The sequence below is a fragment of the Pipistrellus kuhlii genome, unplaced genomic scaffold (genome assembly GCF_014108245.1).
Source record: "Pipistrellus kuhlii isolate mPipKuh1 unplaced genomic scaffold, mPipKuh1.p scaffold_m20_p_12, whole genome shotgun sequence".
In the NCBI taxonomy this organism is placed as follows: Eukaryota; Metazoa; Chordata; class Mammalia; order Chiroptera; family Vespertilionidae; genus Pipistrellus; species Pipistrellus kuhlii.
Window position 1 is genome coordinate 5,802,991 of NW_023425427.1, and position 60,948 is coordinate 5,863,938.

A 60,948-nucleotide genomic window follows, 5' to 3' on the forward strand; every position below is an offset into this window, starting at 1 on the left:
GGCAGGTGTTTACTTTTCCTCCTCCTCATGGGGTTCCAAAGACATAACTGCTTCAGTAATGTATACGGTAGTTACCCCCATGCTGAACCCCTTCATCTACAGTCTGAGGAACAGAGATATAAAACAGGCCTTAGGCATGTATGTCAATAGGGTTAAGTTCTTTAAGATGCAATCACTAAATCCTCTGGTTGTAGGCAGGAGCACAGGGAGATAGATCTCCTAAAATTATTGTATGGTTGACACCTCCATATAACTTTCATAAAATATCCATTTCTCGTCATGTATAAGTGTTATTATATGTGCACTAGGTCACATATATATGCTTCTAGGATTGTTAGTAATTTTTTTATTCCTAATTGATAGTCTTTGCTTGTACATCATCTCTGATCATATACTAGAGGCCCAGTGCATGAATTCAGGTCCCTCAGCCTGACTGGCAATCAGGGCCAATTGGGGCTGTCTCGCCCAATCCTAATGGGGGCCGGCAGGCCGGGCTGAGGGACCGTGGGAGGTTGTTGGCTGTGGGAGTGCATTGACCACCAGGGGCAGCTTATGCAGTGAGCATCATAGCTACCAGCTGGTCATCCCATCATAACGGTCACTTAGGCTTTTAAATAGAGACTACAGGCCCTGTAAATAGATATGGGTAGAGATATAGTTACTAGTATTGTATAGCTGGTCAAGATGAAGCTTTCTCATGGTGAGTGATTAAATGGTATTTCTTTTCTATCATTTTAAACTTTTCTTTGTTCTTCTATGAGGTGTGCAGTGTTAAAAATGCAATGTTGAATTTTGCTCATTTTATGCAAAGCAACAATTATATTTCTAGAGAATCTTGTCTATTTTCTTCTAATGTAATCATAATACATTGAATGTATATTTTCCATATTACTGTTTTTATTTGATGCATCTGTTTTACATATATTCTCTCGTCTTCCACTTTAAGTAAATACATGTTTTCAAATTCAATTATCCTCCTATTACCTTATTAATCATACATCATTATTATTGTTTTATTGTTCTTTTCTGTGCTGTATGCAGAGATCACTTCTTTCTTTCTTTTTAGCTATTTGAGGTATCTGATTCAGTGGCATTTAGGACACATATCAACAATCTCATTTTATGACTCGTAAAAAAACTCTATAAAACATCAACTGAATATTTTTCAACTGTGAGAAAAACAAGAATAAAGATATTTATGAACCAATAGAGAAATGTTAGAATATATTGCTAAATGAAAAAAAAGTAATGTATAAAAGAACATTTATAGCATGCTTCTTTTTATATAAAAATAAAGGGGAATGAAATATATATGTGTCTGCCCATCTGATCAGAAAGAAGCACAGGAAGAATTAATAAGAAACTGATATGTATTCTCCAGTTGGCTTCTCTGAGATCATTTAGAATCTTTGTTTATCTATAGGAGGTAGGATAGAAGAAACAGGGAGATGAGTAGAATTACTTGTATAGTTTTGACTATGCTGTATTTTGCCACTAAAAAAAATAAATAGGAGAGGTGGTGAATAAAGCAAACTATATTAAAACAATACAAATGAATCTAAATTATATTTTGAACTAACATCATAATTACTCTTATGGGGAAAATAAAATAAGTAACCTAAGAAATTCTTAAAACCAAAAATATTGTCTATATTTTGTCAGAATTTAATCTCATAACTAAAAAAACAACAACATACCTCTAAACCACATGTGTCAAACACAAGGCCCGCGGGCCAAATCCGTCCCGCCAGGCCTTGCAATGTGGCCCGCACCGCGCTGTCATCACTGCACTCCGCTGCGTTTCCATCACAATGACAGTTTATGACTGTTCAGTAAACCATTCGGCCCGCGATTTAGGCTGGATTTTAGATTTTGGCCCCTTCTCTGATTGTTTTCGACACCCCTACTCTAAACAAAGTTTAAGCTGTAGAGTGCCATTAACTGTGGCATGTGTTCAAGATTCTAAAACAGATCACCATATATCCAAAGACTCAACAATTAAATAAACTTGGAGGAACAGGGAGTGGCTCTCACTCTTAGGGAAAAGGAGCTCTGTATATGGAAAAGGAGAGGCTGGGAAGGACTCTATGATATCAAACTAGAATTGGAAATATCAATTCGAACTCATGGGTATTAAAATGCATAAATAGAATGCAATTTATAGGTTATATATGAACACCTATACTGTTCCCTTTCCCTATTCTTTCGGCCCCACTCCTGACTCACCTCCTGTGGGTAAACTTTCCTTTAGTTTCTTAGTATCTAGGTTTTTTCCTGGTGTTGCTTTTATACATATTTTCTAGTTTGCATCTCTGACATCATTTAGAATCCTTTTAAGCAATGAAGACACCAAAAGCTTCAAAATAAGTAAGATTAGCAATGAATTATAACTCAGAGAATAATAATCCATGTATCCGTAATGATATAAATGAATAAGTAAGAAATGAGTATGAAATAAGGATAAGTTCCATCTTATAAATGAATATCAACATACACCTGCCAGAATGATTCATATCAATAAATCAACAAACAACTGCTGGCAAGGTTGTGGAGGCAAGAAAACCTCAGGGCCCTGCTGCTGGGAATGCAGACTGGTGCAGCCACTGTGGACAACAGTGTGAAGTTTTCACACAAAAAATTAAAAATGGAACTGCCTTTCGACCCAGTGATCCCTCTTCTGGAAATATATCCTAAGAATCCCGAAACAACAATCAGTAAGAATATATGCACCCCTATTTTCAATACAACACCACTTAAATTTGTTAAGAACTGAAAACAACCCACGTGCCCATCAGCAGATGAGTGGGTTAAAAAGCTGTGGTACATTTACACAATGGAATACTACATGGCTGTATAAAAGTAGGAACTCTTACCCTTTGCAACCTGGAGAGAATTATGGTAAACAAAATAAGCAAGTCAGAGAAAGATGAATATCACATGATCTCACTAATATGTGGAATCTAATGAAGAAATAAACTTATGAACAAAATGGAACAGAAAGGCAGAAACCCGAGGTGAGAAAGCTTGGGGTGACTAGATAAAGAAGTATTAGCTAAAGAACACATTTACATACCTCATAGACATGTACAATAGTGTAATGAAGGAAAAAGGGGGGGGAGAGGATAACAGACGTGGGCAAAGAGGGAAAAAAGGGGGAATTTGCAATAATGTCAACATCAAATTTTTTCATAAAAAGAAAAGAATACAACTAATAAAGAAAAAATTATATAACTAAAAAATCACCAGTATACCACCATATTTGCTATATAAGCATCAGGAGTAGGTGTGAAAAATAGTAGGTGAGATTTTAATAAGAAAAATGTTATGTTTATATCAATAGTAACAAAATAACTACTAAATAGTACCTATTAATTACAAACTTAAAAGAGTATCTTTTAAAAATGGTAATATATAGTATAAAACCTGGCAGATACTATCTTAGCCAACTGATCAAAAATAAAAACACTAGTTATTAGAAAAATTAATATCATAAGCCTTCTAATAATATACACTGTGGTATATTGATATATGCTGAAAATCAAAGTCTGGAACACTATGTGTGTGTGTATACACACACACACACACACACACACACACACACACACACAATAGCCAGATTATTATGATCTCTGAATGCATAATAATCTGGCCACTCAATGTGTATATATACTGTATATATTAGAGGCCCAGTGCATGAATTCATGCATGGGTGGGATCCAAAGGGGAGGGGACATGGGTGGTTGAACGGTCTGCCTGCTGGTCGAACTCCTGGTCGAGGGGAAAATTTGCATATTAGCCTTTTATTATATAGAATATACACTGAGTGGCCAGATTATTATACATTTAAAGATCATAATAATCTGGCCACTCAGTGTGTGTGTGTGTGTGTGTGTGTGTGTGTGTGTGTGTGTGAGAGAGAGAGAGAGAGAGAGAGAGAGAGAGAGAGAGAGAGACAGAGAGAGACAGAGAGACAGAGAGAGACAGAGACAGAGAGAGACAGAGACAGAGAGAGACAGAGAGACAGAGAGAGACAGAGAGAGAGAGAGAGAGAGAGAGAGAGAGAGAGAGAGAGAGAGAGAGAGAGAGAGAGAGAGTGTAAACTATTAGGGAATCTGGCAGAAACCTGTCCAGGAATTCTTGATATCATTTTCACAACTTTTACATATCTTTGAAATCATTTCAAAATAAAAAACTGAAAAAAGTTTTTCCTAGTTGGAGCAATGCCCAAGGACAAAGAAATCTAGGTCATGACTAGAATCAGGGGTACTGTCCCCTAGGACTCCAGTCCCTCTGGCTCTTGGACACACAGCTCCCTAAAGAGCAGTTAGAAATTAGCCACAAGCTTGGGGACCTGCTTGCAGTCTTTCATTAGCAGTTAAGTGTTACCTTTGAACTCAACTCTCTGGAGCTAGTTAAGATAAAGGAACATCTGAAGAAGTGCCAAGGCCCCAGATATTGCTTTTGTGTGTCTGAATGTTAGGCCTCCTGAAGAAAACCTGAGGAGATGGGCAATAATCTGGAGAAGAGGTGTCTGAACTCACCCATGACAAGCCCAGGTAAGAGGAGCTGGAAATCTGCACTTGGCTACAGATCTGCCTGTGTGCTAGTGGGTTCATGTGTGAGACTCTATGTCCATGATTATGTATGTATGTGTGTATTGTATATGGTTGTGCACATGCTATTTAATAGTTGCATGAGTGTGTTTGTGTGTATGAGTATGCTATAATATATAACTGACACACAGCCTGGTTTTAATGCATGTAGAACAAGTTATCAGCCTCTTGGTGTTTGACTGGGGACTCCTCAGTAATGCCTGTCATCGAAAAACACTGGCATCACAGCTAAGAATCAAGAGTGAGACTGTTGTTTCTGCTGTAGAACAAGAAAATGCCCGATCTTACCAGGAACCAAGGTCAGTTCAGAGAGAGCTCAGACCTCCTGCTCAGCAGCATGTGCTGGTGCACCTGGGAGCTGTGTTGTGGGTGACACACTTGTGTGTGAGAGATTAAAGGGTTTTGTTTGATTTTCTCTGTGTGTATGTTATCATGTTTATGTGACCAGGTGCATTGGATGTCGTTGCTGGTTTAATGACTGCCTGTGACTGGATAGGCTTCCCTGCACCAAGTAGACACCTGTCCCTGGGAAGGGGATGGCTATAAAGGTGGAAGCCTGCCTCTCTGTTATAGGAGGGTGTATGCTACTTGTAGTGAGTATGTGGCTGGGTGTCCATATGTGTTGTGGTGAGTGCTTCTGGTGAAATTTTAAAAAATACATATATTTTTTATTGATTTCAGAGAAGAAGGAAAAGGGAGAGAGACATAGAAACAAATGATGAGAAAGAATCATTTATCAGTTGTCTCCTGTATGTCTCCCCCCACTGGGTATCAAGCCCACAACCCTAGCATGTGCCCTGACTGAGAATAGAGTTGTAACCTTCTGGTTCATAGGTCAATGCTATACTGGCCAACTCTTGTGATTTTTTTCTAATTGTTGTGGTCTGTGTGCTTTTGGTGATGTGTGTACAGTGCTTATGTTATGTATATGCAGTAAGTTGAGCATTTATGAGATGAGTCCTGAGTCAGGTTGTGTTAGTATGTTTCTGAGTGGGTGATCCATTGTATGTTGCATATGTCTCACTGAGTGTGTTACTTACGATTTGTATGTATGTAGACAAGTGTTTTTGAGCTGAACCACAAATTGTCTATTCTTCCCTTAAGATGGGAACATGGGCAGAGGTGACTAGAATCCTCACATCAGCAGTGTGTGTGTGTGTGTGTGTGTGTGTGTGTGTATACATGCACGCACACACTTATTTATGGGTGTCAGAAATCACATATGTCTTTACCTTTCCTCCTTCTGTGGCACCATTAGCTGAGATAGCCCCACTCTAAGCAACTCCTGGTTTCCTGAAACAAATCTGCTCTTATTTCTATGTATCTGAGTGGGACTGAGTTCCTGAGTTTTTGCAACCTCTTCTTTACTTTTATGAAATATCCCAGGGAAAAAAATGTCAGGACATCATGCTGTATGAAATTATTGAATAAAATAAAATTACCATTAAATATCAGAGAGACATTGTGCAAGTTACTTAAACTTTTGGTCTTAGTTTCCACATTTATAAAATGGAAAGAATTTCACTTGTTTCATGAATGATACTGAGGTTCTCAGTAAAAGTTATTGTGTATATAAAGTTAATATATTTGAAGATTTTTTTGTCAGTTGGAAGGTATATAAATCTAAAGGAATAAAATTATCTAGTAAGAGGTTTCAGAATTTTGGACAACTTTGAGTCCTCAGAGCTCCAAAGTAATACATTGTGCATGGCTCCACTAAGCAAGTGAAGTTTCTATGTGTAATGTTAAAATCATAGGTTCTGATCACACAGACATATTATACCAAACCCCATGAAGTAGCTAATGCTTGGTGATTTTTATTATATAGGAAATGATAATATATCTAGCAAGTTATATACTTACATATTACATACATTATACATATAGATACATACACATCTGCCCTTCTATTTCCTACATTGATGTGGGCCTAAAAATTGTATAATTTATGTTTTTGTTTCTTAAAAACTAAAATAGGTGAAAAAACACCTTTTCTTGCTGAAGCTGTGAGGAGGTTTTAAAATCTGGTAATGTCAGGTTGATGTGTGGATTTAATTAGGAAATGTAGGTGAGGTCCTTAGGCAAGTACCCAAATGTTCTCCTTAATGTTCAACCATATTGTGACAGTTTCAGAGCTATTCTGGCACCAATTGGTTTTAAGTGGCCACCCACTTGATAGTGTCTGAGTTTCCAGCTGTAAGCCAGAGGGACTCTCTGGAGGGTTCTCAGGAGGAGTGTGAAAATGCTTTGAGAACTCCAACTCATCTCTGAAGTCTCACATTAATTCAATACACCAACAACTGATATTAGTTTCTGGGGCTCATCTTCTGTTTCTGCCACAGTGAATTATATTATAGGGGTTGGTGTAGAAATTATCTCTGGGCTGGTGTAGAAATTATCCCTCCATGCTCATCAAGATCTAATTTCATAGAAGTCAGACCTTGCTTTTCTTGTTCACTGCTACATCTCAATTTTTAGTAGAGATCCTGACACAGATGTGATGTTAAAAGTAACGGTTGAATAAAACAGAGAACCCCTTCTTGCTACTGTATGATGAGGTCTTGTGGACTACTTTAAGGTTCAATGTTTTCCAGGAGCCAGACTGTGAGAGAGGGAAGAAATATAAATCCATAGGTGTGGGGAATATGAAACTATTTAAAAATGAATATGTTTCTTAGAGAATGATAGTATGAGATGTGATGGTTCTGATCTTCCTTTCTAGGTGCCTGAGACTCCTAATCCTTCTTCATCCCCAGCAGACAGAGGAGCAGCATGAGGCCTGAGAACCAGAGCAGTGTGTCCCAGTTCTTCCTCCTGGGGCTCCCCATCCCACCAGGGCAGCAGGGCGTGTTCTTCACCCTGTTCCTGGGCATGTACCTGACCACGGTGCTGGGCAACCTGCTCATCATCCTGCTCATCAGGCTGGACTCCCGCCTACACACGCCCATGTACTTCTTCCTCAGCCACTTGGCCCTCACTGACGTATCCTTCTCCTCTGTCACTGTCCCTAAGATGCTCATGAACATGCAGACTCGGCAACAATCCATCTCCTATGTGGAATGCGTTTCTCAGTTGTATTTTTTTATACTTTTTGGTTGTCTTGACAACTTTCTTCTGGCTGTGATGGCATATGACAGGTACGTGGCCATCTGTCACCCTTTGCACTATTCCACAATCATGAGTCAGGCACTGTGCACGTTGCTGGTGGCTGGATCCTGGATGGTTAACTGTGTTCATGCTCTTACTCATACCCTCCTCTTGGTCCGACTGTCCTTCTGTGCTGAAAATAGCATCACTCACTTCTTCTGTGAGCTCACAGCACTCCTGAAGCTGAGCTGTTCAGACATCTCCCTCAATAATCTGGTCATCTTCATTGAGGGAGGTATGCTTTACTTCCTGCCATTGAGCATTGTTTTGGGCTCATACATTTGTATAGCAACTATTATCCTGAGGGTGCCCTCTGCTAAGAGAATCTCTAAAGCCTTGTCTACCTGTGGCTCCCATCTCTTTGTTGTGTCTTTATACTATGGGACACTTGCTGGTATTTACTTTTTCTCCTCATCATGGGGTTCCAAGGACATAATTGCTTCAGTCATGTATGCAGTAGTTACCCCCATGCTGAACCCTTTCATCTACAGCCTAAGGAACAGAGATATAAAACAGGCCCTAGAGATGTGTACGAATAGAGTTAACTTTTTAAAGTGACAATCATTAAATCCCCTTGTTGCAATCAGAAGCACAGGGAAATAGATATAAAATTATTTATGGTTGACATCTCCATATAGCATTAATATAATATACATTCTATTGTCATGTACAAGTGTTGTAATATGTCAACTAGGTCACATTTGCTAATTGGATTGTTAATAATTCATTGTTATTTTTTGCTTGTCTATCATGTCTTATAAGATATATGCAAAATACACTGCAGAATTATACCTACGGATCTGCTTTTGAGATATGTCATTTTTGTTTATATATTTTTTATACTATGATTTTGAGGACACTGATTTTTGCGACATGATTCCCTCCTGGGGAATTTTTTTTTTCTTCAAGTAGTTTTTTTTATTGTGTTAAAATACACAATTTGCATTATAACCATTTTTCAGTATACAGTTCAACAGCATTAGGTAAATCCACATTGTTGTGTTGCTTATGCATTTTAAAGCTCTGTCATTAGGTACCTATATATTTAGGATTCTCATGTCTTTTTGTGTGTTTTTTATTCCAGTTGAGTCAACTGGGGTAACATTCTATCTAATAAAAGAGTAATATGCAAATTGACCACACCTCTGCTATACATGCAAGCCAAGTCTACCAGCCACACCCACCAGCCAATCAGGAGCGAATATGCAAATAAACTCAACCAAGATGGCTGCAGCAACAAAGAGAACAAGAGTGAGGCTTGGGTTTCCCTGGCAATGGAGGAAGCCAAGCTTTCCACCTGCCCTGGCTGGCCAGGCCCTCCATTCCAGGCTACAAAGTTTCAATTATAGAAGATAAATAAATCCCAACAAAATGGCTGCAGACACGGAGCAAGCAGGAAGCTTGGCTCCACTCAAGGTTACAAAGCTTCAATTATGGAAGATAAATTAATCCCAGATACCAGGTCCTCCACTTGGGTTGCTGGGGGACATGGCCAGCCTGCAAACCAACACAGGCTCCTCACTCAGGCCACTCCACAATCCAAAGGAACTGCCACCCTGATCTGGAACACCCTTCAGGGCAAACCAGCTAGCCCCCACCAATGCACCAGGCCTCTATCCTATCTAATCCTATCTAATAAAAGAATAATAAGCAAATTGACCATCACTCCAACACACAAGATGGCTTCCCCCATGTGGTGAAAGATGACTACCCCCATGTGGATACAAGGTGGCCACAAAAAGATGGCCAGCAGGGGAGGGCTATTAGGAGGGACCAGGCCTGCAAAGGAGGGCATTTGGGGGCGATCAATCCTGCAGGGGAGGGCACTTAAGGGTGACCAGGCTGGTAGAGGAGGGAAGTTGGGGACAACCAGGCCTGCAGGGAAGAGCAGTTGGGGGGCGGGGGGGAGGATCAAGGCCTGAAGGGGAGAGAAGTTGGGGGGACCAGGTCTGCAGGGGATGGCAGAAATAAAGTTTCAAAATGAATAATAAATGATTAATGATTATAACTTAGAGAATAAGAATCTATGAGTCCATAATAACAATATGCAAATTAACCCTAACAGCAGAACTACCAGTAACTATGAAGTGCAATAACCACCAGGGGTCAGACACTCAATGCAGGAGCTGCCCCCTGGGGGTCAGTGTGCTTCCACAGGGGGTACTCAACTTAGCCACAAGCTGGGCTAATGGCTGTGAGAGCAGGGGTGGTGGTGAGAGCCTCTCCTGCCTCCTAGGCAGCGCTAAGGATGTCTGACTGCCCAGGTCCCTGATCCTGGGTGCCAGAGGGAAACAGTGCCAACAGCCAGGGGAAGGAAGGCCTACTCTTACATGAATTTCATGCATCAGGCTTCTAGTAAATAAATAAAAAACTAATGAGTGTGGAAAAACAGTAATTTTCTTCTTATAAGAGAGTACAAATAATAAATCAAGAAGAAATAATCCTACCTAATAAAGGAATAATATGCAAATTAACTATTACTCCACTATACCCATCAGCCATGCAAACCAACCACATCCACTAGTCATGCCCACCAGTCAATCAGAGCGAGTATGCAAATTAACCCCTACCAAGATGGTTGCAGCCACAGAGAGCAGTTGAGAGGCTTGGGTTTCCCCCGACAATAGAGGAAGCCAAGCTTTCCACACACCCTGGCCAGCCTAGGCCTCCACTCAAGGATACAAAGTTTCAATTATAGAAGATAAATCCCAAGAAAAATGGAGGCAGCCACAGAGCTGGAGAGAACAGGCTAGGGTTGTCCCTGGAAATGGAGAAAGTTAAGCTTTCCACCTGCCCTGGCCAGCCTAGGCCTTCTCTCAAGGCTACAAAGTTTCAATTACAGAAGGTAAACAAATCCAAACAGAAATGGTGGCAGCTACAGAGCAAGGAGAAGGCTTGACTCTGCTCCATGCTACAAAGTTTCAATTGCAGAAGGTAAATAAATTCCAGATACCAGGGTGTCCACTTGGGTTGCTGGGAGGGCATGGCTGACCTGCAAACCACCACAGGCCCCTCACTCAGGCCACCCCAGGCCCCAAGAGAACCCCCACCCTGATCTGGGACCCCTTTAGGGCAAACCAGCTGGCCACCACCCATGCACCAGGCCTCTAGCCTATCTAATAAAAGAGTAATATGCAGATTGATCATCACTCCAACACACAAGATGCCTCTAGCCTATCTAACAAAAGAGTAATGTGCAGATTGACCATCACTCCAACACACAAGATGCCCTCATGTGGACACAAGATGGCCACCACAAGATGGCCAGCAGGGAAGGGCATCTGGGAGGCACCAGGCCTGCAAGGAAAGGCAGTTGAGATGGACCAGAGCAGTTAGAAGTGATCAACCCTGCAGGGGAGGGCAGTTGGGATGACAGGCTGACAGAGGAGGGAAATTGGGGGCAAACAGGCTGGTGGGGGAGCAGTTAGACATCAGTCAGGCTGGCATGGGAGTTGGTAGGGGGTGATCAGGCTGGCAGGCAGAAGTGGTTAGGGGCAATCAGGAAGGCAAGCAGGCAAGCAGTTGGAAGCCAGGAGTCCTGGATTGTGAGAAGGATGTCCGACTGCCCGTTTAGACCCGATCCTGGTGGCAGTCGAACATCCCTCGAGGGGTCACAGATTGGAGAGTGTTTAGGCTGGGCTGAGGGACACTCCCCACCCACCTCAGTGCATGAATTTTGTGCACCAGGCCTATAGTCCTATATAATAAAAACATAGTATGCAAATTGTCCCCTTGACAGATAAGAGTTTGACCAGGGGTCAAGGCCAGCCAGGGGAAGAAAGGGAAGCCCTGGCCTGCAGCAAGCAATGGGAAATGAAGGGAGGCCCCAACTGGTGGCAGTGGCAGTGGCAACAAGCAGCTGGGGGAAAGGAGGGAGTACTGGCTGGCAGCTGGCACCTGCTAGGGACCCTACTAGTGCACGCATTTCATGAACAGGGCCTCCAGTGGAATTATAATATCACAATTTGACAACAACATTTGCAATAATTTTCTAATATAAGAATCACCAATGGATGTCAAATATAGTGAGTTGAAATTTTAGTAAAGGAAATGTTATGTTTGCATAGTATCAAAATATCTACCAAAATGATATCTACTAATTACAAGGTTAGAATAGTAACTTAAAAAAATAGTAACTTTCCTGGCAGATACTTCATTAGCCAATTATAAGTTAGGGCAAAAGTATGTTTAGAGAGATAGAGAATGTGTTTGGTTTTCTCTGTGTGTATGTTAGCATGAAAAATAATACAATAATAATAAAATATATATAAAAACAGGTGATATGCAAATTAGCTGGGCATCACAACTGGCTTAGGAGGAGGCTGCATCACTCTCTCTCAGAAGGAGCTGTGCGCACAGATGGGCAGGAGGGGACTGCATGCCACCCCCAGCCCCAACGGACACACACCAGGGGTGGGGCATGCTCCAAGTGGTCACCCCCTGCATGTCTCACTTAGTGTGTTACTTATGATTTGCATATGTGTAGACAAGTGTTTTTGAGCAGACATACACCAGGGCTGGGAGCGTGCTCAGAGCGACTGCGGCGTGGCTTGCAGCATGCCCCTGGTGGGTGATGGCAGAAGCCAGAGAGAAGCAGCTCCGGTCCCAGATGCCTGGAGGTGGCTGGAGCAAAGCAGCCCAGGTGTCGGGTGTCATGTCCCTGGCATTGGCAGGAGCAAAGCAGCCCAGGTCCTGGATGGCAGCGGCAGCCAAAGTGAAGCAATCCGGGACCTGGGTGCCTAGCAGCAGCAGGAGCAAAGCAGCCCAGGTCCTGGGTGCCAGAGGGAAGCTAGCGCCTGCAGCCAGGGGAAGAAAGACCTATTCTTGCATGAATGTTTGTGCATCAGGCCTCTACTATGTGAATAAACTGTTTTGCATACTCATAACTGGAAACTTACTTTTTCCAACCCTATATGGCATTTTACAATTTTTCTCTATGTTTAAAATAATTTATAATGTTAGGTTGAAAATCCTTTGTCCTAGCTGGAATAATGCCCAAGAAGAAAGGCATCAGGGCATCACTAGAATCAGGGACACTGTCCCCTAGGATTCCAGTCCCTTCTGGCTCTTGGACCCACAACTCCCCAACGGGCAGTCATTAATTAGCCAGAAATTTGTGGACTTGGACTTGGTTGCAGTCTCTCATTAATAATTAAGTGTTATCATTGGATTCATTTCTCTAGAGCTGGTTAAGGGGAAAAACAGTCTGTAGAAGGGCCAGGTCTCCATATATTGCTTCTGTGTGTCAGGATGTGAGGTCTCCTGAAGAAAACCTGAGGAGCTGAAGGTGTCTGAACTCACCAATGATGAGCCCAGGTGAGAGGAGCTGCAAATCTGCCCTTGGTGATGGATCTGCCTGAGTGCTAGTGGGTTCATGTGTGAGACTCTCTGTCCATGACTGTGTAGGTGCATGTACTGTGTATGTTTGTGTATGCTAATAGGTGTGTGTGTGTGTGTGTGTGTGTGTGTGTGAACTACAGTCCTGTTTTAGCACAGGTAGTACAAGTTATCACCTCCAGGCGTGTGATTAGGGACTCCTGATTCACGTCTCTAATCATACTATTGTTTCTGCTGCTGGACAGGAAGATGCCCACCTCACTAGGAACAAGGTCAGGTCAGGTCAGAGAGGGCTCACACCTCTGCTCAGCAATGTGGGTTTCTGTGTCTGTGGGTGAGACACTCATATTTAGAGTATGAAGGTGTGCTGTTGGGTTTTCTCTGTGTATGTGACCATGTGTATGTGACCACGTGCATGGAGCATAGGGGTATTTTAAAGATGCTGCCTGTGATTAAACAGGCTGAACTGCTCCATGCTGACTGCCCTCCCCTATGAAAGGAGTGGTCAGAAGTGGGGAGACATGTCTTTGATTAATAGGAACATGTATGCTGTTTGCTGTAGGGAGTGTGGCTGGGTGAGCATATGTGTCATTGGTGTGTGTTTCTTGTGAGATTTTGAATTGCTTGTGGTCTTGTGTGTTTTCGGTGAAGTGTGTGTAGTATTTGAGTTATGTATATATGGTGAGTTAAGTCTTTACAGATTGTCATGGGTCATATGTATTAGTGTGTTTGTGGGTGAATGGAACATCGTTGAGTGTTGTGCATATATCACTTAGTATGTTACTTATGACTTGTATGTATATGAATATTCATGTGTGAACCATAGATAGGCTATACTTCCCTTAGGATAGGGTTATGGGCATTGGTGACTGGAATCTTCAAATCAGGTGTGTGTGTGTGTGTGTGTGTGTGTGTGTGTGTGGTGTGCATCTTTGTATGTGAGCTGCATTTAGGACCTCAAGAATTTTCTTAAGTGTCCTCCTTCTGGGGCACCATTTGCTGAGATAACAACACTCCAAGCCCCCCCTCCCCCTGATTCTTTTTAAAAATATATATTTTTATTGATTTTAAAGAGGGAGAGGGAGAGGGAGAGGGAAGGGAGAGGGAGAGAGATTGAAACATCAATGATAAGAATCAGCTACTTCCTGCATGTCCCCTACTGGGGATCAAGCCCACAATCCAAGCATGTGCCTTTGACCAGAATCAAACCTGGGATCCTTCAGTTCCCAGGACAATGCTCTATCCACTGAGCAAACCAGCCAGGTCTCTCCTTGATTCTATAAAACAAATCTGTCCTCATTTCCATGTACCCAAGTGGACTGATCAGAATTTTACAACCTCTTCTTTACTTTATTAAACATGAAAGCAAAATAAACTCAAGGTATCATGCTGTGTGAAGTTATAGGGCAGAATCACCACTATATAGCAGGGAGACATTGGGAAAGTTACATAAATTTTTTAATCCTCACTGGAGGATATTCTTCCCTTTGATTTTAGAGAGAGTGAAAGAGAGAGGAAAAGATAGAGGGAAATGGCGATATGAGAGAAACATATCAATTGATTGCCTCCTGGATGCACCCTGATCAGAGCTCAGACAGGGAAAGAGTCTGCAACCAGGGTACCTAGCCTTGATCAGAATTGAACCACGGACCTTCAGTATGCAAGCCAATGCTCTATCCACTGAGCCAAACCAGCTAGGGCAAGTTACATAAATTTTTGGCCTCAGTTTCCTTGTTTCTGTGAATCTTACACAGAGTCTCAGTAAATATTTATTGTATAAAAAAGTTAATGTACTTGAAAATTTATTATCAGTTGGAAAGAATATAAATATGAAGAAAAGAAATTACCTCGGAAGAGGACCAAGAATTTTTGACAACTTTTGGTCCTCACAGCTCTAAAATAATACGTTGTTTTTGACTCCCATAACAAGAAAAGGGAAGTTTCCATGTGTAATAGTTACTGATCACAAAGATATATTAGACAAAACCTGAAGAATTAGCTAATACCTGGAAATGTTTCATACAGAGAAAATGATAATACATACATATCCATTTCTAAACATTACATACCCCATATATTTAGATTCAGAGATATACACGTGTATATGTGCCCTTCTGTCACGTAATGTATAGTGTGACTACAGATTTGTGTCATTTGTATTTTTATTTCTTAAAAGCTAAAATAGGTAAAAGAAAACAAATTCTTAGTACAGCTGTGAAGAGGTTATAAAATCTGGGAATGTGCCCAGATACATTGGCTCAGTGGTTGAGCATTGACCTATGAGCCATGAGGTCACACTTTAATTCCCTGTGAGGGCACATGGCTGGCTTATGGGCTTGATCCCCAGTAGGAAGAGGTGGGGCATGTGGAGGAAGCAGATAATCAATGATCCTCTCTCATCATTGATATTTCTATCTCCCTCCCTCTCTGAACTTCCATAAAATCAATTATATTGTTTAAAAATCGGAGAATGTAAGATTGCTGAGTGGATTAATTAGGAAAGATAAGGTAAGGTCTCTAGCCGAGTACCCAAATGTTCATCAAAAAGCTCAGCATGGCCGAAACTGGTTTGGCTCAGTGGTAGAGCATCGGTCTGCGGACTGAAAGGTCCCGGGTTCAATTCCAGTCAAGGGCATGTACCTTGGTTGCAGGCATATCCCTGGTAAGGGGTGTGCAAGAGGCAGCTGGTCGATGTTTCTCTCTCATCGACGTTTCTAGCTCTCTATCTCTCTCCCTACCTTTCTGTAAAAAAAAAAAATCAATAAAATATATTTTTTTTCAAAAAGCTCAGCATGATTATGAAATACAGTTTGTGAACTATTCTGTTTTGGATCTATTCTGACAGCAAGTGGTTTTCAATGGCCACCCATTTCTAGACTGTCCCTGAATTTACATGAGCTGTGGGTTAATGGGGCCCGGCAGGTTCACAGGAGGGGTGTGATTATACTCCAAACTCCCACTCAGCACTAGAATCTCATACTACTTTCAGGCAGAAACAAATGACACCACTTTGCAGGGGCTCACCTTCTATTCCTGCCACAGTGAATTATCATGGTTTGGCTCTGGCCTGGTGTAGAAATGACCTCCATGCTCATCAAGATCTAATGCCATGGAAGTGGGGACCTTCCTTTTTTGTACACTGCTGCCTTTCAGTCCTTAGAAGAGGTCCTGACACAGACTTGATGTTAAAAATAATAGTTGATTAAAACAGGAAATCCCCTCCAGCCTCTGGTCTTGTTAACTACAACACGAGGGATAATGTATTCCTGGAACCAGACTGCAATAGAGGGAAGATGTTTACATCCACAGGTGGAATTATTATGGAAATATTTTAAGGTGACGTTCCTAGAGAATAACAGTATAAGATGTGATGGTCCTGGCCATCCTATCCCAGCTCCTGAGATTCCGACACCTTCTTTTCCCCCAGCAGACAGAAGAGCAGCATGAGGCCTGAGAACCAGAGCAGCGTGTCCCAGTTCCTCCTCCTGGGGCTCCCCATCCCACCAGGGCAGCAGGGCGTGTTCTTCACCCTGTTCCTGGGCATGTACCTGACCACCGGTGCTGGGCAACCTGCTCATCATCCTGTCATCAGGGACTCCCCTAGCCTCCAATAACGAATGCAACCGCCCATGTACTTCTTCCTCAGCCACTTGGCCTTCTCTGACGTTTCTCTTTCCTCTGTCACTGTGCCCAAGATGCTCATGAACATTCAGACTCAGCAGCAATCCATCTTCTATGAGGGGTGCATTACTCAGTTGTATTCTTTCATACTTTTTGGTTCTCTTGACAACTTTCTTCTGGCTGTGATGGCATATGACAGGTACGTGGCCATCTGCCACCCTTTGCACTATTCCACAATCATGAGTCAGGCACTGTGCACGTTGCTGGTGGCTGGATCCTGGATGGTTGCCTGTGTCCATGCTCTTACTCATACCCTCCTCTTGGTCCGACTGTCCTTCTGTGCTGAAAATACCATCACCCACTTCTTCTGTGACCTCACTGTGCTTCTGAAGCTGAGCTGCTCAGACATCTCCCTCAATAATCTGGTCATCTTCATTGAAGGAGGTATGCTTTACTTCCTGCCACTGAGCATTGTTTTGGGCTCCTATATCCGTATAGGAACTATCATTCTGAGGGCGCCCTCCACTAAGAGACTCTCTAAAGCCTTGTCTACCTGTGGCTCCCATCTCTCTGTGGTGTCTTTATACTATGGGACACTTGCTGCTGTTTACTTTTTCTCCTCATCATGGGGTTCCAAGGACATAATTGCTTCTGTCATGTATACAGTAATTACCCCCATGCTGAACCCCTTCATCTACAGCCTGAGGAGCAGAGATATAAAACAGTCCCTAGAGGTGTGTATGAATAGAGTTAGCTTTTAAGGTGTCAATCACTAGATTTTCTTGTTGCAGTCAGGATCACAAGGAGATAGAACTAAAATTATTTATGCTTGTCATCTCCATAAAACATTAATAGAATATACATTCTGTTGTCATGTACAAGTGTTGTTAATATGTCAACCAGGTCATATTTGCTTCTTGTATTGTTAATAATTAATTATTATTTGGCACTTATCCATCGTCTCATGAAATACTAGAGGCCTCGTGTATGAAAATTCATGAACTAAGGTGGGGGTCACTCAGCCTGGCCTGCACTTTCTCACAGTCAGGGACTACTTAGGGGATGTTCACTTCCTGGCTTTGACCTGCTCCATGGGGGAATGGGCCTAAGCTCTCAGTCAGACATCCCTCTGGCAGATCATGAGCACTCAGGAATGTTCGACTTACGGCTTAGTTTCACACTCCAGGGGATTCGGGCCTAAGCCAGCAGTTGGACATCCCTCTCTGATTCCAGGACCCCTAGCTTTTTGCTGCCCACCTGCTTGCTGCTCCTTACCACTTGGCTTGCTGCTCCTTAGTGCTGCTGTGGAGGTGAGAGTGGCTCCCTCCACCACTGCTGTGCTTGCTAACAGTGAGCTTCTGGCTGAGTGGCACTCCCCCTGTAGAAATACACTAACAACCAGGGAGCAGCTCTTAGTGACTGGTGGTCAGTGCACATCATAGTGACTGTTCATTCTGGTCATTCTCCTGTAACAGTCCCTTAGTCTTTTATTGTATAGACTAGAGGCCCGGTACTTGAAATTCGTGCATGGGGGTAGAGCGGGAGTGGAGAATGTATGTGTCCCTCAGTCCAGCCTTCACCCTCTCCATTCTGGGCCCCTCTCACAATCCAGGACTGCTGGCTTCCAACTGCTTGCCAGCCTGCCTGCCTGATTGGCCCTAATATCTTCTGTATGCCAGCCTGATTAACCCCTAACCATTCCCCTGCAGCCTGATCAATGCCTAATTGCTCCTCTGCCAGCTTTATTGCCCCTCTGCCAACCTGATCACCCCTAACTGCCCTCCCTTGGAGCCTGGTCACCCTAATTGCCCTCACTTGCCAGCCTGGTACCCAAACTGCCCTCCCCTGAAGTCCTGGTCACCCCCAACTGCCCTCTCCTACTGACTTGGTCACTCCCAACTGCCCTCCCCTGCTGGCATAGTCCCCCCAACTGCCTTCCCCTGCAGGCCTTTTCTTCCAACTGCCTTCCTCTGCTGGCCCAGTAACCCCTAAATGCCCTTTCCTGCCAGCTGATAGTCCCCAACTGCCCTCCCCTGCAGGCCTGGTCACTGCTAACTGCCATCCATTTCAGGCCTGGTCTCTCCCAACTGCCCTTCCCTGCAGGCCTGGTCCCCCACAACTAACCTCCCTTTCAGGTGTGTTCCCCCCAACTGCCCTCCTCTACTGGCACAATCACCCCTAACTGCCCTCCCCTGCTGATCTGGTCACTCACAACTGCCCTTCCCTGCAGGACTGGTTGCCCTCCACTGCCTTCCTCTGCCAGTCAGGTTACCTATAACTCCCCTCCCCTATAGTCCTAGTCCCTCCCAACTGTCCCCCGCTACAGGCCTGGTCCCTCCCAACCACCCTCCCATGAAGGCCTGGGTCCCTGCCAATTGCCCTCCTGTGTAGGCCTGGTCCCTCCTAACTGCCCCCCCCTGCTGGCCAGATTGACCACAACTGCCGTCCCCTGCCGGCCATCTTGTGTCCACATGGGGGTGGCTATCTTTGACTACAAGGGGCAGCCATATTATGTTGGAGAGATAGTCAATTTGCATATTACTCTTTTATTAGATAGACCTGTGTATTCACCACCCAAATTCAGTTCTACTTCCATCACCATTTATCTTCCCATCACCTTGTTCTACTTCCCCCACCCCTTTCTTCTGGTAATAACCATACTGTTGTCTGTATCTATGAATTGTGGTTTGTTTTTTTTTACTTAATCCCTTCAACTTTTTCACCCAGCCCTCAAATACCCTCCCCCTCTTACAGCTCTCAGTCTGTTTTCTGTATCCATGAGTGTATTTGTATTCCGTTCATTGAAGTAACACATATGTGAAATTATATGATTTTTGTCTTTCTGTAACTGGCTTATTTCGCTTTGCATAATAATCACAAATTCCATCCATGCTGTTGCAAAACATAAGATTTTCTTATTTTTTATAGCCAAGGAGTATTCCTTTGTATAAATGTGCCAAGGTTTCCTTTCCCTTTCCATTGAATTTATTGGTGTGACACTGGTTAACAAAATTATTCTGGTTTCAGATACACAACACATCATCTGTACTGCATTGTGTATTCACCAACACAAGTCTCCTTCCATCAACATTTATCATTCTTATATCCTCTTCCATTTTCCCCAAGGCAGAATGCACCCTAGCAACCACCATACTATTGTTAGTATCTACTAGGTTTTGTTTTTTGCTGAAACAAGCAACTCAGAGAACAATTTGTACCACAGCATTTTTTATCCACTTATCTACTGGTGGGCACTTAGGATACTTCCAAATTTTGGCTATTGTAAATAATGCTGCAACGTACATTGGAGTGCATATATTATTTCAAATCAGTGTTTCGGGATTCTTTGGATATATTCACAGAAGTGAATCACTGGGTCAAAAGGAGGTTCCATTTTTAATTTTTTGAAGAAACTCCATATTGTTTTCCACAGTGGTTGCACCAATCTGCATTCCCACTAACAGTGCATAAGGGTTCCTTTGCTCTACATCCTTGCCAGCATTTCTTTGTTGATTCATTGATGATAGCCATTCTGCTAGGTGTGAGGAGATGTGTCATTATGGTTTTCATTTGCATTTCTCTGATGATTAGTGACATTTAGCAGCTTTTCATATTTCTAGAAGTCATCTACATGTTCTCTTTGTAGAGTGTCTAAGCAGGTCCTTATTACATTTTTAATTGGATTTTTAGTGGGTTTTTTTGGTGTTGAGTTACATGAATTATTTAGACATTTGGGTATTAACCCTTTATCAATATATCATTGGTGAATATATTCTCTCATTCAGTGTATTGACTTTTCATTTTTCTGGTGGTTTCCTTTGCTATGCAAAAACCTTTTATTGGGTGTAATCCCGTTGTTTATTTTTCCCCTCCCTTGTGAGATATATCAGAAAATATAGTACTACAAGAAATCTCTGAGACTTTACTGTGTATGTTTTTCTTCTAAAATTTTTATGGTTTTGAGTTTTACATTTAAGTCTTTAATCCATTTTGAATTTATTCTTGTATATTGTTCAAGTGGGTGTTTTAATTAAATTTTCTTGAACACATCTGTTGTATTTTTCTAACACCATTTATTGAATAAACTGTCTTTACCCCATAGTATGTTCTTACTTCCTTTGTTAAATATTAATTGAACATATAGGAGAAATTTTATTTATGGATCCTGTATTCTGTACCACAGATTTATATATCTGTTTTTATGCCAGTACTATGCTATGTATATTACGATTGCAGGGGGGTTGGGAGGGTGGAGAATATCCCTCAGCCCAGCCTGCATCCTCTTCAATCTGGGACCCTTCAAGGGATGACCCATGGGGATCAGGCCTAAATGGGCAGTCAGACATCCCTCTTACAATCCAGGACTGCTAGTTCCCAACTGCTCACCTGCCTGCCTTCCTGATTGCCCTTAACCACTTCTGCCTCCAAGCCTGATCACCCCCTAACTACTCCCCTGCCAGCCTGATTGATGTCTAACTGCTCCCCTACCAGCCTGTTTGCCCCAAACTGCTCTCCACTGCATCCTGGTCACACCTAACTGCCATCACCTGCAGACCTGGTCCCCCCAACTGCTCTTCCATGCAGGCCTGGGTCCCTCCCAACTGTCCTTCCCTGCAGGCCTGGTCGCCCCCAACTTCCCTCCTCTGCCGGACTTGTCACCCTTAACTGCCTTCCCTTGTAGGCCTTGTCCCTCCGAACTGCCCTCCCTGCTGGCCATCTTGTGGCGGCCATCTTGTGTCCACATGGGGGCAGCGGTCTTGTATTTTGGATAGTCAATCTGCATATTACTATTTTATTAGATAGGATAGTGACCTGGTGCATGGGTGGGAGCCAGCTTGTTTGCCCTGAAGAGAGTCCCGGATCAGGGGGTGGTTCCCTTGGGGTAAGGGGTGGCCAGGTAAGGGGCCTGTGGTCGTTTGCAGTCTGGCCATACCCCCTGGCGATTCAAGTGAATGCCCTAATATCTGGGGTTTATTTACCTTCTAAAATTGAAACTAAGTAGTCTTGAGTGGAGCAAACCCTCCTGCTTACTCTAAGGCAGCAGCCATTTTTGTTGAGATTTATATATCTTCTATAATTGAAACTTTGTAGCCTTAAGTGGAGGCCTGGGCAGGCCATTTTCCCTATTCTATTTTTATTGGTTTACGTTTTTCATTAGATTCCACATATGAGTGAGGTCATGTGATACTTATCTTTCTCCCAATGGCTTATTTCACTCAGCATAACACTCTCCAGGTCCATCCATGATGTTGCAAATGGTAAGAGTTCCTTCAATTTTACAGCAGAATAGTATTCCATTGTGTAGATGTACCAGAGATTTTTAATCTACTCAATGATGATGTACACTTACACTGTATCCAAATTATAGCTATTGTAAATTGCTCTGTTATGAACATAGGGTTGCATAGATTCTTTCTGATTGGTGTTTCTGATTTCTTACGATTTATTACTAGAAGTGGGATCACTGAGTCAAATTTTCTTTTCTTTTCCTCCATCTCCATCCTTTGTGTCCTTCCTCTTGTCTGCATTTTAGTTGTTTCCCTGATTTGATGGAATAGCTTTGTGTGCTAGGTGTTCTGGTAGAGCCCAGTAGCACAGCCTTCCCAGTTACCTGTGGTGGACAGTCTTGGTGTACCCCTTTGTGGGCTGTGTGTGCAGTCTTCTTAAGCCTTGCTTGTTGTTGGTATCACTGGGAAGCATTGATCTCCAAGCCAATTAGAGGGCTTCTGTACTCCGCTTATAGGGCGGGGTCTCTGGGTGATGCAGACAGTTCTTTGGTTCCCTGTTAGTCTCGCCTTAAAAAAGTCCTGTTCGTGGAGAGTTTCAGAAGATTGGTTGCAGGCGCGTGCACCTCTTTGGTAAAGGCGCAGACAAGCTTTGGATTCAGGCCAGTCCCTCCTTAGAGAAAGCCAGCCTCTGGGAGAGCTTCTGTGCTCAGCCACAGATGGGGCAGAGTCTCTGGTTGGTGCAGACAAGCTTTGTTTTCCCTTCAGCTCCTCTCCAAGACCCGCAGTAATGGCCTCTGGCTTCACACACCTCCGAGAGATCTCTGCCCACTGCCTGACAATCTGGCCTCTCCCTGTCTGGGGCTGTCTATAAGAGCAATAGGGTGATTCTGTTTTCCTCTTGAACAAGAAAGCCAGCCGCACGTTAGCTGTCCACCCTCTCTGCGCTGGGGGAGTAAGCCAGTGCCTTTTCACATACACAGTTCTCCATACCTTCACAGTTCCTGAGGTTCAGTGTGCCTTCTCTCTCCTTCCCAGATGGCAGAGCCTCCTCTCAGCTAGCCGTCCGGTGCTTCAGGGCAATGCCTCCCTTTTTCCAGTTCTAAATTCAAATTTGTTGTGCTAGGCTGCATTCGGGTGTCTACCCTATGCCACCATCTTGGTTTCTCCTAGTTCTCCATTTTAATTAAATGTATATTTTAAATTCCATTTTTCCTCTATTAACTTGTGAGTCATAAATTATTATTATTATTTTATAATTCTTTCTTATGCTGTTTGCAGAGGTTGCTTCTTCCTTTTTATCCAGTTGAGACATACAATACAATGGCATTTAGGACACTTATCAGCAATATCTCATTTTATGACACTAAAGAAAATCCTATAAAATATCAACTGAGTATTTTTCAATGTGGAGAAATATTAGAATATATTGCTAAATGAAAATAGAAATGTGTAAAAGAGTACTTATAGCATGCTACTCTTATGTAAAATTGAAGAGGAATAAAATATAGATGTGTCTACCCATTTGAGCAGAAAGAAGCACAGGAAGAATAAATCAGAAACATTTGAGATTATTTACCTATAGGAGTTGGGGAAGAAGAGATAGGGAGATGAGTAGAATTATTTGTGTAGTTTTGACTATGTTGTCTTTTGCAAGTAAAACATGAATAGTAAAGGTGGTTAATAAAGCAAAATAGAATAAAACAAATCAAATGAACCTAGATGTATTTTAAATTAACTCCAAATTTAGAGTTAAAAAAGAATTTTAAATAAGTACCCTAATTACTAAACCCAGAGGTTATCTATATCTCTCAATTAAAAATAAAATACTGAAAACAATGTTTTTAAGCTGTACTTTGTGTCATTAATAGTGATATGTGTTCCAGATTCTGAAACAACTCACCATGTATCCAAAGATTCAGTAAACAAGTAAACACTGAGGAGAAGGTAGAGACTCCCACGCTTGGAGAGAGGAGCATGTATACGAAAAAGATGAAGCTTGAAAGGACTCTATGGTGTCAAACTACAATTAGAGCTATACATATGAAATCCTGGGTTTTAAAATGTATATGTATTATGTATGTTATATATCAACATATATACTGTTTCCATCCCTATTGTTTCTGTCCTGTTCCTAACCTACCTCCTATAGGTAAACATACCTTTCATTTCTACATTTTCCTTCCTGAGTTTCTTTTATATATTTCCTAGTTGGCTTCTCTGAGATACTTTAGAAGCCTTGAAAGCAATGAACTCACCCAAAGCTTCAAAATGAATAACAATAGTAATGGATTGTGACACAGAGATTAAGAATCCATCAATACATAGTAATATAAATAAATAAATAAATAAATAAATAAATAAATAACAAATGTGGGATAAGAATAAGTTCCTTCTTTTAGGATAATACAGATAATACTAGTAAATAAAGAAGAAATGATCGAATTAGAAAAATCACCTTTTAGGTTTCGCATTTGCAATACTTTTCTCATATAATAATCACTAATGATGACTTCACAGGGGAGTCTAACCAAACATTCAAAGAATTAACACTATCCTCCTCAAAGTATTCAAAAAAAATGAAACTTAGACCACCAACTTACACCAACATAAGAATAAACTCAAAATGAATAAAAAACTTAAATATCTCATGAAACCATAGAAATCCTAGAATAAACAATAAGGAAAAAAATCTCAGACATCTCTCCTAACATTATGTTGTGAAGACATCTCCTAGGACAAGGACAATAAAAAAGAAAATAAACAAACTGGACTACATTAAAAAAAAAAAAAAAAGCTTCTAAACAGCAAAAGAAACTATAAACATTACAAAAAGGGAGGCCACTATATGAGAGAACATATTATATTTGCCAATAATCCATCTGATAAAGGGTTAATATCCAAAATATATAAGGAATTCACACAACTAATCAAAAGGAAGACAAACAATCCAATTGAAAATAGGCAAAAGACCTAAATAGGTAATTCTCCAAAGTGGACATACAGAAGATCAAGAGACATATGAAAAAATGCTCAAAGTCATTGATCATCAGAGAGATGTGAATTCAATGAGGTATCACCTCACACCTGTCAGAATGACAACTATCAACAAATCAACAAATGATTATAGGTTTGACTAATGAAGACAAGGATGTGAAGAAAAGGGAATGCTAGTACACTGCTAGTTGGAAGGCAGAATGGTGCAGCCATTATGGAAAACAGTATGGAGTTCCCTCAAAAATTAAATATCGAACTGCCATTTGACCCAGTAATCCCACTTCTAGGAATATATCCTAAGAAACCCAAAACACCAATCAGAAAGAATACACGCACCTGTATGTTAATAGGAGCTGCATTTACAATAGCTAAAATCTGAAAACAACCCAAGTGACCATTCATAGATGAGAGGATAAAAATCTTTGGTACATTTACACCATGGAATACTATACAGCTATAAAAAAGAAGAAGAAGAAAAAGAAGAAGGAACCCTTACCATTTTCAACAGTGGAAATGGACCTGGAGAGTATTCTAATAGAAATAAGCCAATGGGAGAAAGATAAGTATCACATGATCTCATTCATATGTAGAATGTAATGAATAAAACAAACCAATGAGCAAAATAGATCCAGGAACATAGAAATCTAGAACAGATTTATTTCACTCCACACAATTCCCTCTAGGTCCAACCATGTTGCAGATGGCAAGATTTCATTCTCTTTTATGGACATTTTTTCTCCCCATTTCTATGCTTCCTTTATTCATGGCAGTTTTTACCTACAAATGAAACTTAGAATTTATTTCTTTATTTCAGATTCAGACCCATCTCATGTAGAAATGAAATTCCAGTAAAGAAACAATGACAATAAAGGGAATTAGTAAGGCTCCTGAAGAAAGAGGAGCATGAGGAGTGAGGTCAGGAGGATTGGAATATATATCCTACATGGGGATTGGATTGGGTGACTTTAAAAAAACTGATATTCCAGAACTTAGACAATCACCTGGCATGTCATAGTCATGCAGAAAATTTTTTTATATGGATGAATTATTAATTCATGCATTTAGATTTTCTTTATTAGAAATGGAAACTCTCAGTTTGGGAATAAGACAACAATCATTTTGCAGACTGAAATTAATCAGACAGAGATAGTCTATTCCCACCACAGGAGAGAACAAATACCATATGATTTTACTTACATGCGGAATCTAAAAAAAAAAGAATATACAAACAAAACAGAAGCAAACTCAAAGATACAGAGAACAAACTGATGTTTGCCAGATGGAGAGGGTGGGAGGATGGCTGAAAAGGTAAAGTATTAAGAAGTACTAATTGGTAGTTATAGAATAGTCACAGGATGTAAAGAACAGCTTAAGGAATGTGGTCAATAATCCTATATAATAAAGATGTAATATGCAAATGGTTCCTACTCCATGAAGTGTAATGACCCAATGCATAAGGACCGTATCACGGATAGCAGGAAGGTGGGGCAGTGAGCTACACATGGGCATCGGGGAGCTACAGGGAGGGACAGGGCAGCAAGCCATGAGGGGGAGGGAAAGAGGAGGAGGCAGGAAGAGCTATGGGAGAGCGGTTTATAATTTACATTGGGTGGCCCAGGTGGAGCTCATTAGAAAGATAACACCCAATCAAAGACCTTAGTGAGGACAGGTAAGATAGCAATGGGCATATCCGAGGATAAGCATTCCAAGCATGAAAATCAACAACTAGAAATAATCTGAGGCAAGATGATGCCTGGCCCATTGCAGACACATTAATGGGGCCTCTGAAGCTGGACAAGGCTGAGGGGGGGGGGGAGGGATAGAGGGTGATAAGTTTGGAGGTATCAGGATCCATATCTGTAGGGTACTCATAGCCACAGTAAGTGTATTAGTCAAGATTCTCCTAATAAATAAAGGAAAGGGGAGGAGAACAAAGGAGAAGGGAGGAAAGGAGCTCATCAGGCTGGACTCCTGCCTGCACACGCCCATGTACTTCTTTCTCAGCCACTTGGCCTTCTCTGACGTTTCTCTTTCCTCTGTTTTGTCCCAAAGATGCTCATGAACATGCAGTCTCCACAACAATCCATCTCATATAGGATGCATTTCTCAATGGTATCTTTACATACTTTTTGTTGGTCTTGACAATTTTCTTCTGGCTGTGATGGCATATGACAGGTACATGGCCACCTGTCAGCCTGTGTGTGCTGTTGGTGGCTGGTGCTGGATTCTCTCCTGTGTCCATGATTTACTGCACACCGGCCTATTGGTCCGACTATCCTTTGGTGTCGATAATATCATTACCCACTTCTGTGATTTTGCTGTGCTCCTGAAGGTGAGCTGCTCAGACATCTCCCTCAATGAGTGGTCATCTTCACTAAGGGAGAAATGATTTTCTTCCTGCCTTTTGGACTCTTATGTCCATATAGGAAACATCCTAAGGGTGCCCTCCACTAAGAGACTCTTTAAAGCCTTTTTGACCTGTGGCTCCCATCTCTCTGTGGTGTTTTTATACTACGAGATACTTTTTATCTATTGATATACATGCCCATAGATATCTACTTATCTATTAATATGCAAATCGACCAAACAGTGGAACAACCACACGCTATGATGCACCCTGACCACCAGGGGTCTGATGCTCACACAGGAGCTGCGCCTGGTGGTCAGTACTCTCCCACAGGGAGAGCGCTGCTCAGCCAAAAGCCGGGTTCATGGCTGGCAGGTGCAGCAGCAGTGTCAAGAACCTCTCTCTAATAGATCAACCGAAGGACTTGTGTACATGCATATAAGTACAACCAATGGACATAAAACTCTGGGGAAAGAGGGAATGTATGGGAGGGAGGGAGGGGGGCAAAAAAAATCAATAAAATATATTTTAAAAATAAATTAATTAATTAAAAAAAAGAACCTCTCTCACCTCTGAGGCTGTAGGTGTTTACTCTTTCTCCTCACTATGAGATTCCAAAGACATAATTGCTTTGGTCATGTATATGGTAGTTACCCCCATGCTGAACCCTTTCATCTAGAGATTGAGGAACAGAGATATAAAACAGGCCTTAAGAGATGTGTGTCAATAGGGTTTGACTGGTAATCACTAAATCCTCTTGTTGCAGTCAGGAGCACAATGAGACAGATCTTCTATAATTATTGTATGGTTGACATCTCCATATAATCTTAGAATATGCATTCTGTTGTTATATACAAGTGCTGTTAATGTTCAAGTTGGTCAAATTTGCTACTTGGGTTGTTAATAATTCTTATAAACTTGTTCATAATCTCTTATAAAATCATGCAAATTATTTTGTAAAATAATTTACAAAATTATAACTGTGAGATTGTATTTTTAGACTGTTATTGAAAACTTAATAATTTACCATCATGATCCATTCTTGCTGAACTTTTTTTTGAAATGATTATTGTTTGCTGTCTCAAATTTGCTTCTAGCTGATTGTACACATCTCCTCCAATTCACATTCAATAAAATGAGGTTTGCAGACTTTAAACAGTCATGACAAGAAGAATTACACTTTGAAAATTAGCATTTGCTCCAAAGCAAGACTCTATAAATACATTAAAAAAAATAATTTAATAGCACACATCTAGCAATGGGTCCTCGTATACTTGTGATATTAGTACAGATATAATATAACTAAATCTTTAGATATAGATATATATATAGGTATAGGTAAACATACAGATAGAGATATAGATACTAGTATAGCATTGGTAGTAAAGATGGCCCTTACTCGTTGTTAGTGTTTACATGGTATTATTTCCATCACTTTAAGGTTTGCTATATCTTTATATCTTTAACATGTCTATCACTATCAGTATAAAGTTGTATTTGTTCTTTTTATGTAAAGCAACAATTATATTTGTGGAGAATTTTATCTATTGATATATATGCCCATTGATATCTATTTATCTATTAATATGCAAATCAACCAAATGGTGGAACAACCAGCGGAACGACCAGTTGCTATGAGGCAACCTGACCACCAAGGGTCTGATGCCCAATACAGAAGCTGCCCCTGGTGCTCAGTTTGCTCCCACAGGGAGAGCACTGCTCAGCCAAAAGCCGGCTCTTGGCTGGCAAGTGCAGCAGCAGTAGCAGGAGCCTCTCTTTGCCTCTGCAGCAGGTGGCAGTAAGGAGTGAGGCATCCCAGACTGCAAGAGGGATGTCTGAATACCAGCTTGGAGCCAAACCCTTGAGGGATTGGGCCTACCTGGGGGGATCAAGCCTAAGCCGGCAGGCAGACACCCCCAAAAGGGTCCTGAACTATGAGAGATTGCAGGCAGGGCTGAGAGATCCCCCCACCTGAGTGCACAAATTTCATACACCAGGCCTCTAGTCTAATATATATAATCATAATATATCTAAATTTATATTTTGCTTATTACTGTTTTTATTTATATAACTTTTACTTTTATTATCTCTTAACTTCTTCCCTTTAATCAAATATATTTTTTATTTCATTCCGCCTTATTTATATATTGATCCTACATTATAATGTTGTTGTTGTTAAAATTCTTTTATGTACCATAACAGTATATAGAGATTATCTATTACCTACTCTTTAATTTTTAATTATAATTTAATATACAAAACATAAAATTTATCATGTTAGCCATTAGAGGTATACTATTGGGTGGCATTTAAGACACTCAACACCAATATCTCCTACTAGGATCAGTAAAGAAAACTCTATAGAACATCAATAAAACTTAGTATTTTGCAACTGGGGAAAAAATAAGAATAGACATATTTATAAATCAATGTGGAGAAATAGTATATATTGCTAAAGTTTAAAAAGCAAGGTATATAAGAGTATTCTTGAACCCAAAATTGTCACTACATACTTTCACAATAAAAATAAAAAAATAAAAACCTGCCAACAAAGTTTTAAGCTGTACTTAGTGTGTCATTGACAGTGGTGTAAGTCAAGATTCTGAAACAACTCATCATGTATCCAAAGACTCATCAAATGAGTAAACATTGAGGAAAGGCAATCCCTCTCTCTATAGGGAGCTATGTACATGGAAAAAAGCCGTGAAAGAACTCTCTGGTGTTCTTGAATTGGAGATATCAATTAGAAATCATGGGTTTTAAAATTTATAAGTAGATTGCACATTATAGGTCATATATCAACATCTATCCTGATTCCATTACCCATTCTTCCTCTCCCATTAAGGACCGACCTGCTGTGAGTAAATATTCCTTTAGCTTCTTAGTTGCTAGTTTCTGCTTCTTGTGTTTTTTTATATATATTTCCCAGTTCGCTTCTCTGAGATCATTTAGAATCCTCGTAGTCAATAAGCACAACTAAAGTTTTAAAATGAGTAATAAATGATAACAGATTATAACTCAAAGAATAAGAATCTCTGAGTCTATAATGACATAAATTAATAAATAAAACACTAATGAGTGTTAAAAAAGAGTAATTTTATTCTTATCAGAGAATACAAGTAATAAATCGAGAAGAAGTAATCCTATATGATAAAAGCATAGTATGGAAATTGTCCTCTCGACCCAGAATTTGGCTGGGAGTTCAACCAGGGGGCAGGGACAGCCAGGGAAAGAGAGGGAGGTCCTGGGCAGGGGCAGCGGTGGCAGGTAACCAGAGAAAGGTTGGGAGGCCCACCTGTGGCAGGAGCTGGGAGAAGGAAGGGAGGCCTTGGTCAGCCGCTGGCACCCGCTAGGGACCCTACCATTTGCTCGCATTTCATGCACTGGGCCTCTAGTGGAATTATAATATCTGGCAACAACATTTACAATAATTTTCTAATACAAGAATCACCAATGGATGTCAAATGCAAATGAGTTGAAATTTTAGTAAAGAAAAAGTTATGTTTGTATAGTATCAAAATATCTACCTAAATGTTATCTATTAATTATAAGGTTAAAATAGTAACTTAAAAAAATAGTAACTTTCCAGTAGATAACCTGGCAGGCACTACATTAGCCAATTATAGGTTAGGGCAAAGTATGTTTAGAGAGATGAAAAGTGTGTTGTTTGGTTTTCTCTGTGTATGTTGAAAAATAATACAATAATAATAAATAATAATATGTGAATAAACTCTGTGTTTTCATACTCCAATTGGAAACCTGCCTTTTTCTAACCTTATATGGCATTTTACCATATTTCTCTATATTTAAAATCATTTAAAATGTTAAGTTGAAAAAATCATTTATACCAGCTGGAATAATGGCCAAGAAGAAAGAAGTCCAGGGCATGACTGGAATCAGGAACACTGTCCCCTAGGAGTCCAGTCCCTCTGGCTGTGGAAACACAGCTCCCCAAAGGACAGTCAGAAATTAGCCAGAAACATGTGGACTTGGACTTCATTGCAGTCTCTTGTTAATAATGGTTATCTTTGGACTCATTTCTCTGGAGCTGGTTAAGGAAAAGGAAAGTCTGTAGAAGTGCCAAGGCCCCTGATGTTGCTTCTGTGTGTCTGGATGTGAGGTCTCCTGAAGAAAACCTGAGGAGATGGGCAACAGTCTGGAGCAGAAGGTGTCTGAACTCACCGATGATGAGCCCAGGTGAGAGGAGCTGGAAATCTGTCTTTGTCTATGGATCTGCCTGAGTGCTAGTGGGTGTGTGAAATTTTGTGTCCATGAATCTGTGCATATGTCTGCATGTATTGTATATATTTATCTACATGATATTTAATAGTTGAATGTTCAGTGTGTGTGTGTGTGTGTGTGTGTGTGTGTGTGCACTATGTATCTGACTCAAAGTCTTGTTTTAATGCATGTAGAACAAGTTATCATTGCTTAGCATGTGGTGAGGGATTCCGGATTCATGCCTGTTATCATAAACACTGACATCACAGCTGAGCATCGGGAGTGAAATTGTTATCTCTTCTAGACAAGAAGATGACCAACCTCACCAGGAACCAAGGTCAGCTCAGAGATGGCTCACACCTCTGCTCAGCAGCGGGTATTGGTGCACATGGGAGCTGTGTCTGTGGTGACACACTCATGTGTGAGAACTGGAAGGTGTATTGTTTGGTTTTCTGTGTATGTGACCTGGTGCCTGGGATATTGTTACTGGTTTAATCACTACCTGTGACAGAATAGGCTTCACCACATCAAGTAGGTTCCCAACCCCTGGAAGGGTGGAAGCCTGCCTCTCAGTAATAGGAGGGATAGTGCTACTTGTTGCAGTGAGTGTATGGCTAGGTGTGCATATGTGTTTCGATGTTTGTTTCTTAGGACATTTCTTTTTACAAAAAATACCTTTTTGATTTTAGAGAGGAAGGGAGAGGGAGAAAGCCAGAAACATCAACGATGAGAGAGAATCATTGGTCAGCTTTCTCCTGCACAACCTGCAGGGTACTGAACTTATAGATCGAGCAAGTGCTCTAAGCAGAATGGAACTGTGGCCACCTGGTTGAAAGGTTGATGCTCAATCACTGAGCCACATCAGCTGGTATCCTATAAGATTTTCTAATTGTTTGTGGTCTTGTGTGCTTTTGGTGATGTGTGTATGGCACTTGAGATATGTATATGTGGTGAGTTGGGTGTTCACCAGATGAGTCATGATTCAGTTGTTAGTATTTTTATGGGTGAGTGGTCCATCATTGTGTGTTGTAAATATCTCACTTAGTGTGTTACTTATGATTTATAAGTATGTACATAGTGTTTTTGAGCTGAACCACATATTTGCTATTCTTCCCTGAGAACAAGAACGTGGTCATAGGTAACTGGAATCCTCAGCTCAGCAGTGTGTGTGTGTGTGTGTGTGTGTGTGTGTGTGTGTGTGTTTATGGGTGTCAGAACTCAAGTATGTCCTTACCTGTCCTCCTTCTCTGGAACCATTAGCTAAGATTGCCACACTCTAAGCAACTCCCGGTTTCTTGAAACAAAACCGCTCTCATTTCCATGTACCAAAGTGTGAGACTCCCTCAGATCTCACAACTTCTTCTTTTCATTTTAAAATGTACTTTTCTGGATCTTATTCATCATTTCTTCAATTTCCCTTTCCTCTTCTTTATGTTTATTAAACACCCCAGAAAATAACCTGTAGGCATCAGGCTGTGAGAAGTTATTGGGCTGATTCACCATCAAATAGTGGAGAGACTTTGGGAAAGTTACTTAAATTTTGGTCTTAGTTTCCCCGTCTATAAAATGAAAAGAATTACACTTCTCTTACAGAGGCTCTCAGTAAACAGTTACTGTGTAAAATAAAGTTATTAAATTTGACAATTTATTGTGAGTTAGAAGCTATATAAATATAAAGGGATGGTATTATCTTATAAGAGGTTTCAGAATTTTGGACAACTTTGAGTCCTCACAGCTCTAATGTAATATCTTGTGCTTGGCTCCCCTAATGAAGCAAAAGGAAGTTTCCCTGTGTAACAATTAAGAGCATGGGTTCTGATCACAAAGATATGTTAGATAGAACCCCTTGAAGTAGCTAATACTTGGTGGTTTTTATTATGTAAAAAATAATACATATATCAAAGTTTACATATGACACATTACATACATTATACACACTGATATACACATGTCTGTGTGTCCTTCTATTCCCTATTGTATTGCTGTGTGCCTTTAGAATTAGTATCACTTATGATTCTATTTATTAAAAACTAAAAAAATGAAAGATCACAAATTCTTAGTGTAGCTCTAACAAAGTTTTAAAATCTGGGAATGTAAGGTTGACATGAGAGTTTCATTAGGAAATGTAGGTAGGTCCTCAGGCTAATATGCAAATGTTGTACTAAATGTTCAACAATATTATTAAAGACAGTATGTGGACTACTTTGATTTGGAGCTATTCTGGCATCAAGTGGTTTGAAATGGTCACCCATTTGAGACAGTCCTTGAGTTTACAGCTGTGGATCAGTGAGACATGGCACATTCACGGGAGGAGTGTGAAAATGGTATAAGAAGCCCAACTCAGCCCGGGAGTCCCACATTAGTTTAAGGCACTAACAACCACTACAAGTTTCTGGGGCTCGTCTCCTGTTTCTGCCACAGTGAATTCTTAGGGTGTGGCTCGGGCTGGGTATAGAAATTATCTCAGTCCTTAGAAGAGGTCCTGACACAGACTCTATGACAAAAAATTTTTTAAATGAAAAGAAGTTGTGAGATCTAAGGGAGTCTCACACTTTGGTACATGGAAATGAGAGCAGATTTGTTTCAAGAAACCGGGAGTTGCTTACAGTGTGGCTATCTCAGCTAATGGCGCCAGTGAGGGAGGACAGGTAAGAACAGGTAAGTAATGGTTGCAAAAAACAAAGAACCCCTTCTTGCTACTGTGTGATGAGGTCTTGTGACTACTTTCAGGGTGTAATGTTTTACTGGAGCCAGACTGGGAGAAAGGGAATATGCATACATCCACAGGTGTGAGAAATTAATATAAAAGTTTTTAAAGATGAATGGGTTTCCCAGAGAATGATAGTATGAGATGTGTTTGTTCTGTTCCTCCTTTCTAGGTTCCTGAGATTCCCAACCCTTCTTCATCCCCAGCAGACAGAAGAGCAGCATGAGGCCTGAGAACCAGAGCAGCGTGTCCCAGTTCCTCCTCCTGGGGCTCCCCATCCCACCAGGGCAGCAGGGCGTGTTCTTCACCCTGTTCCTGGGCATGTACCTGACCACGGTGCTGGGCAACCTGCTCATCATCCTGCTCATCAGGCTGGACTCCCGCCTGCACACGCCCATGTACTTCTTCCTCAGCCACCTGGCCTTCTCTGACATTTCTCTTTCCTCTGTCATTGTCCCAAATATGCTCATGAACATGCAGACTCAGCAACACTCCATTTCCTATGAGGGATGCATTTCTCAAATGTATTTTTTCATATTTTTTATTGGTCTTGACAACTTTCTTCTGGCTGTGATGGCATATGACAGGTACGTGGCCATCTGTCATCCCCTGCACTACACCAGCATCATGAGGGAGGGGCTCTGTGTGCTTCTGGTGGCTGGCTGCTGGATTCTATCCTGTGCCCATGATTTGTTGCACACTCTTCTATTGGTCCGACTGTCCTTCTGTGCCAATAATATCATCACCCACTTCTTCTGTGACCTCCTTGCACTCCTGAAGCTAAGCTGCTCAGACATCTCCCTCAATGAGCTGATCCTACTCACTGAAGCTGGAATTATTTTCTTCCTTCCTTTTGGTGTAATTTTGGGCTCTTATATCCGTATCGGCACCATCATCCTGAGGGTGCCCTCCACCAAGAGACTCTTTAAAGCCTTGTCTACCTGTGGCTCCCATCTCTCTGTGGTGCTGTTATATTATGGGACAGCTGCAGGTGTTTACTTTTTCTCCTCTTCCTCTGGTTCTAAAGACATAATTGCTTCGGTAATGTATACGGTAGTTACCCCCATGCTGAACCCCTTCATCTACAGCCTGAGGAACAGAGATATGAAACAGGCCTTAGAGATGTGTGTCAATAGGGTTAACGTTTTTAACTGGAAATCGCTAAATTCTCATGTTGCTGTCAGGAGCACAGTGAGATAGATCTCCTAAAATTATTGTATGTTTCACATTTCCATAGAACTTTCATAGAACATGCCTTCTATTGTCTTGTACAAATTCGTTACTATGTCACCTAAGTAATATTTGATTCTTGGATTGTTAATAATTCTTTATTCCCAATTGATGTTTTTCATTTTTTCATCATCTTTTATAAGATATTTGCAAAATCTTATGCAGAACATGTTGCACAATTACAATTTGTGTATTTGTCTCTGTTTTGCAATGTCATTTTTGCTTATTTTATGTTATAAAAACTCACTTATTTAGCATCATATTCTTCCTCTGGTGAACTTTATATATTGGTTTATTTATTTTTTTTACTAATCTTTTATGCAGGGTTAGTTGGCTTCAAGTTTATTGTGCACATCTCTTCCCACTGCACAAACAATTACCTCATGTTGGCAGACTGCAATCAGCCATGATGAATAATTACATATGAAAATTAGTATGTGCTACAAAGCAAGGCTGTTAAAAATATACTTTTTAAAAATGCATTTAAGAGCATACCACTTTGTTTATAATTAGGAAAATGTTTTTAGTAATGGGTCCTACCTTAACACCTAATCTACTTTTCATATCTGTCCAATTTTTACAACACCATTTATTGAAAAAACTGTCTTCATCTCATTGTATGTTCTTACTTCCTTTGTTGAATATTAATTAAACATATAAGAGAAGTTTTATTTTTGGATTCTGTATTCTGTACCACAGATTTATATGTCTGTATTTATGCCAGTGCCATGCAGTTTGTGTTACTACTAAAGGCCCGATGCACGAAGATTCATGCAAGAATGGGCCCTCCTTACCCTGGCTGCCAGCACCACCTTTGCTCTGGTCAGAGCTGTTTTCTGTTCTGGCCAGAGCTGCCTTTCCGCCTTCACATGCTGCCCAGATGCCTTGAGCAGCTGCGTAGTTATGGCAAGAATGTCAGCATATGCAATTTGTATGCTCACTCCTGATTGGCTGGTGGGCGTAGCAGAGGTATGGTAGATTCACATGTTTCTCTTTCATTTGTGTAGATGACATGGTAGTATAATTTGATATTAGGTAGAGGGATTACTCAAACTGTACTCTTCTTTCTCAAGTTTGCTATGGTTATTCAGGGTCTTTTGTGGTTCCACATAAATTTTTGAAATATTGTTCCAGTTCTGTGAAATAAGCTATTCATACCTTGACAAAAATTGCATTGAATCTATATATTGTTTTAACTACTCTGGACATTTTAGTGATGGTAATTCCTCCTATTCATAACATATTACATTCTTCTATATATTTGTATTTCCAATTTCTTTCTTCAGTGTCTTATAACTTCCTAGTACAGATCTTTTACATCATTATTTAAATTTATTCCTATGTAATTTTTTTAAATAACATGTATGTTAAAAATAACACACACACATACACACACACACACACACACACACACACACACACACTGAGTGGCCAGGATTATTATTATCTCTAAATGCATAATGATCTGGCCACTCAGTGAATATCCTATATAATAAAAGGCTAATATGCAAATTGTCTCTTTGACCAGGAGTACAATCAGCAGGCAGGCTGGCCAACCTCCCATGTTCCCTTCCCCTGGCCAGGATGGCCGGATCCCACCCATGCACGAATGCATGCACGAGACCTCTAATTTATACTTATATACACTGAGTGGCCAGATTATTATGATCTATGAATGCATAATAATCTGGTCACTCAATATATATAATCTTTATTGTTGAAAGTATCACAAATGTCCCCATTTTCCCCTATTGATTTCTCCCATCCTGCCCCTGCCTAGCTACCCCTGACATTTAGCATCCTATAGTCTGTGTCCATAGGTTATTCAATACAAATATGAGTTCGCTGGTTGATCTATTCCCCTCCAACTCTACCATACCTTCCCTCTGATGTTTAATAGTCTCTTTAATGTTCTTGTGTCTCTGGATCTATATTTGTTTATTGGTTTACATTGTTCATTATATTCCACATATGAGTGAGATTATGTGATACTTATCTTTCTCCCATTGGCTTATTTCGCTCAGCATAATGTTCTCCAGGTCCATCCATGCTGTTGCAAATGGTGTATAACAGAGTTCCTTCTGTTATACACCAGCATAGTATTCCATTGTATAAATGTACCACCGTTTTCTTGTTTGTTTGTTTGTTAAATATATTTCATTATTGATTTCAGAGAGGAAGGAAGAGGTATAGAGAGGTAGAAACATCAATGATGAGAGAGAATAATCGACTGGCTGTCTCCTGCACAACCCCCAATGGGAATCAAGCCCACAACCCAGGCATGTGCTCTTAGCCAGAATCGAACCTGGGACCCTTCAGCCCGCAGGCCAACACTCTACCCACAGTACCATAGGCTAGGACAATACCAGTTTTTTAGTCCACTCAATGTTGATGGGCACTTATGCTGTTTCCAAATCTTACCTATTGTAAATTGCCCTGTTATAAATATAGGGTTGCATAGGTTCTTTCTGATTGGTATTTCTGATTTCTTAGGATATATTCCTAGAAATGGGATCATTGAGTCAAATAGGAGTCCCATTTTTAATTTTTTGAGGAAATGCCATACTGTTTTCCACCAAGGCTGCACAAGTTTCATTCCCATCAGCAGTTTACTATGTTTCTCTTTTCTCTATATCCTTGCCAGCATTTGTTGTTTGTTGATTTGCTGATGATAGCCATTCTGGCAGGTGTGAGATAGTTTTTATTTGCATCTCTCAGTTGATCCCATTTACAATAACAAAAAAAATTTTTTTTAAAGATACTTAGGAATAAATTTAACCAAGAAGGTAAAAGTCCTGTTCTTTGAAAACTAGGAGGTGTTGAAAAAAAGAGATAGAGGAAGACATAAACAAATGGAAGAATATTCTGTTCATGGATTGGTAGAATCATATTTAAATGTTTATAATACCCAAAGCAATTCATATTTTTCATGCAATCCATTAAAATACCAATAGGATATTTCACAGGCCTATACCAACAGCATATTTCATAAACAAATATTCCAAAAATTTATATGGAATAAAAAAAATATACCCCAAATAGCTGCAGCTATCTTGAGAAAAAAATCAAAAAAACAAAAAAAAACAAAGTTAGATGGGTCATAAAATCAGATATCAAGTCATACTTAAAATAAATTTTCACTGATTTCAGATAGGAAGGGAGAGAAAAAGAGAAATAGAAACATCAATGATGAGAGAGAATCATTGATTGGCTGCCTCTTGCATGTCCCACACTGGAATCAAGCCCACAACCCGGGCATGGGACCTGATCAGAAATCAGGCCATGATATCCTTGGTTCATAGGTCATCTCTAAACAATTGAGCCATGATGGTGAGGATTTTCATAGGTAAATTTGTGATGCAATTGAAAATGGGACTAATTTCTTAGTTTCTCTATCTGCTAGTTCACTATTGGTATATACAATACAACTGATTTCTGGATATTTATCTTGTATCCAGCTACTTTCCTGAATCCATTGATTAGCTCTGGCAGTTTCTTTGTGGAATTAGAGTTCTCTATTTATAGTCACATGTCTTTTGCAAGTAATGACAATTTTACTTCTTCCTTTCCTATTTGAACGCTTTTTATTTCTTCTTGTCTGATCGCTGTGGCCAGGACTTCAGTACTATCCTAAATAATAAAAGTTTAATATGCAAATACACCGAACAGCAGAATGACTGGTCGGTATTACATGCACTGACCACCATGAGGCAGATGCTCAATGCAGGAGCTGCCCCGGGTGGTCATTACATTCCCACATGGGGAAAGCTGATCAGACAGAAGCCAGGCTCATGGCTGGTCTCCATGGCAGCACTAAGGAGCAGTGAGCAGGTGGGCAGTAAGGAGCAAGGGATCCCTGACTGCAAGTGGGATGTCTGACTGCCAGCTTAGGTCTAAGCCAGGCGAGATCAGGCCTAATCCAGCAGGGGAAATCCCCTGAGGGTTCCTGGGCTGAGAGAGGGATGTCCTAAGGAGCAGGGAGACATCCCCTAAGGGCTCCTGGACTGCAAGAGGGCGTAGGCCAGGTTGAGGGAAACCCCGCTATTGGTGAATGAACTTTGTGCACCCAGCCTCTAGTGTTAAATAAGAGTGGTGAAAGTAGATATCCCTGTCATGTTCCCAGGTGGGGGGAGGGGCCACAGGAGGTTTGCTAGCCGGTCCTTTCCACCAATCAGATCGGTTCACTGGCCTCAGTGGGCAACATAGCTACCAGTCATTATGGTTATTACCACATTCTGGTGGTTACGGTGTTCCAATCACTAGCCTTTTATATATATAGATAACTAATGTAGCCACAATATATTTAAACTTATATTTTCCACATTACTATGACTTTATTCAACATATCTGTTTCATATTTATTCTCTTGTCTTCCTCCCTTTTGATTTAATATATATTTTGTTATTCCATTACCCCTCTGTTAGCTTAATCTTAAATTATTATCTTATAATTCTTGTCCGTTTTATGCAAAAATTACTTGTTACCTTTTACTTAATTTTTAATTTTTTAATTATACTTTACTATACAAAACACAAAATTTACCATTTTATTGAATTGAGGTATACAATTCTGAGGCATTAAGTGCATTCATCACCAATATCTCATTCTAAAACTCTTAAAGAAAACTCTATAGGTACATCAATGCAATTGAGTATTTTTTAGCTATGGAAAAAATAAGAACAAACATATCTGTATGGATCAATATGAAGAAATATGAGGATATATTGGTAAATGGGAGGAAAGCAATGTGCAAAAGTATACTTATAACATGCTACTTTCTATGTAAAAATGAAGGGGAAATAAAATATACATGTTTCTTGCCATTTGAGCAAAGAGAAACACAAGCAGAATTAGTCACAAACTAATAAGATTGTTTACCTACAAGAGGTGGGGCAGAAAAGATTGGAGATGAGTAGAATTATTTGTATTGTTTGACCATGTTGTCTTTGTCACTAAAAATAAATAGGAGAGGTGGTGAACAAAACAAAATAAAATAAAACTAAATAAATTAATCTAACCATATTTCAAATTAACACTATAATTAGATTAAAGGGTGAAATAAAATAAATTCCTAAGTAATTCTTGAACTCAGAATTATGTCTATATATTCTCAAGAATAGGCATATAGATCAATGGAACAGAACAGAGAACCCAGGAGTTGAATTAACCCAACCCATTACCCTCAATTCATATTTGACAAGGAAGGCAAGAGCAAAAAATGGAGTCAGGACAGTCTCTCCAATAAATGATGTTGTGGAAACTGGACAGGTACATGCAAAAAATGAGACTATACGACCAACTTACACCACAGATAATAATAAACTCAAAAAGGATAAAAGTATTAAATGTAAGTCGTGAAGCCGTAAAAAATCTTAAAAGAAACCATAGGTAGCAACATCTCAGACATCTCTTATAGCAATATGTTTACTGATACATATCCTAGTTCAAAGAAAACTAATAAACAAATGGAACTACATAAAAGTAAAAAGCTTCTGCACAGCAAATGAAACCATCAACCAAAGGGAACCTACTGCATGGAAGAACATGATACCTCTGATAAGGGGCTAATTTCTAAAATATATAAGAAACTCATAAAACTTAACAAAAGGAAGACAAACAATCCAATAAAAAAAAGGGCAAAAAAAAACCCAACCCAATATATACATCTCCAAAGTGACCTAGAAATATGAAAAAAATGGCTCAAAGTCATGATCTAAATCAAAGAGATCTAAATTAAAACAACAATGAGGTATCATCTCATACTTGTCAGAATAGCTACCATTAATATCGAATAAATCAACAAATGGCAAGTGCTAGAAAGTATATGGAGAAAACGGAACCATAGAACACTAACAGTGGGAATGCAGAATGGTGGAACCATTATGGGAAACATTATTAGGTTTCCTCAAAAAAGTAAACATGGAACTCCTATTTGACCCAGTGATCCCACTTCTAGGAATATATCCTAAGAAACATAAAGCACAAATCAGAAAGAATATATGTACCCTGATGTTGGCAACATTGCAATTTGCAATAGCTAACATTTGGAAACAGCCCAAGTGCCCATCCATAGATGAGTGGATAAAAAAGCTGTGGTGAGCCGAAACCAGTTTGGCTCAGTGGTAGAGCGTCGGTCTGCGGACTGAAAGGTCCCGGGTTCGATTCCGGTCAGGGGCATGTACATTGGTTGCGGGCACATCCCTGGTAGAGGTTGTGCAAGAGGCAGCTGGTCGATGTTTCTCTCTCATCGACGTTTCTAGCTCTCTAGCTCTCTCCCTTCCTCTCTGTAAAAATCAATACAATATATTTTTTTTTAAAAATGCTGTGGTGCATTTACACAATGGAATGCCATGTGGCTGTAAAAAAGAAGGAAATCTTACCATTTGCAAAAGCATAGGTGAACCTGGAGAAGATTAATTGAAGAGAAATAAGCCAATCAGAAAAAGATATTTATCACATGTCTCACTCATATGTGGAGTGTAATGAACAAAATAAACTTATGAACAAAATAGATCCAAAGCCATAGAAGCATGGAACAGACTGACAATTTTAGAAGACAGGTGGGGATGGGGGAGGGAAATTAACAGGTGAACTTCTATACATATATGCAAAGCCCATTGAAACATAATAGCGTGGTCAAGGCATGGGGCGGGCAGGTATGGTGTAGAGGGGGTCAATGGGAATAAGAAACAAAGGGACATATGTAATACTTCTAACAATATGGATAAATTAAAAATAAAAACAAAGCAAAGTTTTGAGCTGTACTTACTGTGTTGTTAACAGTGTGGTATGAGCTCAAGATTCTGAAACAACTCACCATGTATCCAAGGATTCAAGAAGTAAGTAAACATTGAAGAAAGGGGAGCCATTCCTCAGTCCTTGGGAAAGGAGATATGTATTAAAACATGGGGGGGAAAGAGACTGTGAAGAACTCCATGATGGCAAACTAGAATAGAAGGTATTGAGTAGAACACATGGATTTTAAAATATATAAATAGAGTAAAATGTATAGGTTATAGAGAAACACCTATACTTTTTCCATCCCCCATTCTTCTAACCCTATCTTGACCCACCTCCTATGGGTAAACTTTCCTCTAGTTCCTTAATTTCTAGTTTTTACTTCTTGTGTTTCTTCTATGCATACTTCCCAGTTGGCTTCTCAGCAATCATTTAGAATCCTTGTAAGTAATTAACATATTCAGAGCTTCAGATTGAATAACAACGGTAATGGATTATAACTCAGAGATTAAGAATCCATAATGATATAAATAAATTAATATGAATGGAAAATAAGAGTAAGATTCTTCTCATAGGAGAATAACTAATAAACATAGAAGAAATGATAGAATTAGAAAAATCACCATTTGGCCACCACATTTCCAATAATTTTGTCATGTAAGAGTGATCAATGAATGTTAAATGTAGTCGATGATATTTTAATAAACATATATGTTTATATTGTTTCAAACTATGTATCCAAATGAAACCTAATAATAATCAGGTTAAAATAGTAACTTTTAAATAATGATAACTTTACCGTAGATAACCTGGCACATGCCACCTTAGCCAACTGATAAGGGTAAAACACTAGTCATTGGAAAAATTAATATCATATACCTTCTAATAATATGCTCTGTGATACATCTGCTGAAAATCTAAGGCTGAAATATACATACTTACAAATATATGGTAAATATAGTAAAATGTTAACCATTGGTATATCTGCTTGAAACCTGTCCAGGAATTCTTATATATATATATATATATATATATATATATATATATATATGCACATATACATACATACATATATTATTGATTTTTTACAGAGAGGAAGAGAGAGGGATAGAGAGTTAGAAACATAGATGAGAGAGAATCATCCATCAGCTGCCTCTTGCACACCCCCTACTGGGGATGTGTCTGCAACCAAGGTACATGCCCTTGACCAGAATCGAACCCCTTTCAGTCCGCAGGCCGACACTCTATCCACTGAGCCAAACCGGTTTTGGCCTGTCTAGGAATTCTTGATATCATTTTTACAACTCTTCTATATCTTTAAAATAACTGCAAAATAGCCGGGGCCAGTTTGGCTCAATGGATAGAGCGTCGGCTTGGGGACTGAAGGGTCCCGGGTTCGATTCCGGTCAAGGGCATGTACCTTGGTTACGGGCATATCCCCAGTAGGAGGTGTGCAAGAGGCAGCTGATCGATGACTCTTTCTCATCGATGTTTCAAACTCTCTATCTCTCCCTTCCTCTCTGTACAAAATCAATAAAATACATTTAAAAAAAATAACTGCAAAATAAAAAGGAAAAAATCCATTCTCTCCATTCTCCCAGCTAGAGCAATGCCCAAGAAGAAAGGTGGCCAGGGCATGACTGGAATCAGGGACACTGTCCCCTAGGACTCCAGTCCCAGTGGCTCTTGGACACATGGCTCCCCAGAGGGCAGTCAGAAATTAGCCACAAGCTTGGTTGCAGTTTCTCATTAGCAGTTAAGTATTATCATGGACTCATTTCTCTGGAGCTGGTTAAGGAAAATGAATGTATATAGAAGTGCCAAGGCTTCTGTGTGTCTGGATGTGAGGTCTCCTGAAGAAAACCTAAGGAGATGGGCAACAGTCTGGAGCAGAAGCTGTCTGAACTCACCGATGATGAAACCAGGTGAGAGGAGCTGGAAATCTTGGCTATGGATCTGCCTGTGTTGCTAGAGGGTTCATGTGTCAGACTTGGTGTCCATGACTGTATGTCTGTCTGAATATGCCATGTATGCTTTTGTACATGATGTTTGATAGTTTAGTGTGTGTGTGCACTATGTATACGACTCTTTTCCTGAGTTAGACTTAACTTGAGCCCTATTTTAGTTTGTGTAGATCCAGTCACCAGCCTCCTGGCATGTGATTAGGAACTCCTCATTCATGTCTGTCATAGTTAACACTGGCATCATGGCTGAGCATTGGAAGTGAGACTGTTGTCTGCTGGACAAGAAGATGCCCAGCTTCACCAGAAACCAAGGTCAGCTCAAAGAAGGCTCAGATTTCTGCTCAGCAGCATGTGCTGGTGCACATGGGAGCGGTGTCTGTGGGAAACACACATGTTGAGTGCAAAAAGGTATGTTGTTGGGTTTCCTCTGTATGTTACCATGTGTATGAGACTACATGCATGGAGTGTTGGTGGTCGTTTAATGATAGTGCCTGTGACAGAATATTCTTAACTGCCCCATACTGATAGCCCTCCCCAGACAGGGAAAGAGACAGAAGGGGGGAATCATACCTCTCATTAATAAGAGGATTTGTGCTGCTTAATGCAGTAGGTGTGGCTGGGTGGGCATATGTATTGTTGGTGTGTGTTTCCTGTGATATTTTTGAATTGTTTGTGCTTTTGTGTGTTTTTGGAGATGTATGTGTATAGTGCATGGATTATGTATATGGAGGATCAAATGTTTACCAGGTGTGTCATGAGCCAGATGTGCTGATGTGCATTGAGAATGTTTGTGGGTGAGTGGACCATAGTTGAGTGATGTGTGTGTCTCGCTTTTTGTATTAATTATGACTTGTATGTATGTCTATGAATGTTTACGAACTGAACCCCATATTGGCTACCCTTCCTTTAGGATGGAAACATGATCACAGTTCATTGAAATTCTCAAATCGGCAGTGTGTGTGTGTGTGTGTGTGTGTGTGTGTGTGTGTGTGTATCTGGGTCTTCCAACTTGCCCCTATGACCAGAAACATTTCCTTCAGAGCCTTCTCCTGGGGCACCATTGGCTGAGCTAAATAAGCTCCAAAGAACCCCCTGTCTAAAATGGATCTGCTGTGCTTCTCACACACCTGAGTGTGACTGGGTCACTCAGAGCTTTTTAACACTTTCACTTAATGTCCAGGCAAAGAAACAATAGGTGTCATGCTGTGTGAAGTCAGAGTGCAGGACTGCCACCCATTGGTGTGGCGAACCTTAAGAAAGTCACTTAACTCATTGGCCTCTGTTTTCAATCTACAAAGTGAAAGGAATGACACTTGCCTCATAAAACACAGATCCTCAACTAACATGTATTTGTAAGCAAATCATAATGAATGTAAGGGTGTTTTGTTAATTGGAAAACAGACCATTATCAAGGAAGGGAACTCTCTAGGTGGGGATCTAAGAAAATTTTGAAGTACTCTCAACCCTAAATTAGCAAAGGGCATTCCCAATGAAAAGAGAATTTTCATGGGGAGTGGGTAAGAGCACGGGTTCTCATCATGCAGACATATTAGACTAAACTGCACGAGGCAGTCAGTATTTGATCATTTTCTCCTTCACATTTATTCTTAAAGAGGACATAAAATATATTAGATTTAGGTATGTACAACATGGTGATTTACCAATTATATACCAATCATCACAGTAAGTCTTGTATCAGTCAAGTCACCATACAAACTCCATTAAAGAATACTTGGTACTTTTTAATCCACAAAAATGGTGTAAAATTTATATCCTTTATATTTCTATTTCCTAACAGAATTCTTCGTACAACTGTGAAGATTTCTAATATGGGAATGTAAAGCTGATGTTACATTTACTTAGCAAACGAGATAAAGCCTTTAACCTTTTGTTCAGTACAGTGTTTTTGCCACCAAAATGGTCATCATTATTATGAAAGATCGTTTGTGGACTATTTTGAAGATTTTTCTGGCATCTATGGTTTCAATGGCCTCCCATTTCTAACTTGTCCCTGTTTTTACAGCTAGAATCCAATGGGAAAATGCCCCACAAATGCCCACTGAGCACTGGCGTCTCCCATTACTTTAAAGCCAGAAGAACTGACCGTTTTTCGGGAGCTCACCTTCTAGTTCTACCAGGGGGAATTATTACAGTTTGGCCCTAGGCTGGTGTAGAAATTATCCGTCCATGCTCATCAAGATCTAAACTCATAGAAGTGGGGACTTTGCTTCCGTTGTTCACTGCTGCATCTCAGTCCTTAGCAGAGGTACCGATACTGACTCCATATTCAATAAATCATGGTGAATGATACAAAAAATATCTTCCTGCTTCTTTGTAATGAGGTCTTGTTGACTACTCGGGGTTCCGATGTTTTCCAGGAGCCAGACTGAGATAGAGGAAGAGGCACACATCCACAGGTGTGAGAAATGAAAGTTTTTAAAAATGAATGGGTTTTCCAGAAAATGATGGTATGAGATGTGATGGTTCTGATCTTCCTTTGTAGGTCCCTGAGATTCCCACTCCTTCTTCATCCCCAGCAGACAGAAGAGCAGCATGAGGCCTGAGAACCAGAGCAGCGTGTCCCAGTTCCTCCTCCTGGGGCTCCCCATCCCACCAGGGCAGCAGGGCATGTTCTTCACCCTGTTCCTGGGCATGTACCTGACCACAGTGCTGGGCAACCTGCTCATCATCCTGCTCATCAGGCTGGACTCCCGCCTGCACACGCCCATGTACTTCTTCCTCAGCCACTTGGCCTTCTCTGACATTTCTCTTTCCTCTGTCACTGTCCCTAAGATGCTCATGAACATGCAGATTCAGCAGCAATCCATCTCCTATATGGGATGCATTTCCCAGTTGTATTTTTACATGTTTTTTGTTGGTCTTGACAATTTTCTTCTGGCTGTGATGGCATATGACAGGTACGTGGCCATCTGTCATCCCCTGCACTACACCACCATCATGAGGGAGGAGGTGTGTGTGTTGCTGGTGGCTGGCTCCTGGATTATCTCATGTGCCCATGATTTGCTACACATTCTCCTATTGGTCCGACAGTCCTTCTGTGCCAATAATATCATCACCCATTTCTTCTGTGACCTTGCTGCACTCCTGAAGCTGAGCTGCTCAGATATCTCTCTCAATGAGCTGGTCATATTCACTGAGGGAGGAATTATTTTTTCCCTGCCTTTTGGTATAATTTTGGGCTCTTATATCCGTATAGGGATCATCATCCTGAGGGTGCCCTCCACCAAGAGACTCTTTAAAGCCTTGTCTACCTGTGGCTCCCATCTCTCTGTGGTGCTGTTATATTATGGGACAACAGCAGGTGTTTACTTTTTCTCCTCTTCCTGGGGTTCTAAAGACATAATTGCCTCAGTCATGTATACAGTAGTTACCCCCATGCTGAACCCCTTCATCTATAGCCTGAGGAACAGAGATATGAAACAGGCCTTAGAGATGTGTGTAAATAGGGTTAAATTCTTTAACTGGTAATCACTAAATCCTCTTGTTGCAGTCAGGAACACAGTGAGACAGATCTTCTATAATTATTGTACAGTCGATATCCCCATATAATCTTAGATTATGCATTCTGTTGTTATGTACAGTGGTCAAATTAATATTCGAGTTGGTCAAATTTGCTACTTGGGTTGTTACTAATTCTTTATTCCCTTGTTCATAATCTCTTATAAGACTTATGCAAAAATTTTTGTAAAATATGTTACACAATTATAATTGTGAGTTTGTAATTTTAGACTATGTTATTGAGGACTCATTGGTTTATCATCATGATCCAGTCCTGATGAAGTTTTTTTTTTTTTAACTGATTATTGTTTGCTGTCTCACTTTGCTTCAAGCTGGTTGTGCATATGTCTTCCAACTCACATTCAACAATATGATGTTGCCGAGACCGGTTTGGCTCAACGGATAGAGCGTCGGCTTGGGAACTAAAGGGTCCCGGGTTCGATTCCGGTCAAGGGCATGTACCTTGGTTGCGGGCATATCCCCCGTAGGGGGTGTGCAAGAGGCAGCTGATCGATGACTCTCTCTCATCGATGTTTCTAACTCTCTATCTCTCTCCCTTCCTCTCTGTACAAAAAAATCAATAAAATATATTAAAAAAAACACACAATATGATGTTGTTAGACTTCAATCAGCCATGATAAGAATAATTATACTATGAAAATTAGCATGTGCTACAAAGCTAATTTTCAAAGACTTTATAAATGCATTTTTAAAATGAATTTAATAGCCACATCTAGCAATGGATCCTTCTTTAACACCCTGTCTATTTCTGATATTACAACAGATATATTATAACTATATCTATAGACACTAGTATAGCATTGGTAGAAAAGATGCCTCTTACTCATTGTTAGTGTTTACATAGTATTATTTCCATCACTTTAAGGGTTGGTATGTCTTTATATCTGTGAGGTATCTATCACTAACAGTGTAAAGTTGGATTTGCTCTTTTTGTAAAGCAACAATTACTATATTTATGGAGAATTTTATCTATTGATATCCTATATAATAAAACCCTAATATGCAAATTGACCAAATGGTAGAATGACTGGTCACTTTGATGTACACTGACCACGAGAGGCCTGACACTCAATGCTGGAGCTGCCCCCTAGTGGTCAGTGTGCTCCCACCGGGGGAGCACCACTCAGCTAGAAGCCAGGCTCACAGCTGGTGAGTGCAGTGGCAGTGGCAGGAGCCTCTCCCACCTCTGCTGCAGGTGGGCAGTAAGAAGCAAGGGGTGCCAGACTGCAAGAGCCCAGATTGTAAGAGGGATGTCTAACTTCTCTGATGGGTTCCTAACTATAAGAGGACTCAAATCAAGCTGAGGGACTTCCCTCTTAGGGCAAGAATTTTGTACACCGGGCCTCTAGTCTAACATAATAATAAATCTAAATTTATATTTTGCATATTCAGTAATATTTTACTGAATATGCAAAATATAAATTTATTATTTTTATTGAATACACCTGCTTCCCATTTATTGTCTCTTATCTTCTTCCCTTTTGATTAATCAAATATATGTATTTTATTCCATTCCCTCTTATTTACATATTAATCATAAATTATGTTGTTGTAATTCTTTTATGTGCTATATATAGATATAACTTGTTACTTATTTTTAATTTTTAATTATATTTTAATATACAAAACATAACATTTATCATGTTAGCCATTGGAGATATACAATTGGATGGCATTTAAGACACACAACACCAATATGGAACATCAATGAAATTTAGTATTTTGCAACCGGGAAAAATTTAAAAACAGAGATATTTATGAATCAAAATGGAGAAATAGGATACATTGTTACATTTTAAGAAAGCAATCTGGGGAAAATCATTTATAGCATGCTACATGTCATGTAAAAATGAAGGGGAAGTACCGGTAAAATATTCATATATATGCCAATCCTATCAAATAAAGAGGGAATATGCTAATTGACCATCACTCCATCACAAATATGGCTACACCCACACTGAAGCCAAGTTCCCATAAGGAGTCTTAACAAACAATCAGCAGGAACCTGAGGCTACGCCCTCCCCCTTCCCCATGGGGCTTGACAGGGGACCCCAGGCTGTGCCCCCCCCCCCCCTGGCAGGGCATGACAGGGGACCTCAGGCCCCACCTCCCACCCTGGCATCAAGCTGGTGGACGTCAGGCCATGCCCTCTGCCCCGGAGCCTGGACATGGGACCTGAGGCCATGCCCTCTGCCCAGCGGAGCTTGATGGGGGACCTCAAGGTGCGCTTCCCATCCTGGTGCTGGGCTAGGGGATCTCAGGCTGCTACCCTTGCCCCAGAGCCAGACTGGGGTACCTCAGGCCATGCCCCCCGCACTAGGTGGGGTTTGATAGGGGACCTCAGGCCACACCCTCACCGAGAGGGGCTTGACAGGGAACCTCAAGACCATACCCCCACCCCAGCACAAGGCCAGGGGACCTGAAGACTGCACCTCCTGCCTGGTGTGGCTTGACGGCGGCCGCAGGTGGTGCCCCCAACTGGCAGAGCATGTCAGGGGACCTCAGGCCCCACCTCCCTCCCTGGCCATGCCCCTCACACCAGCACCAGGCCCAGGGACCTCAGGCTGCACCCCTTGTCACAGCACCAGGCCAGGGGACCTGAAACTGCGCCCCCCTGCCTAGCAGGGCTTGACAGGGGACCTCAGACTATACTTCCCACCCAGTGGGGCTTAATGGGGGACCTCAAGGTACACCCCCAGTGCTGGGTTGGGAGAACTCATGCTGTGCCACCCACCCAGCAGGGCTTGACAAGCGACCTGAGGCTATACCCCCTGCTGGTGGGGTTTGACAGGGGATCTCAGGCCATACCCCCCACCCAGCAGCGCTTGAAAGAGGATCTCAGGCCATGTCCCCCACCTGGTGGAGCTTGATGGGGGACCTCAAGGCATGCCCCCCACCCCAGTCTGGACTGAGAGACAGCAGGCCACACCCCCCATCCTGGTGCCAGGTCAGAGGACCTGAGGCTACGTCCCCTGCCCAGTGGGGCTTGACATGGGTGGGACTGGCCAGGTCTGGATCTAGCCCAATGGGGGTGGGGACGGCCAGGTGTGGGTCCCATGTAATTTTGAGGTGCATGTGGGTGGACCGGGACTTGACTCTGGGTCCTGTGGTGTGCCCCAGACTCTGACAGGAGGAAGGTTTTCATATAAATTTTCCTAATTTTCTTTCATCTCTGGCACTTCTATTATAAAGAAAGGGCAAATAGCAATATTAAATTATTTCCTCTAATTAATCCTCTTTTAATGTGCATGAATTTCGTGCAACAGGCCACTAGTTTAAACACACACAAAAACTGAGGCAATAGTTAAGATCTGGAAACAGCCCAAGTGCCCATCAGTAGATGAGGAATAAAATATCCATAGTACATTTAAAAAATGGAATAATACTTGGCCAAAAAAAGAGAAATCTCTTTTTGGGACATCATGGATGGATGTGGAAATTATTATGCTAAGTGAAAAAAGCTAGTTAGAGAAAGACAAATATTGATACAATAGAATCTCACTTATATGTGTAATCTAATTGGCAAAATAATAATTAAAAAACAAACAAACCAGAAGCATAGATACATAGACTAACAGCTGTCAGAGGGGAGGTGTGAAGGAGGGCTGGGCAAAAAAATAAATAAATAAATAAATAAAAATGGTGAAGGAATAAAGCAAGAAAAATATATATATCACATATAGACATGGAAGACAGTATGGTGAGTGCCAGAGGAGCTGTACTGGTTAGCAACAATGGCCAGGGCTATTCCCCATTCTCTCTGTCTCAGTACTGACCTACATCCTATGAGTACACACACACAGTTTCAAATTGAGTAATAATGGTAATGGATTATTACTCAGAGAATAAGAACTCATGAGTCCATAATGATATATTGAGATAAATGAATAAATAAGAAACAAGTGACTGGGGAATTAGTATAAGTTTTTTCTTCTAGAAGGATACAATTAATAAACAAGAAAGATACGATAGAATTAGAAGAATCAACATTTGGCATCAGGTTTTCAATAATTTTGTCATATAAGAATTACCAATGGATGGTAACTGTAGCGGGTGAAATTTTATAAAACAGGCCTTAGACATGTGTGTCAATAGGGTTAAGTTCTTTAACTGGTAATCACTAAATCCTCTTGTTGCAGTCAGGAGCACAATGAGACAGAACATCTATAATTATTGTATGGTTGACATCTCCATATAATCTTAGAATATGCATTCTGTTGTTATATACAAGTGCTGTTAATGTTCAGGTTGGTCAAATTTGCTACTTGTGTTGTTAATAATTCTTATACACTTGTTCATAATCTCTTATAAGAATTATGCAAATTTTCTATAAAATAATTTACACAATTATAACTGTGAGATTGTATTTTTAGACTATGTTATTGGAAACTCAATAATTTACAATCATGATCCATTCCTGCTGAACTTTTTTTTTTAAATGATTGTGTGCTGTCTCAAATTGGCTTCAAGCTGATTATGCACATCTCTTGCAACTTATATTCAATAAAATGAGGTTTGCAGACTTTAATCAGCCATGACAAGAAGAATTACACTTTGAAAATTAGCATTTACTCCAAAGCAAGACTCTATAAATACATTTTAAAAATTAATTTAATAGCACATATCTAGCAATGGTTCCTGCCTTAACACCTCATCTATTTCTGATATTAGTACAGATATAACTAAATCTTTAGATATAGATATAGATATAGATATAGATATAGATACAGATATAGATATAGATACAGATAAACATACAGATAGATACTAGTATAGCATTGGTAGTAAAGATGGCCCTTACTCGTTGTTAGTGTTTACATGGTATTATTTCCATCACTTTAAGGTTTGCTATATCTTTATATCTTTGACGTGTCTGTCACTAACAGTATAAAGTTGGATTTGTTCTTTTTATGTAAAGCAACAATTATATTTGTGGAGAATTTTATCTATTGATATATATGTCCATTGATATCTATTTATCTATTAATATGCAAATCAACCAAATGGTGGAATGACCTGTTGCTATGATGCACCCTGACCACTAGGTGTCTGATGCCCAACAATGGAGCTGCCCCTGGTGGTCAGTGTGCTCCCACAGGGAGAGCACTGCTCAGCCAAAACTGGCTGGTGAGTGCAGCAGCAGTGGCAGGAGCCTCTCTTGCCTCTGCAGCAGGCGGGCAATAAGGAGTGAGGGGTCCCAGACTGCAAGAGGGATGTCTGACTTCTGGTTTGGAGCCAAACCCTAGAGGGATTGGGCCTACCTGGAAGGATTGGGCCTACCTGGGGGGATCAAGTCTAAGCCGGCAAGCAGACACCCCCCAAGGGTCCTGGACTACGGAGATTGCAGGCAGGACTGAGAGATCCCCCCACCTGAGTGCACAAATTTCATACACCAGGCCTCTAGTCTAATATAATTATAATAAATGTAAATTTATATTTTGCTTATTACTGTTTTTATTTATACAACTGTTTCGCTTTTATTATTTCTTATCTTCTTCCCTTTAATCAAATATATTTTTTATTTCATTCCCCCTTATTTACATATTCATCCTACATTATTTCATTGTTGTTGTTGTTAAAATTCATTTATGTACCATACCAGTATATAGAGATTACCTATTACCTACTCTTTAATTTTTAATTATAGTTTAATATATAAAACATAAAATGTATCATGTTAGCCATTGGAGGTATACAATTGGGAGACATTTAAGACACTCAACACCAATATCTCCTACTAGGACCAGTAAAGAAAACTCTATAGAACATCAATGAAACTTAGTATTTTGCAACTGGGAAAAATATAAGAATAGACATTTATAAATCAATGTGGAAAAATAGTATATATTGCTAAATTTTAAAAAGCAAAGTGTAAAAGAGTATTTATAGCATGCTATATGTCATGTAAAAATGAAGAGGAAGTAAAATAGTCATATATATGCCCATTTAAACATAAAGAAAAACAAGACATAGTTAATATCTGGAAACAGCCCAAGTGCCCATCAGTAGATGAGGAATAAATATATAAAACAAAATACTACTTGGCCAAAACAGGAAAATCTCCTTTTGAGAAAGCATGGATGGACCTGCAAATTATTATGCTAAGTGAAAAAAAGCTAGTCAAAGAAAGTCAAATACCATATGATCTCACTTATGAGTGTATTCTAATGGTGAAAATAATAACAACAAAACATAGAAACAGAAGCATAGATACATAGAGTAGATTGACCGCTGTCAGAAGGGAGCTGTTAAAGAGGGTGAAAAATGGTAAAGGAATAAATCAATAAAAAATATATATCACATATAGACATGGAAAGCCGTATGGTGAGTGCCAGAGTAAAGGGGCTTTTTGGGAGGAGGTGGAAGTGAACAAAGGGAGGATTCAAAGGAGAGGGAAAGAGAGATGATTTTGGGTAGTGAATGCACAATGCAGAGACATATTTTATTTTATTTAGCTGTACACTAAACAATTTCAATAAATGACATTGTAATCTAGAGTACAGTGACAGCTGTCAGAGTATAGGGGTTAGAATTATTTGTGTCCTTTTGACTATGCTATCTTTTGCCACTAACAATAAATAGAAGAGTTGGTGAAGTAAAATAGAATAAAATAATATAAGTGAACCTAATTATTATCCAATTATATACTTTAACTAGAATCCTGGTGCACGAAATTCAAGCACTAGGGGAGGATGTCCCTCAGCCCAGCCTACACCCTCTCTAATCTGGGACCCTTCAGGGGATGTCTGACTGCCAGTTTATGCCCAATCCCTGTGAGACATCCCCCTCACAATCCAGAATTTCTGGCTCCCAACCATTCTCCTGCCTGCCTGCATGATTTCCCCTAACTGCTCCTGCCTGATAGCCTGATCACCGCCTAACCACTCCCCAGCCATCCTGCTTGCCCCCAATTGCCCTACCCTGCAGTCCTGAGCCCCCCCAAACTGTCCTCCCCTGCAGGCCTGGTCTTTCCCAATTGCCCTCCCCTGCTGGCCTGGTTCTCCTGCAACTGTCCTCCTTCCCCTGCAGGCCCAGTCACCACCAACTGCCCTACCCTAATAGTCATCTTGTGGTGGACATTTTGTGACCACATGGGGGCAGCCATCTTGTGATCACATGGGGCGGCCATCTTCTGTGAAGGTGTGATGGTCAATTTGCAAATTACCTGTTTATTATATAAGATTACATCAAAGAGGAAAACAAAATAAGTACCTAAAGTAATTCCTAAACCCAGAATTTTCACTACATACTCTCACAATAAAAAATAAATAAATAAAATAAAATAAAATTTTAAAAATTTTACAGCCAACAAAGTTTTAAGCTATACTTAGTGTGTCATTGACAGTGGTGTAAGTCAAGATTCTGAAACAACTCACCATGTATCCAAAGACTCATCAAATAAGTAAACATTGAGGAAAGGCAATCCCTCTCTCTATAGGGAGCTATGTACATGGAAAAAAAGTCATGAAAGAGCTCTCTGATGTTCTTGAATTGGAGATATCAATTAGAAATCATGGGTTTTAAAATTTATAAGTAGAATGCACGTTATAGGTCATATATCAACATCTATGCTGATTCCATCTCCCATTCTTCCTGTCCCACTACTGACCCACCTGGTGTGGATAAACATTCCTTTAGCTTCTTAGTTTCTAATTTCTGCTTCTTGTGTTTCTTTTATATATATTTCCTAGTTCGCCTCTCTGAGATCATTTATCGATAGAATCCTCATAGTCAATAAAGTACAACTAAAGTTTCAAAATGAATAATAAATGATAAAAGATTATAACTCAAAGAATAAGAATCTCTGAGTCTATAATGACATAAATTAATAAATAAAACACTACTGTGTGTGGGAAAAGAGTAATTTTATTCTTATCAGAGAATACAAGTAATAAATCGAGAAGAAGTAATCCTATATGATAAAAGCATAGTATGGAAATTGTCCCCATTGACCCAGAATTTGGCTGGGAGTTCAACCAGGGGGCAGGGACAGCCAGGGAAAGAGAGGGAGGTCCTGGGCAGGGGCAGCGGTGGCAGGTAACCAGAGAAAGGTTGGGAGGCCCACCTGTGGCAGGCAGCTGGGAGGAGGAAGGGAGGCCTTGGTCAGCCGCTGGCACCCGCTAGGGACCCTACCATTTGCTCGCATTTCATGCACTGGGCCTCTAGTGGAATTATAATATCTGGCAACAACATTTGCAATAATTTTCTAATACAAGAATCACCAATGGATGTCAAATGCAATGAGTTGAAATTTTAGTAAAGAAAAAGTTATGTTTGTATAGTATCAAAATATCTACCTAAATGTTATCTATTAGCTATAAGGTAAAATAGTAAATTAAAAATATAGTAATTTTCCAGTAGATAACCTAGCAGGCACTACATTAGCCAATTACAGGTTAGGGCAAAAGTATGTTTAGAGAGATGGAAAGTGTGTTGTTTGGTTTTCTCTGTGTGTATGTTGAAAAAATAATACAATAATTATAAATAATATGTGAATAAACTCTGTGTTTTCGTACTCCAGTTGGAAACCTACCTTTTTCCAACCTTATATGGCATTTTACCATATTTCTCTATATTTAAAATCATTTAAAATATTAAGTTGAAAAATCATTTGTACCAGCTGGAATAATGGCCAAGAAGAAAGCAGTCCAGGGCATGACTGGAATCAGGAACACTGTCCCCTAGGAGTCCAGTCCCTCTGGCTGTGGAAACACAGCTCCCCAAAGGACAGTCAGAAATTAGCCAGAAACATGTGGACTTGGACTTCATTGCAGTCTCTTGTTAATAATTGTTAACTTTGGACTCATTTCTCTGGAGCTGGATAAGGAAAAGGAAAGTCTGTAGAAGTGCCAAGGCCCCAGATATTGCTTCTGTGTGTCTGGATGTGCAGTCTCCTGAAGAAAACCTGAGGAGATGGGCAACAGTCTGGAGCAGAAGCTGTCTGAACTCACCAATGATGAGCCCAGGTGAGAGGAGCTGGAAATCTGTCTTTGTCTATGGATCTGTCTGAATGATAGTGGATTGTGAAATTTTGTGTCCATGAATCTGTGCATATGTCTGCATGTATTGTGTATATTTATCTACATGGCATTTAATAGTTGAATGTTCAGTGTGTGTGTGTGTGTGTGTGTGTGTGTGTGTGCACTATGTATCTGATTCAAAGTCTTCTTTTAATGCATGTAGAACAAGTTATCATTGCTTGGCTTGTGGTGAGGGACTCTGGATTCATGCCTGTCATCATAAACACTGGCATCACAACTGAGCATCAGGAGTGAAACTGTTATCTCTGCTCTAAACAAGAAGATGTCCCACCTCACCAGGAACCAAGGTTAGCTCAGAAAAGGCTCACATCTCTGCTCAGCAGTGGGTACTGGTGCTATATGGGAGCTCAGTCTGTGGTGACACACTAATATGTGAGAGCTGGTAGGTGTATTGTTTGGTTTTCTGTGTATGTGACCTGGTGCCTGGGATATTGTTACTGGTTTAATCACTACCTGTGACAGAACAGGCTTCACCGCATCAAGTAGGCTCCCTCCCCTGGAAGGGTGGAGGCCTGCCTCTCAGTAATAGGAGGGCAAGTGCTACTTGTTGCAGTGAGTGTATGGCTGGGTGTACATATGTGTTTCAATGTTTGTTTTGTGGGACATTTCTTTTTACAAAAAAAATACCTTTTTATTGATTTTAGAGAGGAAGGGAGAGGGAGAAAGACAGAAACATCAACGATGAGAGAGAATCATTGATGAGCTTCCTCCTGCACAACCTGCAGGTTATTGAACTTATAGACCAGGCATGTGCCCTGATCAGAATGGAACTGTGACCTGACCTCCTGGTTGATAAGTCAACACTGACCAACACTGGCCAGGCTCCTATAAGATTTTCTAATTGTTTGTGGTCTTGTGTTGCTTTTGGTGATGTGTGTATGGCACTTGAGATATGTATATGTGGTAAGTTGAGTGTTCACCAGATGAGTCATGAGTCAGTGTTAGTATTTTTGTGGTTGAGTGGTCCATCATTGTATGTTGTGTTTCACTTAGTGTGTTACTTATGATTTGTAAGTATGTAGATATGTGTTTTTGAGCTGAACCACATATTTGCTATTCTTCCCTGAGAACAAGAACGTGGTCATAGGTAACTGGAATCCTCAGCTCAGCAGTGTGTCTGTGTGTGTGTGTTTGTGTGTGTGTTTGTGTGTGTGTGTTTGTGTGTGTGTGTGTGTGTGTGTGTGTTTATGGGTGTCAGAACTCAAGTAAGTTCTTACCTGTCCTTCCTCTCTGACACCATTAGCTGAGATAGCCACACTGTAAGCAACTCCCGATTTCTTGAAACAAAACCGCTCTCATTTCCATGTACCAAAGTGTGAGACACCCTCAGATCTCACAACTTCTGCTTTTCATTTTAAAATGTTTTTTTCTGGATCTTATTTATCATGTTTTCAATGTTCTTTACCTCTTCTTTATGTTTATTAAACACCCCAGGAAAATAACCTGCAGGCATCAGGCTGTGAGAAATTATTGGGCTGATTCACCATCAAATAGTGGAGAGACTTTGGGAAAGTTACTTAAATTTTGGTCTTAGTTTCCCCGTCTATAAAATGAAAAGAATTACACTTCTCTTACAGAGGCTCTCAGTAAACAGTTACTTTGTAAAATAGTTATCAAATTTGACAATTTATTGTGAGTTAGAAGCTATATAAATATAAAGGGAAGGTATTATCTAATAAGAGGTTTCAGAATTTTGGACAACTTTGAGTCCTCACAGCTCTAATGTAATACCTTGTGCTTGGCTCCCCTAATGAAGCAAAAGGAAGTTTTCCTGTGTAACAATTAAGAGCATCGGTCCTGATCACAAAGATATGTTAGAGAGAACCCCTTGAAGTAGCTAATTCTTGGTGATTTTTATAATGTAAAAAATGATAATACATATATCAAAGTTTATATGTCTGTGTGTCCTTCTAATCCCTATTGCATTACTGTGTGCCTATAGAATTAGTATCACTTATGTTTCTATTTATTAAAAACTAAAAAAATGAAAGATCACAAATTCTTAGTGCAACTCTACCAAGGTTTTAAAATCTGGGAATGTGAGGTTGACATGAGAATTTCATTAGGAAATGTAGGCAGGTCCTCAGGCTAATATGCAAATGTACTAAATGTTCAACAATATTATTAAAGACAGTATGTGGACTACTTTGGTTTTGGAGATATTCTGGCATCAAATGGTTTGAAATGGTCACCCATTTGAGACAGTCTCTGAGTTTATAGCTGTGGGTCAGTGAGACCCGGCACATTCACAGGAGGAGTGTGAAAATGCTCCAAGAACTCAGTCTGGAAGTCTCACACTATTTTTTAAGGCACTAACAACCAATACGAGTTTCTGGGGCTTGTCTCCTGTTTCTGCCACAGTGAATTCTTAGGGTGTGGCTCGGGCTGGGTATAGAAATTATCTCAGTCCTTAGAAGAGGTCCTGACACAGACTCTATGACAAAAAACATTTTAAAATGAAAAGAAGAAGTTGTGAGATCTGAGGGAGTCTCACACTTTGGTACATGGAAATGAGAGCAGATTTGTTTCAAGAAACCGGGAGTTGCTTACAGTGTGGCTATCTCAGCTAATGGCGCCAGAGAGGGAGGACAGGTAAGAACAGGTAAGTAATGATTGCACAAAACAAAGAACCCCTTCTTGCTACTGTGTGATGAGGTCTTGTGACTACTTTGGGGGTGCAGTGTTTTACTAGAGCCAGACTAGGAGAGAGGGAAGATGCATACATCCACAGATGTGAGAAATTAATATAAAAGTTTTTAAAGATGAATGGGTTTCCCAGAGAATGATAGTATGAGATGTGATGGTTCTGTTCCTCCTTTCTAGGTTCCTGAGATTCCCAACCCTTCTTCATCTCCAGCAGACAGAAGAGCAGCATGAGGCCTGAGAACCAGAGCAGCGTGTCCCAGTTCCTCCTCCTGGGGCTCCCCATCCCACCAGGGCAGCAGGGCGTGTTCTTCACCCTGTTCCTGGGCATGTACCTGACCACGGTGCTGGGCAACCTGCTCATCATCCTGCTCATCAGGCTGGACTCCCGCCTGCACACGCCCATGTACTTCTTCCTCAGCCACCTGGCCTTCTCTGACATTTCTCTTTCCTCTGTCATTGTCCCAAATATGCTAATGAACATGCAGACTCAGCAACAATCCATCTCCTATGAGGGATGCATTTCTCAGACGTATTTCTTCATATTTTTTGTTGGTCTTGACAATTTTCTTCTGGCTGTGATGGCATATGACAGGTACGTGGCCATCTGTCATCCCCTGCACTACACCACCATCATGAGAGAACGGGTGTGTGTGTTGCTGGTAGCTGGTTCGTGGATTATCTCCTGTGTCCATGATTTGCTACACATTCTCCTATTGGTCCGACTGTCCTTCGGTGCTGATAATATCATCACCCATTTCTTCTGTGACCTCGCTGCACTCCTGAAGCTGAGTTGCTCAGACATATCTCTCAATGAGCTAGTCATATTCACCGAGGGAGGAATTATTTTCTTCCTGCCTTTTGGTGTAATTTTGGGCTCCTATATCCGTATAGGGATCATCATCTTGAGGGTGCCCTCCACCAAGAGACTCTTTAAAGCCTTGTCTACCTGTGGCTCCCATCTCTCTGTGGTGCTGTTATATTATGGGACAGCTGCAGGTGTTTACTTTTTCTCCTCTTCCTGGGGTCCTAAAAACATAATTGCTTCAGTCATGTATACAGTAGTTACCCCCATGCTGAACCCCTTCATCTACAGCCTGAGGAACAGAGATATAAAACAGGCCTTAGAGATGTGTGTCAATAGGGTTAACGTTTTTAACTGGAAATCGCTAAATTCTCATGTTGCTGTCAGGAGCACAGTGAGATAGATCTCCTAAAATTATTGTATGTTTCACATTTCCATAGAACATTCCTTCTATTGTCTTGTACAAATTTATTATTATGTCACCTAAGTAATATTTGATTCTTGGATTGTTAATAATTCTTTATTCCCAATTGATGTTTTTCATTTTTTCATCTTTTATAAGACATTTTCAAAATCTTATGTAGAACATGTTGCACAATTATAATTTGTGTATTTGTCTCTGTTTTGCAATGTCATTTTTACTTATGTATTCTTATTTTATGTTATAAAAACTCACTTATTTAGCATCATATTCTTCCTCTGGTTAACTTTATATATTGGTTTATTTATTTTTGAACTAATCTTTTATGCAGGGTTAGTTGGCTTCAAGTTT

General features: G+C 40.4%; 4 protein-coding genes and 2 pseudogenes across 4 annotated transcripts in view; all 6 read left to right on the forward strand.

The window, feature by feature from the left end:
- Positions 1-214, forward strand: part of LOC118716133 (olfactory receptor 1J4-like) — a 9,633-nt gene extending 9,419 nt beyond the window's left edge. The window contains exon 2 of the mRNA XM_036432918.2: positions 1-214. This exon is cut by the window's left edge and continues 765 nt beyond it. Within this exon, the coding sequence (XP_036288811.1) occupies positions 1-214 (214 nt within the window).
- A 7,171-nt stretch (positions 215-7,385) lies between these two features.
- LOC118716141 (olfactory receptor 1J4-like) lies at positions 7,386-8,322 on the forward strand. Its single transcript, XM_036432929.2, has one exon. It carries the CDS (start codon positions 7,386-7,388, stop codon positions 8,316-8,318), a length of 933 nt encoding a protein of 310 aa, XP_036288822.1. The 3' UTR covers positions 8,319-8,322.
- Positions 8,323-16,412: 8,090 nt separating this feature from the next.
- LOC123652113 lies at positions 16,413-17,656 on the forward strand (annotated as a pseudogene).
- An 8,580-nt stretch (positions 17,657-26,236) lies between these two features.
- LOC123652166 lies at positions 26,237-27,476 on the forward strand (annotated as a pseudogene).
- A 6,919-nt stretch (positions 27,477-34,395) lies between these two features.
- On the forward strand, positions 34,396-35,415 carry LOC118716136 (olfactory receptor 1J4-like). The gene has a single exon (XM_036432924.2). It carries the CDS (start codon positions 34,438-34,440, stop codon positions 35,413-35,415), a length of 978 nt encoding a protein of 325 aa, XP_036288817.1. The 5' UTR covers positions 34,396-34,437.
- An 11,211-nt stretch (positions 35,416-46,626) lies between these two features.
- Positions 46,627-60,579, forward strand: LOC118716132 (olfactory receptor 1J4-like). The gene is made up of 2 exons (XM_036432916.1): positions 46,627-47,197; positions 59,601-60,579. Exons 1-2 carry the CDS (start codon positions 46,701-46,703, stop codon positions 60,577-60,579), a joined length of 1,476 nt encoding a protein of 491 aa, XP_036288809.1. The 5' UTR covers positions 46,627-46,700.
- The last annotated feature ends 369 nt before the right edge of the window (positions 60,580-60,948 follow it).

What these genes read in the sequence shown, in the direction of transcription:
- LOC118716141 (XM_036432929.2), top strand. Translation starts at nt 7,386, where the DNA reads ATGAGGCCTGAGAACCAGAGCAGTGTGTCCCAGTTCTTCCTCCTGGGG.
- LOC118716136 (XM_036432924.2), top strand. Translation starts at nt 34,438, where the DNA reads ATGAGGCCTGAGAACCAGAGCAGCGTGTCCCAGTTCCTCCTCCTGGGG.
- LOC118716132 (XM_036432916.1), top strand. Translation starts at nt 46,701, where the DNA reads ATGAGGCCTGAGAACCAGAGCAGCGTGTCCCAGTTCCTCCTCCTGGGG. An exon ending in ATTCTCCTATTGGTCCGACA is followed by an intron (nt 47,198 to 59,600) that starts GTCCTTCTGTGC and finishes ACAGAAGAGCAG; the next exon opens with CATGAGGCCTGAGAACCAGA.